The 72,089-nt window shown below is 39.4% G+C and overlaps 1 protein-coding gene and 1 long non-coding RNA gene across 4 annotated transcripts; both read left to right on the top strand.

Annotated features, from left to right (window-relative positions):
• Positions 1-23,943: 23,943 nt before the first annotated feature.
• LOC135150471 (uncharacterized) lies at positions 23,944-25,655 on the top strand. The gene is made up of 2 exons (XM_064086781.1): positions 23,944-24,222; positions 24,576-25,655. Exons 1-2 carry the CDS (start codon positions 23,944-23,946, stop codon positions 25,653-25,655), a joined length of 1,359 nt encoding a protein of 452 aa, XP_063942851.1.
• Positions 25,656-55,747: 30,092 nt separating this feature from the next.
• Positions 55,748-58,477, top strand: LOC108206284 (uncharacterized). Of its 3 annotated transcripts, none has more exons than XR_001804083.2 (4): positions 55,748-56,941; positions 57,184-57,244; positions 57,368-57,432; positions 58,043-58,477. It is a non-coding gene; the product is annotated as an uncharacterized LOC108206284 (long non-coding RNA). The 3 variants fall into 3 exon arrangements; XR_001804084.2 differs by lacking the exon at positions 57,184-57,244 and having other exon boundaries at positions 55,750-56,397; positions 56,734-56,941; XR_001804082.2 differs by lacking the exon at positions 57,184-57,244 and having other exon boundaries at positions 55,751-56,941.
• Positions 58,478-72,089: the final 13,612 nt, after the last annotated feature.

Below are 72,089 nucleotides of genomic sequence, written 5' to 3'. Positions count from 1 at the left end.
CCAAAGAACAGATCCATTGTTGGTACCGAGTGGGTGTTCAGAAACAAGACTGAAAGTGATGGTGTGATCACCAGAAATAAAGCAAGCTTAGTTGCAAAAGGATATTCACAGCAAGAAGGCATTGATTGTGATGAAAATTTTGCTTCAGTTGCTAGATTAGAAACCATTAGGATATTTTTGGCTTATGCTGCTCACAAGAAGTTTAAAGTCTTTCAAATGGATGTTAAGAGTGCATTTCTCAATGGAGAATTAGAGGAGGAAGTGTATGTTGAACAACCTCCAGGTTTTGTAGATCCAGACTTTCTAGATCATGTTTACAAACTTGATAAAGCACTCTATGGACTAAGGCAAGCTCCAAGAGCATGGTATGAGACTCTAGCTCAATTTCTTCTGGACAGTGGATTCACCAGAGGTACAATCGATAAAACTCTGTTCTATCTCAACCATGGTAAGGATTTGCTTTTGGTTCAAATTTATATTGATGATATCATTTTTGGTTCTACTAATCCCACACTCTGTGAGAGATTTGCCAAGCTCATGCAGTCTAAATACCAAATGAAAATGATGGGAGAAATGAGTTATTTTCTGGGACTACAAGTCAAACAGACTGAAGATGGAACCTTTATTAATCAGTCTAAGTATACTAGGAACCTGCTCAAAAGATTTGGCATGCAGGATATAGCTCCGCAGCAACAACTCCCATGGCAACAGCCACCAAGTTAGATAAAGACATTGAAGCATCAATGGATATTACTACCTATAGAGGTATGATTGGCTCACTTCTCTATCTGACAACAAGTAGACATGATATCATGTATGCTACCTGTGTCTATGCAAGGTTTCAAGCTGATCGAAGGGAACCACACTTCATTGCTGTCAAGAGAATTTTTAATTATCTCAAGGGTACTGTTAATCATGGATTATGGTATCCAAGAGAATCGGACTTTAAACTAATTGGTTACTCTAATTCAGATTTTGCAGGATACAAAATGGACAGGATAAGCACTAGTGGAAACTACCAATTTCTTGGAGACAGATTAGTTTCTTGGTTTAACAAGAAACAGAAGTCAGTTTCCACATCCATTGCAGAAGCAGAGTATATTGTTGCAGGGAGCTGTTGTGCTCAGATTCTCTTGATGAAGAATCAGTTGCTGGATTATGGATTAAATTTCTCTCAAATACCTATTTACTGTGATAATCAAAGTGTCATTGCTATGACATGTGTTGTGAGAGGAATTGATGCAACACCCCCAGAACCGTATAGCACAATTATAGGGATATCTATTACAACTACGAAAATCACGGCTAGCTCTTAGGGGCTACCGTTAACATAAACTGAGAAAACAAACGAGAAACAAGTGTGTTTAAGGGCTGAGCTTGCAAAGAACCAAACAACGAGGCCGGAATTAGGGAATTCCGTCCTGCGACTGCCCGGAAATATCTGTCCCAAAGGTTACACGTGCCTCTCTTTAGAGTGTAGAACTCGTGAAAAATGATCCTCGTCCCTTTGCAAGGTGCCTACATACCCTATATTTATAGGGATCAAGCCCATGTAGTTCTCGATTTAGGACTCTGAAGAGATAAGCTCTTATCCCCCCTAATTTAGGATAAAACAGCCTTCTTTCAGTAGTTATCCAGCGGTATCCTACTCCAAGTAGGTCACTTGAAGCCTCCATCTTGCATAATTATCCGAATATTCTTGAATTATCCCCATTGATTGTAATTATCTCTATAATGCACGTATTTATCTCTTAATTCGTAGATAAATAACAGTTGATACACTCCCAACATGCCTCCAATACGTCCCCCTTGAAACAAGGAAGAAGAGTCCTGCTTGGAGTCTGCCTGCCATTCTGCCCAGGCGGCGGAAGCCCTGCCAGCGGCATTCCCCAGCTGCAGCCCCATAACCGCAAGCCAGGATGCACTTAGCGGTAACCCCTAGCAGTGGTAACCCCTAAAGCGCCTTCAGGTGCAACCCCATTCTGATGGCAATCTTCATTACGCTTCCAATGCAAGTCCATACACCTTCTTGTACACCTTCAATGATCCACCCAGCCATGGTGAAGCCCATTATTCATAACCAAATGATTCCAATAAGCCCAAGTGAAGCCCAAATAATATGATGGGCTATAAAATAAGCCCAGGGAGATTTTATGGCACAACAACTACCCCCCGGTTCCTTGAAGTATTAAATACGAGAGGAACCTAAGAACGGTAACCCTCAATCATCCAGCTGCAAGCCCTTAAATTATGTCAGAGATCAATCATATATTATTTCTAAGCTTACGTGGGCGTAGCCCGGTGTAAGAAACAAGAAATAATTCAGATACACTTCCACTCATAATTATAAAACCAGTTGTATTAATTTTACGGCAACCACCGCAAGCCTTGAATATTTGTTCCCAAAGATAATTAAAATTACTCCCCAAATGTCACTGAAATTCCACGATTTTTTGCTCCATCTTTCCAATTTCCCGCGCGTGTCATGTCAGCTTATGATAAGGCTGATCCCAATTATCTAGGGGTTTAATTTGAATTCAAATTAATTTAAAACCCAACTGAACTCCTAATAATGTGGCTAGTTGTAGAGTTCCAGCTAAACTCTCCCTCTTTACCTGCCTAGCTTCTCCTCGGGAAGCCGTGCATCATCAAGGCTATCTTCACGCCTTTCCAATCCAATCATGCCACCTGGCGCGTGTGTCTCCCACTTACCACTACTATAAATTCATGCCTCCGAAGCCTTGTTTTACTTTTTACTTTTAACTCTCACATCTTCCCTCTTACACTTCTCTCACACTCGAAGCACTCCAGACGCTAGTTTACTCCTTCCGGCGACCCTTCAGCTTTTCTCCAACTTCCGACCAAAGGTATGTTTCTTGACCTCCGACTTTCGTTTTCGTTACATTCATCCATGTTTGTGGCTAAACGTTTGTATAATCTATGCCTGTTCGCCTCTTTTTCTCTTGATTGTTCACCTCGGTATGCGTGCACACACCCACATTCGCCTTGCTTGATGTTACCATGCCCGATTAAACTGCTAATTTGCCCTGCATGCCAGTTATAGTTAAACATGTACACTCATCCTTTGAATATACACACACCACTGGTTTTAATTGACTCCCATTAGGCCCTGATTGTTTCCCAACTGGGTTATCGCCCTTGGTGTTGTCGCATTGCTTTGAGGCCATGATCGTAATCCTAGATTGTAAACCCTAGGTTCCCAATTGCCTCTAGGGGGAACCCCTCTTTCACAATCGAACCCCCTTTTTGTGCCCTTTATCTGCTGTGAATGTATTGTTTGCGTGATTTGTTTGCTACACTTGCTTAGCTGGTATCTTAGGATTGTGATTGGGCGTTGATTGTTGTGGTTGAGATTAGGGTTAGGATTAGGCCTTCCGCTCCGGGTCCCTTGTTGGGCTTCCCGAAGAAGATGAACCGTCCTCCGTGGCCCGTGCTACTTCCTGTGAGGGATGTAGTCCTCGTATACTTTTAGGGCTCCAACTGAAGCCTTTTTATTCCTTCTTCGCACCCGCAGGGCTCCACCTTTGTAGCCCAGCCTTCAGCAGGCCCTTTTTCCTCCTCCTTTTTTCCTTTCTTTCAACTCCTTCGCATCTTGCTGTGTCCTTTCGTTAACCCGTCCTTTCCTCTTGTAGATGTCTCAAGGATCCATGTCCTCACACTCTTCTCAGTCTGCCACCAGCAAGGCTCCCGTTGTCGCGGTTGACACGGGATCCTCCTTTAGCCAGGACCTTCAGCCTGCCCGGCCCAGTTTAGGGGTTAGCTCCAGAACCCGCTCCAGACGCAGTTTGGTGGTGAAGGAGCTCAACTGGACCACCTCTGAGTCCAGTAAGGCAGATGGGACCCCGGGCCTCCCGCTGGACCCTGCTGCTGAAGCCCTCGAGGGGAGCCCTGAGGAGGCTGAACGGGAGGCTGAAGCTTCCGTGGAGGTGATCGAGCCTCCAGCTGTAGTCCTAGCCTGCGAGCATATGGACTCCATCATGACTCCTGCTCGGCTGCAGTCCCTATTGGAGTCCTGCAACCCTGGCTGCACCTTGGGGATCCCGAAGCCAGGAGAGAGGTGTCACCGCTTTGACACCCTCAAGCCGGGCACTGGCTACCCCTAAGCCGTGCTTTCCGCCCAGTTCTTCAGGCTGGGTTTGTCTCTCCCCCTCCATCCTTTCATCCTGGAGGTCTTGGACTTCTATGAGGTCTCCCCCATGCAGCTCACCCCCAACTCCTACCGCATGGCGGTCTGCCTCTACATCCTCTATGACATCCACCATGGGGTGAGGATGTCTGCCTTGGAGTTGGGCTGGTTCTTCCAGCTGAAACTTACTGGCAGGACCCCAGGGTTCTTCTACCTCACTGTCTGGAACACCCATCACAAGAAGGGCATCAAGGGCAACCGCCAGTCGATGTCGGACTGGCAGAAGCTCTTCCTTTACTGCTATGACTGCCCAGTCTACAGGAAGGACTTCAATCTCTCCCCCAGTAAGCCAGCTTTTCCTTAATCCATTGTCTAGTTTAACCCTTTAGGGTTCCCGTTTAGTTTCCTTATGCTTGTATTTGTTGTAGACATGCCAGTGCAGACTCCTCTGGCGGGAGAGTCCCTTGAGAGGGCCAAGCATGTGTTGGGGCTATCCACCGGGCTAGGTGATGGCTCCTGCCTGCTTACTCCAGAGAATCTGGAGAGGCTCGGTTTTTCCACTACGGTGGTAGATGCATCCCCCGTTGACGAGGGGGGTGCAGATGTGGAGGCGACGGGAAGCCCAGGTTTCCTCTTAGCTTGCACCTTTGAACTTATTTTCCTTATATGATATTTGCTTTATAAATTTCCTTCCTGCATGATTTATGATTTTTATGCCATCTGCTATGCTTGCATCTCCCCATATTTCCGTATATGTTCGGATATTACCTAATTGTTTCTCCTTGTTTCTTTCCACAGATATGGCTGCCAACATCCCCCGGTTTATCAAGCGTTCCACTAAGTACGAGGATTTGTTTGGGGAAGCCTCCGATTCTCAGGCTCCCCTTCCTGTCAAGCCACTTTCCCAGCTCCCTTCTCCCTCTCTGGAGCAGAAGAAGACCTCCTCCGGGGGTCGCAAGCGGGACCCCTCCAAGACTGCTGAGGCGGGGTCTTCAGCTGAAGGCCGTACGAGCAAGAAGCCCAGGTTAACCCTGGCCCGCAGCTCTCCCGCTTCCTCCTCTTCTCAAAAGACTCAGCTCTTTCAGCGAATGCTCTCTGACCAGGTCCCCGAGGCTACCGTTCGGGAGTGGGACAGGCTTTCAATAGCCGAGGCCACCCGTGACAAGGTGGTGGCCAACGCTAAGAGCCTGTTCCTCGATCTGAAGATGGGGGAGCATGTTGCTGACACAGCCCGGGTCAATGAGAAGATGAGGGCGGATTTGAAGCAGGCTAAGGCGGACCTGGCTTCCGCTGTCAAAGACAGAGATCTTGTGCGGAAGGCCAACTAGGAGCTGAAGGAGGCTGAAGCCAAAGTCCGCGAGGAGAGGAGGAAGGAGGACGCCGTGAGGCGTTCCTTGGAGGAGGAGACAGATGGCCTTGGGAAGATGGTGAAGAGGTTGGAGGGCCAGGTGAAGGAGCTGCAGGAGGCTGCCGTCGCTGCAAAGGCGACGAGGAAGGAGCGGGAGGCCGCCGTTTTTGAGGCCGGAGTTGCCGCAGGGGTCAAGGACTGCGTGAAATCGGCCTACCGCTTCTTCCCTGACAACGATTGGGCCAAGTTGGGGCCCGATGCTGCGGTAGCCCTGGAGGAGGCGAAGGCCGAAGATGCTTCTGGCCAGGAGAAGGTTCCGGCGACTTCCCAAGGTTTCTCCGGGGATGGTATTGAAAAGAGGGGTGTGGCTGAAGACGAGCCGAAGCCCGTAGAGCCGATCTCTGCGGGAACTGAGGTGACGCCCCCGGAAGGGGTTCCAGCTACAACCCTAGTGGCAACCCAGGCTCCGCAAGACATCCTCCCTGCTGACGAGAAGGGCTCCTCCTCCCCTCCTGCTTCCTGATCTTCCCTTCTCTTAGTTAATCAAACTTTTATTTTTTTGTTAATCCTGAATTTGTGCGTGGCGCTTGTCGTCACGAATTTGATATTTTTTGGATGAGGGTGCGGGCACCTCCGAATGCTCCGCAAGACATTTTTTTAATGCTACAAGGGCCTCCCCCTGTTGATGTGGGGAGGAGTTTCCCTTGTAGCTTATTTTCTATGTAGTCGCTTTCACTTCTTCATTCCTTGCCTTGTATGCCTTTCTTGTATTTCCTTGGGTATTTTTGTATTGGTCGCCTAACTTTTCCATGCAGGTAGAAAGAACGAATATAGGGGATAGCCCTTTGATCGAAAGCGGACGCATTGTTTGCTTTCTGGGGGGTTATGACCCTTGGGACCTTGTTCTTCAAGGTCGTTCCCTTTTTTGTGGATGTATGCTAATGTGTATGTTTGTGTTAACTCCCCAATAGCGTATATAAAAGCACTTAGTCTTTCCTTGTAATAATCTATTTAAGCACAGCTGAATCTGATCTCACGTGTGTGAGAATCTAGGGACACCATTAGATGTAAGCCTTGAATTGACCCCTAGGTGTAAGCCTTTAGGGTAGTCTCCAGGTATAAGTTCTGAGATAATTTTGCAACGTAGGCTTTGCGATAATTCCTCCAAGTAAATTCTGAGATAATCCACGAAGTGAGCTTTCTAGTAATCCCACCTAATCAGCCTTGTAATAACTCCACCAAATAAGCCTTGTGAGCCTGGATAGGCTTTAAACTCGAAAGCCTCGGTAAGCCTTCGGCCTCGAAGGCCTCAACGGGCTTTAAACCTTGAAGGGCTACTGTAAGCCCAAAACCATGAAAGCTTGAAAAGCTTTTGCCTTGAAAGCCTTGATAGGCTTGAAACCTTGAAAGCTTGAAAAGCTTTAGCCTTGAAAGCCTTGATAGGCTTTAAACCTTGAAAGCTTGAAAAGCTTTAGCCTTGAAAGCCTTGATAGGCTTGAAACCTTGAAAGCTTGAAAAGCTTTAGCCTTGAAAGCCTTGATAGGCTTGAAACCTTGAAAGCTTGAAAAGCTTTAGCCTTGAAAGCCTTGATAGGCTTGAAACCTTGAAAGCTTGAAAAGCTTTAGCCTTGAAAGCCTTGATAGGCTTGAAACCTTGAAAGCTTGAAAAGCTTTAGCCTTGAAAGCCTTGATAGGCTTGAAACCTTGAAAGCTTGAAAAGCTTTAGCCTTGAAAGCCTTGATAGGCTTGAAACCTTGAAAGCTTGAAAAGCTTTCGCCTTGAAAGCCTTGATAGGCTTGAAACCTTGAAAGCTTGAAAAGCTTTAGCCTTGAAAGCCTTGATAGGCTTGAAACCTTGAAAGCTTGAAAAGCTTTAGCCTTGAAAGCCTTGATAGGCTTGAAACCTTGAAAGCTTGAAAAGCTTTAGCCTTGAAAGCCTTGATAGGCTTGAAACCTTGAAAGCTTGAAAAGCTTTAGCCTTGAAAGCCTTGATAGGCTTGAAACCTTGAAAGCTTGAAAAGCTTTAGCCTTGAAAGCCTTGATAGGCTTGAAACCTTGAAAGCTTGAAAAGCTTTAGCCTTGAAAGCCTTGATAGGCTTTAAACCTTGAAAGCTTGAAAAGCTTTAGCCTTGAAAGCCTTGATAGGCTTGAAACCTTGAAAGCTTGAAAAGCTTTAGCCTTGAAAGCCTTGATAGGCTTGAAACCTTGAAAGCTTGAAAAGCTTTAGCCTTCCCACCGGTGCAGTCAAGTTATCAAGTTGTGTTCACGAGTTTTAGTGTTTTCGATTCTCAAATTTATTTGAATTTTAAGCCAAATGAATAATGTTAATGATACGCCTACTACCCCCCGAGTTCTTTAGCATAATTTTAATTATGGTGGAGAACTAGATGCAATTGAAGCCCTAAATAATTTTTTTAAAGCATACATGAAGTATTCAATTAACAATCATGGTAAGCAAGCAAGCATATACAACATTTTTGTAACGGAAAGCTGCGAAATTTTATTGAATCACATGGTAAAAATTGACATATCATAATATTGGGGGGTGCAACGACACTACCCCCCGAGCGTCCTAGCAAATAAAGCAAATAGTAGCCTGATAATTCTCCTAAAAGCATGGCGATTACAACTAATAAATCGCCTTTATTTCCTGACCCTTAAGCCGAAGCCTACAGAAATACTACCCGGGTGAAGCTATTGGTAATACCTCTTTAAGTGTTGGGCGTTCCATGCCCGTGGTATGAGTCTTCCATCCATGTTTGTGAGGTGATAGGTACCTTCCCAAAGCACTGTTTTGATGATATATGGGCCTTCCCATTTTGCACCGAAGGCTCCATGAGCGGGAACCCTCATGTTAGGCATCATTTTTCTGAGAACTAGGTCTCCCGTTTTGAGGGGTCGAGCCCTTGCTTTCTTATCAAAGTATTTACGGGTCCTCTGTTGATATGCAGCAAGTTTCAACTGAGCCGTATCTCGTACTTCTTCAATCAGATCTAAGTAGAGCCTGTGGTTGACTTCATTATTCTCAGGGTCGTAGTTATCCCTTCGAAAAGATCCTGCTCCAACTTCTACGGGGACCATGGCTTCACACCCGTATATTAGGGTGAACGGGGTTTCGCCGGTGGTAGACCTTGGAGTGGTATTGTAAGACCACAACACCATGGGAAGTTCCTCCGGCCAGCATCCCTTTTTCTCTTCTAGTTTGGCTTTCAGGGTGTGCTTAATAATTTTGTTCACGGCCTCCGTTTGACCGTTGCTCTGAGGGTGGCACACCGCGGAGAAGCCTTTCTTTATGCCAAGGTTTTCACAGAAATTCATCATTTCATTGCTGTCAAACTGTTTCCCATTGTCTGATATGAGCTTGTAGGGAACCCCGTATCGACAGACGATCGCGCGATAAACGAAGTCTACCAACTTCCTTGCAGTGATGGAAGCTAGGGGTTCAGCTTCAGCCCATTTAGTAAAGTAATCCACAGCCACGACTGCATATTTCACCCCTCCTTTCCCTTTTGGTAATTCACCAATCAGATCTATACCCCAAACAGCAAACGGCCAGGGGCTTGTCAGGGTCTTCAGGGGTACCGCGGGGCTCTTGTTTGTATTAGAGAACCTTTGGCAACTGTCACAGGCCCTGGCGAAGGCATGAGCATCCTTGTGGAGGGTAGGCCAGTAGTAGCCTTGACGGAGGATTTTGTGAGCGAGGGAGGCACCCCCCGAGTGATTCCCACAGATTCCTTCATGCACCTCGCACATAATGTATTCACATCTTACCCCAGCAACACACCTGAGGAGGGGCCGATTGAATCCCCTTTTGTAAAGGATTCCATCATAAATTACATACTGGGCTGCCTTGTACCTCAATTTCCTGGCCTCATCCTTGTCTGTAGGCAGGGTTCCGTTGGCTATGTATTCATGGATTGGGGTTGTCCAGAGGTTAGTCTCATCAGCTTCAACATCCATGACTTCAATTTTGGGGATGCTAGGCTGATACTGGATTTCGAGGGGGATCACCCCGAGCATGTGTGCATCCCTCTGAGAGCCTAATTTGGCTAAGGCATCGGCATCTGCATTCTCAGACCTTGGTATTTGCTCTAGCTTGATTTCCCTGAATTTCCCAATTAGTTCCTGGGCATACCGCATATAGAGATCGGTGCGGGGACCCCTAGCTTGGAAGCCTCCTCGGATGTGCCAGACTACGAGCATAGAATCACTGTAAACATTCATATTTTCCACTCTCATCTCCAAGGCCAGCTTCAGGCCAGCTATTAGGGCTTCATACTCCGCGTCGTTGTTAGTGGCTTTAAAGTCAAAATGAATGGAGCTTTGCAGCTTATGGCCTTCCGGACTGACTAAGACAATGCCAGCCCCGGCCCCATTTCCATTTACAGCCCCATCAACGTACAGGTTCCACCAAGGGGAACAATTCTCAGGTATGGCTATTGGAGACTGGGGTTCAGGTATGCATTCCATCCCTTCGACTTCAAAAGTGGATGGAAATTCCAAGATGAAGTCAGCTAGCGCTTGCCCCTTTATAGCGGTTCTTGGCTTGTACCCTATGTCAAACTGGCCTAGCTCGACTGCCCATTTCATGATTCTTCCAGAGGCTTCCGGCTTGTGCAAGACCTGTCTGAGAGGGAAGGATGTTCGTACTTCAATCTTGTGAGCCTGAAAGTAAGGCCTTAATTTGCGGGAAGCCAAAATTAGTGCGTAGGCTAACTTCTCCATGTTTGAGTAGCGAGTTTCAGCATCAAGTAATCTTTTGCTCACATAGTATACTGGCTGTTGGGCTTGCTCTTCCTCCTTGATCAGGACAGCGCTAATTGAGAACTCGGAAACCCCTAGGTAAAGGATCAAGGCTTCACCCCCCGTTGGTTTGGCCAACAGGGGCGGGCTTCCAAGTTGCTCCTTCAGCTTCAGGAAAGCAGCCTCACATTCTGTCGTCCATTCGAATTTTTGCCCCTTTTTTATGGCTGCAAAAAATTCTCTACATTTGTCTGAGGATTTTGAGATGAACCGGTTTAGGGCGGCAACCCGACCTGTAAGGCATTGCACCTCCTTTACGTTCCTAGGCGACCTCATTTCAATTAAGGCCTTGATCTTTGCGGGGTTAGCTTCGATTCCCCTGTGATTGACAATGAAGCCCAAGAACTTGCCGGATTCAACCCCGAATACGCATTTTTGGGGATTCAACTTCATCCTGTAATTCCTCAGTATGTCGAACATCTCTGATAAGTGTGTAACATGGTCGTAAGCTTCCTTTGATTTTACTAACATGTCATCCACATACACTTCCATAGTTCTTCCAATCTGATCTTTAAATATCTTATTGACCAGCCTTTGATATGTAGCCCCAGCATTTAGTAAACCAAACGGCATGCCTATATAGCAATAAAGCCCCCTGTCAGTGATGAAGGAGGTGTGTTCTTGATCTGGCTCGAACATGGGGATCTGATTGTAGCCCGAGTAGGCGTCCATGAAGCTTAACAGTGCATGCCCCGCAGTGGAATCCACCAATTGGTCAATTCGAGGGAGCGGGAAGTTGTCCTTAGGGCAAGCCTTGTTCAGATCAGTAAAGTCTATGCAAGTTCTCCACTTTCCGTTAGGTTTCTTCACCAACACCGGGTTTGCTAGCCATGTGGGGTAAAAAGCTTCCTTCACTAGGCCTGCCTTTAATAGTCGGTCTACCTCTTCTTGAAGAGCGGTAGCCCTTTCCCCACTAATTGGTCTTCTCTTCTGTCTGACTCCCTTCCTGTCTGGGTCAATATTGAGGTGGTGGCACATGACTCCCGGGTGAATCCCGATCATATCCGAATGGTTCCAAGCGAAGACGTCCAGATTATTCTTTAAGAATGCGGTCAGGGTTTCCCTTAGGTCCGGCCCCAATTGCTCCCCAATTTTTAGTTCTTTAGTGGGGTCGGACTCATCCACCAAGATGGACAGGGTATCCCCAGCTGCTCCAGTCTTCACCTGGGTTTCCGGCATCCTTGGGTCGAGGTCGATCTCTACGGTAACCTCTTTGTTGCCACCCTCTTGGGGTTGCGTACCCAGGATTTCATGGACGGGAAGCCGTGTTCGGTTTCCGAGTTGATAGGTTACCATAGCACTATTGAAGTCACAAGGTGCCTCGCACTCATTTTCTTGCTTTTTATTCCGGGGCTGTTTTTGATCATCCCCTTCAAAGTCACTGTCAGTAACATCTTCCACAATCCCTTCGACCAGGGTTTCAGCTGTATCAATATTCTTCATTGGGAGTGCATCCGTGGGTGCAAGCCCTTCATGCACGGCATGCGAGGCTTCTAGATAGGGGTCTTCCCCCGGGTGTTGCACGATAATCACCATGTTGCAGGTTGCTTTCACAAACTTTATTAAAACCCTTCCCTGAGCCTTGGTTTCGGGTTCCTCTTCTATATCCACTTGCTTGTAACAGCTTTCCGGGATGTCTCCATCCATTTGTTGGGCTTCTTTACAGGCTTTTACTGCAGACCTCAAAGCCTTGCTATAACATTCCCGGGAGTCAGCCTGACATCCTCGTACACATCCTACCCCATTGGGGGTTGGGAACTTCATGGATAAGTGGTATATTGAGGTTACAATCCGCATGTCCCTTAAGATAGGTCTGCCCAGGATCCCGTTATAGGAGATGTCTTCATTCACTACCATGAACTCTGCAACCTGAGTGACAGCCCGGGGTTCCACTCCAAGGGTGATCGGGAGTCTTACCCTTCCAACAATCTGGACAGCATTCCCCGTGAAACCATACAACTCATTATAGCAAGCCATCATATCTTTATCCGCCATTTTCATTCTTTGGTACGCACTGTAGGCCAAGATATTGACAGAGCTTCCGTTATCGACAAGAAGCCTGTGTACATTGACATTTCTGATCACGGCTGTTACCACCAGGGCGTCGCTATGAGGATGGTGTACCGCGCGCGCATCCCCCTCAGTGAAGGTAATGTCCATGGTCTCCCCTTTGAACATTTTGGGAGGCCTTTCAGACAGATGGCACACATTGGTTAAGGGCGGCCCTCGGGCTTCCCGTACATATCTCTTCATAGCACTGCGTCCCTGGCCTCCCACGAAGGGCCCTCCGATGATCATTCGTACACTACCGGCACGGGTGTTACGGTTGGCTTCCTGGTTATTTGTCCTTTCAGCTTTCTTTTCCTTATATTTCTTAGCCTCTTGGGCTACAAACTCCGTCAGGTAACCTGTTCTGATAAGATCCTCTATGTGGTCTTTAAGATGAACACATTCCGCCGTGTCATGTCCGTTCAAATCGTGGAAAGCACAATATTTTCCCTGATCTTTCTTCCCAGGGGGTCCACTTCGAAAGGGCTTCCGGAAGAGTCTCGCCTTGTCTCCGACCTCAAAAATGTGATCTATAGAAGCTGTCAGTGGTGTGTATTCGTGGTACTTCGCTTCTCTTGCCTTCCTCATTGTCAACCTTGACTTGTCGAAGCCCTGCGTGCTGGTTGTGTTCACGGTAATGGGCGAGGTCTTGCCATCTCGGCTCGAGGATTTTTCACCAGCAGGCCTTACGTAGGGATTCCTCTTGTAGGTGTTCCTCCTATCTGGGCTGTAAGACCTATCCCTCTTGTTTTTCCAGCTGCTACGGCTTTCAGACTTTGACTTCTTCTTCAACTTAGCCAGGGATTCCTCGATCACCTTATGGGGTTCAGCCCTAGCAAAGAAGTCAGCTAGGGTTTCAGGCTCCCGCCCTTGCAACTCCTTCCAAAAGTCTGATCCGGGCCTTACCCCCGCTATCAAGAAGTTCTTCAGGGTTTCCTTTGAAGTTGGCCTAACCCGGGGTACCTCTGCGTTGAAGCGCTTGAAATACTCTCTCAATGTCTCATGTTCCTTTTGCTTAATATTAGCCAGGGTGTTGGCAGGTGGGGCGTAAGTGACGGAAGCCCTGAATTGTCCCACATACAGTTCGCACATTGTCCTCCAAGAGCTGATGGAATCAGCGGGAAGCCTCTTGAACCAGTGATGAGCGTCATCCCTGAGGGTTGCAGCCAACAAGCGACATTTTGTGAGGTCCGGAATCTGGTAGACCTCCATCTCAGTGTCAAACCGGCTAAGATACTCCACGGGATCCGTGGTTCCGTTAAATCGCAGGTCGCCAACCCCCCTGTAGATACGAGGTAGGGGTGACTCCCTAACCTTCTTAGTAAAGGGTGACTTTACAGTAAGCTCGGCTTTCGACTTCTTATCGGCTTTCACCTTCTTTAGGGCTTCCAGCAGTTCTTCCATCTTGCATTTATCATCCCCATCATCAAGTGCAACCTCATAGTCATCATCCAGGGGCTGATCTTTCTTTTTGCTTACTTCATTATCATTGTGCGACCCTGAGCTTTCCTCATCGTCATGGATGGAGATAACCTTTGACGGCCTTTGGTTTTTATCCTTTGACCGAGCTTCAGACACGGGCTTCTCATGTCGCTGACTGGGAGGAGCCCTATGTTGCGAGCCTTCAGGTCCATCCCCGTTAGGGGCCTTGTTGCCAAGCCTGTGCCGCAAGTCTTGCTCGGTCAGTTTCCTCCCAAGGCGGTCGAACACACTAGCAGCCTGTGAGTGCTCTCTATCATCCATTTCGGGGTTAGCTTCTTTCTCAGGGTTGCCACCTTCTTTCCTGCCGCCTTCTACACCGAAATCTAGCTTGGTGGGAGTCACCTTGCTAGCCCTTTTCGACCTTGCTGACTTTCTTTTCAAGGAGGCAATCCTCCTACTCATTCTCTTCATTTTTGCCTTCATCTCCTCGCGGGTTAGTTCTCCGCTTGGAACATCACTTTCATCCTGCGTAGCGCCTTCCGGCGTCTTGGGGTTTTCAGTGTTTTCGGGAATTTCTGACATCTCTCCTCTCTAAGATCAGTAATCCCCTCCTTCTAGCGCCAAAAAGTGTTGTGAGAGGAATTGATGCAACACCCCCAGAACCGTATAGCACAATTATAGGGATATCTATTACAACTACGAAAATCACGGCTAGCTCTTAGGGGCTACCGTTAACATAAACTGAGAAAACAAACGAGAAACAAGTGTGTTTAAGGGCTGAGCTTGCAAAGAACCAAACAACGAGGCCTATATTTCTGACATCTCTCCTCTTTAGAGTGTAGAACTCGTGAAAAATGATCCTCGTCCCTTTGCAAGGTGCCTACATACCCTATATTTATAGGGATCAAGCCCATGTAGTTCTCGATTTAGGACTCTGAAGAGATAAGCTCTTATCCCCCCTAATTTAGGATAAAACAGCCTTCTTTCAGTAGTTATCCAGCGGTATCCTACTCCAAGTAGGTCACTTGAAGCCTCCATCTTGCATAATTATCCGAATATTCTTGAATTATCCCCATTGATTGTAATTATCTCTATAATGCACGTATTTATCTCTTAATTCGTAGATAAATAACAGTTGATACACTCCCAACATGCCTCCAATACGTCCCCCTTGAAACAAGGAAGAAGAGTCCTGCTTGGAGTCTGCCTGCCATTCTGCCCAGGCGGCGGAAGCCCTGCCAGCGGCATTCCCCAGCTGCAGCCCCATAACCGCAAGCCAGGATGCACTTAGCGGTAACCCCTAGCAGTGGTAACCCCTAAAGCGCCTTCAGGTGCAACCCCATTCTGATGGCAATCTTCATTACGCTTCCAATGCAAGTCCATACACCTTCTTGTACACCTTCAATGATCCACCCAGCCATGGTGAAGCCCATTATTCTTAACCAAATGATTCCAATAAGCCCAAGTGAAGCCCAAATAATATGATGGGCTATAAAATAAGCCCAGGGAGATTTTATGGCACAACAACAGGTAATCCAGTTCAACACTCAATGTCAAAGCATATCAGCATAAGGTATCATTTCATCATAGAGCATGTGAAGGAAGGTACAGTGGAATTGCACTTTGTTCCTGCAGATCAACAGCTAGCAGATATCTTCTCCAAACCTCTGGCTGAAGCTACCTTCACAAGACTTGTCAATGAATTAGGGATGATCTCTGGTTCTTTCTAAACTCTGTGTTGTTGATATGATAGGATAGAAGCATATCAGTTGTTTATTATGTGCAGTTAACATGTCATATACCTGATTACCATATTCTTTGATAATGTAAACTCTGATATGATGAACTCTGATATGACAAACTCTGATTTCATGATTAAATTGTTCTGAGTGACATTCCTATGAAGAAAATGTTGCAAATTTCTTGAATAGTAGTCATGAACTCACATTAAGTCAAACTCTTGAAAAATGCATCTGTGGCATTTCCTTCGCATCTACATAATCTTAATCAGATACTTAGACTGACTCACTTCTCAGATTTTAGTCATGTAATCAGATGTAGAAATCTTTTTATTCCCTTTATAAGATCAGAGTCATTAAATCTTAAGTATGGATTCTTAATAAAAATGTCCTCTCTAAAAAAAAGATGATAATCAAGTACTCCTTTGAGATTTGAGATATCAATGTTCTGTGACAGGGACGATCCAAGTGCATTGCTGGTATTAAGTATTAGAGCAAGTTTAATAGGTTACTTATCTCGTTACCTATTAATAATATAAAATAATGAATCTTACTGAGTATTAGTGATTTAGGTAATCTATTTTTAGTGTCAACTCTAATAATAAATGTTTGAGAGAGAAGGGAGAAAAGGAGGGAAAAGACAAAGAAAGGAGGGAGATGAATTTTTTATTCATAAATATTAAATAGGTAAGTCTAGTGGTAACTTGAAAATAGGTAATGACTAAAAAATTTGGGGATGTGCTAGTGATTTAGGTAACCACTAGGATAGTGTTGGAGTGCATTTTTTTGACACATTACCTAAATGTGAGTTTAGCACATCATTTAGGTAACCTATTGGACTTGCTCTTATGCATCATAAAAGCAAAACTTTCTTGGTGACCTTTCACATATCTCTGATTACTAGAGAATTACTTTGAAATTATTGCTTCCGTAAGATCTGATGATGGTTATAACTCACTTACCATGAGAAGTTTCCAATCTATGATCTGCTACAGACCTAGAAAAATAGAGAGGCATGCTAAACTCTAATTCCTACTATAGTCGGCTCTGCTGCAAATGAAGTGTTTAAATATTTTTCTCTGATTCATCTCTAAGAGTCTTTTGAAATTCATCATTCTCTGTAGCTCACAAGGATTTATGACTACACACACTACACTCCACAGTTGTAATGCTAAAAAAATGACCTATTTGGTTTATGATCAACTTCATGAATTTTGTTAATACTCTGGGGATATTATTTCGTCTTGTCTTGAGTTTTATAATCTGAATTGATAAGTCGTATTTTGTCATATTCACTTAGAATAATTTTTTCATGATTTTAGATGTTAGTTTTAAAAATCTGTTATTTGCTAAATTCTGATATTAGTCATTCACTGATTAATTTTAGAATATATTTAATTATTTTTGCTTCGGTAAATACTCAGATTTTGTTTCAAATGGTTCAGTTTTTGTTTACGTTAGTGGATTAAAACGGATGTTTTACTTGGTAATATGCAAGGCTGTTTCGTTTCACATGCTACAATTATTACTGCACCCACTATAACTTTTGACCGTTACATAAACGCCACGTGCCCCACTAAAGAGTTTCAGTATATGTTTGCGTGTATACATAGTTAAAAGATTTTAATCTTTTTACTTCTTACACTTACTACTCCTAACTAAACTCTTCTATCTTTTCTACATTTTCTTTCAAGCAATTCCTCAAACACCTTTACCACACTCATCTCTTTCGCTACTTTCTTCAGTACAATGGCCACGAAAGCTTTTGAGCGTGATAGTGCCAAGTTTGTTTCAAATAATTATGAGGCTCTTCTCTTACATGACGAAGCACCTAAAGATTTTCATCTCATTCAGGACTTCTTAGAAAACAGTGAAATCAATTATGCATTAACGCAACAAGAAATACTTTCTGCACCTCAGATTTTAGCATTATTGAAGATCATCCCAGTATGATGATGGTGGTAAGGACAAGATACCTACCATCACTTTCAACTATCAAGGCCAAACTCATATTGTGTGTCTAGTCACAGTACGCAAGGCTCTTCATCTTCCAGAGCACTCAGTGTTTGACAAATCTGTAGATGATGATCTTCTGAGATCAATGATGGATTTTCTGGGCTATGATGATGAAAATTTACCTTCTGGGAAATCTGAAACATCCTCAGCTAAGAAGGAATGGAGTTTTTTCTACGATTGTATCACAAGGGCTTTCGCCAACAAGTCTTCTGACATTGATGCAATTCCAATTTTATCACAACAAATTGGATATTTTCTAATTTATAACCATGCTACCTCCATTCCGAGGTCTATTAGTGATAGAATTGAAGAGGATGAGAACAATATTTATTATGCTCGTTTTTGTCAATTAATATTCTCATCATGTTTCCCTGCTGTAGCTATCTTTGAGAATGAGACTATCCCTCAGTTTCAACTCACAATAAGGGCATTTACAGATTTAATTAACAAGGAAAAAATGAAGGGATCTGCCTTGTGTGCTTTCAGTATCGCAGACCCTGTTCAACAAACTTTGCAAAAGGCCATCCCTAAGGTGAATAGACCTACCTTCTCTGGAAAAAATCAACCTCATCCTCACACCTCATCTCACTAATCACCGCATGTCTCACCCTCAAGCACTTCCCAAAAAGTCCCAGTTGTAAAATCTAAGACCAAAACTATGACCTCTCCTTAGAAGCCTCAATCTCTGAGGTTTTCTAGACAGTTACCCTCTCCACCTCCACATTCACTGTCAAGGAAAAGAAGGAGATACATTTAGAAGCTTTCTGAGTCTGATGACGATGAGACTCCCATTGCCAATATAATAAGACAACCAATCTCTGAGACAAATATTACTGATCTCACAGTGGAGCCTCCAGTTGTATCTTCACCTATTGCTCCAGCCTCAGAAGCTAGCTCTCTTGCTATGGTCATTTATACAGCGAGGACTTACAATCCCGAGGATCCAGTTATGGTTCAACCCAACTCCAAGGTTCCTTTGGTTGAATCTTCTGCTGAAGCTAACGACACTGTGTCATATACAACTCCAGACACTACAACAAAAACGGGTAAATTTGACTGCCAATTTCCGGTCATATTTAACTAAATTTGACTGCCCGCTGTCAAATTTAGCTAAATTTGACCGGAATTTGTTGGTCTTAAATAGCTTAGTGGAATTTAATATTTTCGGTCATATTTAATTAAATGTGACTGCTTAAATATGACCGGTTAAATATGACTTCTTAAATTTGACCGCCTAATTTGACTTCAATCGGTCATTTTTAGCTCTGATTTTTCACCTCCAATTTTTTCGTCAAATTCAAATTTCCCGCTTTTGTACTTAAATTTGACTAACTAATCAGTCATATTTATAAATTTGACTATTTTATCAACAGTCATATATATAAATTTGACTGATATTCAGCGGTCACATTTATAAATTTGACTACCGTTCAATGGTCACATTTATAATTTCGACTGGTTTTGGTCAAATAAAATGAGCCAAATATGACTGAATTCAGTTACTTGCATAATATTATTTTAAAAAATTAAAAAAAATTGGCATGACTTTTTTGTTCCTGTCATAATCCCACCTGTAATTTTTTTATCCAATTCACCAATCACTCCGCAATACCATAGTAAATCAATCCGCAATACCATAATTTCATTAAATAACATCATAACAAATATTTATACACAAGCAAAAGGCTAAAATTATACAAACACTCAGCACAGCAGCACTCTATACATGCTAATTTACACATCAAACATTAAGCTTTACCACTTTTTATTTATGAACCAAGTCACAGCAACTGTACACAAATAACAAATTACAAAGGTTGTACTTGACAATCAAATCAGAATGAATTAATCAATTAAACAAAGAATTTACAAATATTCAATCCATTCTATACTCAGTTGGATCTTCATACATATGTAATTAATTGAAATCAATATTAATGATTTGTAACAAGGAACACAAGGGTGCTAGTTTTAACCAAAATACAGATCTTATCATTTTTAACAGACAATTATCTCCAAGTTTTCTTTAATATATCTAGGACCCTTTCTTAGAAACCATCTTTGCAAGCTGCTCTGTAATTATAATCTTTACACAAAGCTAATCATTACTGGAATCTGAAGAGAATATAAGAATATGGCAAGAGTATAAGAATAATATAAAAATACAATACATTGTTTGTTCTTGTCCTTGTGGCATCACAATATACGCCACAATAGTATTTCCAGAACCAAACACCAAGTTCCCAACATTCAAATTCTATATGTCGTTTTACAATTTAAGACAGAATAGTTTTTTCACTATCGAGGAGTATAATAAGGGTAACATGGCAACATTGCAAGACTGGAAATAACCTGTAATTACTGATGGTTAAAGATATTATACTAATTAATAACTACTTGAAACCTATTCACAAGTAACCACTCCATTCGACAATGAATCGATATAATTAACAGTATCAAGCAAAAACAATCTTCAAATAGTCTTTACAAAAAGAACTTTATCACATTACCTAAAACCAGACTGATACATTTTATGGGTTAAAAGACAACTAGAGCTAAAGGGAAATCTAAGTTTAACAAGAGCTAACAAATTATATAAGTACCCGACTTAGTACTGAATTCCTGCATTCTGGAATAGATGGGGTTATGGATGGACTTAGTACTGAACTCCTGCATTCTGGAAGAGCTAACATGCAGTTTTTTCATGTTCTTGCAGGCAGACCTGAGATTTTTGCTTGATATTGGGTGATCATCATATCAGAATTATCCTAACTGATAGAGAAAGAACATCAAGTGAAGAATTCATATATTTATAAAAATATAAAATAGCAGAGCAAATAGTAAGGGTTGAGGGTTTATACAAAATCATAGAAGAGGCCTGTTTATGTAACTTCTAATCTCTTGTTTTCTGTTCCCTGCTACTCTGCTGATCAGATACAGATAAACATAAATTAAAATGTTTAAGACTTTCTTAATTTTGCAAGCAGACACAATTGAACTTAAATGTGTAAAGCTGCTCGACCAAACCATTGACATGTACAGGAGACCACATCCATAATTTAGAACCAACTACTCTATCCATCATTTAGAACCAACTACTCTATCTTTAAACAACAATATAATGCCACATTTAATACTCTATAACGATTGACAAAAGGGAGGAAAGTGAAGTCGGAGTAATAACCTAGTAGTTCTTAATGCGCACATTACAGACTAGAGGAATTGATAGAGGGAGTGCTAATCTAGGCCTATTTCACACTATACTAGCACCAGGAGCCGTTTCATTGGGGGCACAAGTTGTCACTAACCTATTCCAGAACTTGTATCAATAAACAATAATATATCGAGCCAAACTAGTACATAGCTTTCTTTGTTACCTTCTACATCTTCGGCGTTCCGCACTGTTGAGGACACACAGGGCTTGAAACAGATACCCCTGTAACAGATTCACTCAACCCCAATGAACTGCCTTCTGCCCTTGCTAAAAGCCCTAATTTCAAGCCCCTGCCAAAAACCCAAATTGAGAGCCGTAATCACCTGTAGAATAGAAAAAATAGAAATCAGTAGCTGGTAGCCCAAATTTCATTTCACCGGAAGAAATTAATGGATATATTGCAGACTGAGGTTGAGTAGTGAGAGGATTTTGTAAGATTTAGCATCGGATGTGTGTTTTGTGAGAGAGGGTCCGATGTGTTTGGATTTGGGGGAAATTCTACCGCTTTTTCTGTACTTTTTTTTAATCCCGCTCATTTTCCAAGTATACAAAATTATAAATTAGAATATTTTTGATTGAAAATATTTTGACCGTATTTGACTAAAAAATCCACACACCAAATAAAAGATTTTTTTTTGAAATTTTTTTAATCAATATTAATACGTTACAATAACATCCGTACGATTGGATCGTCCAAAATAATTCTTGAAAAAATAATTTCATGTTTTAGGTGAGTATTTCCTTAAAAGCTAAATAATTTGACTGCATTTGAATATAAAATCCAAACACGAAATAAAAAGCTAGTTTTTTTTAAATATTAATCAATATTAACATATTACAATGACATTCATACGGTTGGATCGTCTAAAATGATTTTTACAAAAAATAGTTTCATGTTTCGGGTATGTATTCATTAAAGGCAAAGTAATTTGACCGCATTTCACTACAAAATCCACACACCAAATAAAAGGTTTACAGGTTAGCGGGCTTTTATTTGTTATGATTGGAACGGCTAGATTTTCCGGTTAAACTAATTTTCCGGCGAGATTTAGACTATTCGGGGCTATCTCCATTGATTCCGGCAGGAGTTCAAGCATAAGCGATTAATCATTTTGTTCTTTTTCTTCGCTGACCAGCTACTGCCGCTCTGTTTTTGTTTATTTTTATATTCATCTATGGTCGCGCGTGACTTAACAGATTACTTGGTGTTAGAATTTTTTTGGGGTAATACATTCTGTGGTGTATTGGTTCTGTGTATATGTTAACGTGCTGTCTTACTTTCCAAACTTAATATCATTCTTAATCTAGTAATTCGAAGGCTTGTTAGTTATACCTTGTTAGAATAAGTTAGAATTAATTAAATTTTTTTTGGTTATAATTTAGAAAAATCAATATTCTCCTTAAAATTAATTTGGTCCAATTTGATTAAGTTAGAAATTAAGTTTTCATGAAAATAAATTTAGTCCTTGTGGTTCGAATCTAAAAATACTAAAACGAGATCTTACGTTTGCGATTAATTTCAAAATCTAATTTTTGGCACATCAAGTTTTTGTCGCCGCTGTCGGCGACTAAAATTAATTTTCGCGCCTTAGTTTTTAATTTTTCGGATAAGTTTTTTTTTAATATTCTCTAAGTTCTTTTTGTTTGATCTTTTTTTAAGGAAATTGGAGGAATATGAGCTAGCTTGGAATAGGTGGAGAATATTCTTGGAGTATTGGAAGTTTGCTTGGGTAACTTGTATCTCTCTCCTATTACATTTTCTCTCTTAATTTAGAAAATCAAAAAAAAAATTGAAATTAATAGAACACAAACAAATTGAAAAATTAAAATCCAAAAATATTAGTTAGAACTAAATAATTGCCGCATCATGCATTTAATCACTTAGGAGCACATCATGTAGTTTTAATTAATTTTTTAAAATTTTCGTACCTTTAATTGTGGTGATCGCTAAAGGACCCCAAGGTACGTTAATTTCTTCTTTTCTTTAGAGTAAGACGCGTAGTATAGAGCATCCATAGTTGTTTACCGCTTTAATTATCTCGTTGTGTGGAGCATCATTCAAATAAATCTTAAGGGCAAATTCCACTCATAAGATAAGGGAAGGGATTTCATCACTCTTTCCTTGGCCCACAACGACTTAATTTTTCATTTTTGCATACCCTTGCCTTTTTAATAAAATTGAATTAGACTTTAGCCCCTAGGATCTCGTGCTCAACTAGGAAGATACCTAAGAAACGAAATAATTTTTAATTATTTCGACTTTTTGGTGTCTAAGGCTAGCGAAAGCTTACCTAGCCGATTAACGTAATTTGGTGTCTAAGCGCGGAGATTGGCCTCTCGGCAATGCTTGCTCCAAACCGGTCCGAATAATTATTGATTTTTCGAGTTTTTGGTGGTCCTTAACGGTTAGGAGCAAGATCTAGTTTGTTTTATTAGCGAACCATAGAATTAGGTTTTTCTTTCTCTTTTACACCCCTTCTTTTGTGTGTTTTAATTTTTCACACTTATTTGCTACGTGTTTACCATATTGTTTATGCGAACTACTTGGGTTAGGAACAAATCATCTAGATTAGTAAGACCGATTATCGAGATACCTTCTTCGCCTTCTTCTGATCCCGAAACCCTAGAAGTTTCAGAACCAATAGTTAGCTTGACGTTGTCTCTTAAAGACCGTTGTTACCCGTCCCGTTCCGCTCAACCTTCGTGCATCACCCTTCCTCCCGTTAATGAGAAGAATTTCAAAATCAAGGCACATCACATTAGTATGTTGCCTCAGTTTTTTGAGAGTGAAGGGGAGGATCCCTATCTTTTTATCCAAGAATTTGAGGCGGTTTGTGGTTTAGAAAAACTCCAACAATTGAGTGAAGACTCCATTAGGCTTAGACTGATCAACTTCGCTTTAAAATAAAACGCTAAAAAATGGTTGTACAGTCTTCCCGTCAATTCACTTTCCACTCTGGAGGGGTTTGTGGTAATGTTTCTTAAAAAGTATTTTCCAAACCATAAGACTACTCGAATTACAAATGAAATCAATAAATTTCGTCAAAAGGAAAACGAGCCTTGTGGAAATATTTTGATCGTTTTAAAAGCCTATTATCACAATGCCCCCACCATGGAATTGAGAAATGGTTACTTTGTAAGATCGTTTATGAGGCCTTAGATAGTCAAACCACCACCTTGTTTTAGTCTATGTGCCAAGGCAAGTTCATGGATAAGGATGAGGACCATGAGTGGAAATTTTTCGAGGATTTAGCAGAAATGACTATGATGTGGGAGTCAACTAGGGAGCCCAAAAAGTCAATTGAGTCATCTAGCTTTAGGGGTTTGCACTCGATAGGAAATAGTGTGGTAACATATGCCAAATCAGCTACCCTAACTAGGAGACTTGAAGCTTTACAAACTAGTAAACCTCCCATACAAATGTCGACGTACCCTAATTACAATTTTCAAAATCCCGCAACTCAACCCTTGCACGAGTTTGTGCAAGTAAATGTTATGTTCCAAAATCCTAGGAATGACGCTTTTGCACCCACTACTTACAATCCCGGGTGGAAGAATCACCCGAATTTCTCGTGGACCCAAGGTCAAAATTTTCAAAGTCCACAACCAAAATTTCCAAAGCCCAATCCCAATCCTTTTCCTAATTATCAAAACTTGAGTCAAGCTCCGTTAAATCCTCCCGGGTTTAATGTTCGGATAAAAGACTCAACTCCTTAGAGAAAAGCATTGATGTCTTAGATAAATCGCAAACTAATTTGACTCACTAACAACAAACATTTGTGCAAACCCTAACCCGAGATAGACAACTTTTGCATTCTAATGTGCAAGTCGTGTCGAAGTTAGAGGCCCAATTGAGTCAATTAGCTAGCACGTTGTGCGAGCGAGAGAAAAACAAGTTCCCAAGTCAACCTGAGGTGAACCAAAAATTTCCTCTCAATCAAAGACCACACGAGAATGTTAATGCGATTATCTCTCTAAGGTCGGGAAATCAAGTAGATAACAAAGTAGGTGAGCATGTGAATGAAAATGAAGAGTCAATTCCTAAACCAAATCCTTCTTTGTCAAGCCATGTTCATGATAAGCCCGAATGTTCAAAAGTCCATGAGTCTATGAGTGAACCTAGTCCTAGGCCCATTTCCCAACAACCCAACGAAGAAGTTTACAAACCAAAGGTTCCTTACCCACAAAGACTAATTCATCCTAAACAATCGGCCCAAATGGAACAAATCCTAGAGGTTTTCAAACAAGTCAAGATAAACATTCATCTTTTAGATGTCATTCACCAGGTTCCTTCTTACGCCAAGTGTCTAAAAGATTTGTGTACCCATAAAAGAACCACTCAAGTTCCAAAGAAAGCCTTTTTGACCTCACAAGTAAGGTCGCTTCTCTCAAATCATATTCCCGTCAAATATAAGGACCCCGGTTGTCCTAAAATTTATTGTGTCATAGGCGATAAATTTGTAGACAAAGCTTTACTTGATTTAGGAGCGAGTGTAAATCTTCTTCCTTTCTCGGTCTACCAAGCCCTGGGTTTAGGGGATCTCAAGACCACCAAAATGACCCTTCAACTTGCTGATCATTCTGTGAAAATGCCGAAGGGAATTATTGAGGATGTGTTGACCAAAATCGGTGATTTTATCTTTCCCATTGACTTTGTTGTTCTCGAGACTCAAACTGTCTCAAATCCTAAGAACCAAATTCCTATCATTTCAGGACGACCTTTTCTTGCTACATCTAATGCCTTAATTAATTGTAGGAATGGTTCAATGAAGCTCATATTCGGAAACATGACCATTAAATTAAACATTTTCAATGTAGGAAAAGAACCCAACGAGCTTTATGAACAACCGATGGAGGTTAATGTGGTCAACAAATCACATGGTCTAGTTTTGAGGATAGTGAAATTGAGTCTCTTTTAAGTGAGGATAAAGTCAACCACGAGAATAATAGAGACTATCTTGAGTCTTTGAAGGAGTTGACCTTGGAGGAGTAGTTGTTAGGAGAATTGAACGACATTTGTTGAAAATGGGAAACTCCAACCGAGATTGTTAGTGTGAGCCCTAGTGCCCTAAGACCATCTGGTTTGGGAGTCACTGACCTAAAGCTCGCCACATGGGTAACATTGATTGTCTAAGAAAATAGACATAATAAAGTCAATAAAAAAAAGAGAAAAAAGAGCAAGAATAAGAGTTTGTGTAGTTCCGCTAGATACTTGTTTTGATAGAGATTGGGTCAGTTCAATATTGGTTGAAAAAGAGAAAATGTCTTGAGGCGATTAGGATCCATCAAAGGCCTTAAATTCACTAACACTCCTTGGATTTGTAGTAAATTTTTGAGTCGACTCAAGTAGATTAGAGGCAACTGTATCTTGATTATTAATAGAAGAGTCTTTAAGTCATATTTTTCCTTAAAAAACTTTTTGTTAGCACCAACGAAACTAGATTAGAGTCGAGTAGGAAGCTTGCTAGAATGTCTCGAAGATTTTATGGGTATATCTTCTGTAAACCCTTAGGAGACAACACTCCTCTTATAGAGATCGTGTACGAGTTTAACGGGTTGGTAAACCTAAAATCACCCGTCACGCCTACGAAAAGGAGCCTATGAATTGCATTTAGTTTTCTTAGTTTATTTTCTTTTCTTTTGATTTTTACTCGAGGACGAGCAAAAAATAGGTATGGGGATGTTTGATAGGTCCATTATTTTGCATATTTTAATGCCTATTTATTGCTTGTTTTCATATTTTTTATTAGTTTATTGTTTTATTTTCAGGAATTTAAAGAAATCAAGAAATCAAGAGAAAAAGGAACAAAATGGTACAAGGAGGGAAAAAAGAGGAAAGAAAAAGAAGAAAGAAGGAAAAAAATAAGACAGAAAGACCCTTCTACCCCTAAAAGTCTAATCTAGGCCTATATAAACATCATTTTCTCTCATTAGCCACCAACTTAGTCTTTACCCTAGTTTTTACCTAGTTGTTAGTAGCCTCCTTTATCATTTTCTACATCTAAAATAGCTTTCTTTTTCAAATTGTAATCTCTCAAATATTGTAAACACTTTCCATTTATATAAATTCAAGTTTGGTTTCTTTATCTCTTACATTCTTACCATGTAAAAATTTATGGCTATGACCAACTTTCTTTTCAACAAGTGGATAAAGTGCCCTTTAAGCCAACCACTTGTGGCTTGAAAGCCTTTATTTTATGTTTTAAGTTTACCATTTTTAGTATTTAGATTGAGCCCCTTTTAATTCTCAATATTATTAGTGGGTTCAATGATTTAGTTGTTATTGTTTTAATTTTGGTTTGTTGTTTGATGGGGTTTTGTTAGATGGTAGATAGGCTAGTTTTGAAGTTTTGTGGGATTTGGAGTTAGTTTTGTATGATTTGATGTTGTCTTTTTTCTTGGTTTTGGTGTTTTTGGGGACTTTTTGGTGTAAATTTTACTTTATGATTTTGAATTGAGGTTGGTGGGTTTATTTTGGAAATATTATGTTTAGGCTAGATTTGAAATTTGGTGTAGTTTGGAGTTGCTATGATTTGATTTGAGTCTTGTTTTGATAAAAAAAATGAATGGTTTATGAGTTATTTAGTGCTAAAATTAGTGTTGAATTTGATTTAGAGGCTAGTGGGCTTTTATTTGTTATGACTGGAATGGCTAGATTTTCCGGTTAAACTAATTTTCCGGTGAGATTTGAACTATTCGGGGCTATCTCCATTGATTCCGGCAGGAGTTCAAGCATAAGCGAATAATCATTTTCTTCTCTTTCTTCGCTGACCAGCTACTACCACTCTGTTTTTGTTTATTTTATATTCATTTACAACCGCGCGTGACTTAACAAATTACTTGGTGTTAGAATTTTTTTGTGGTAATACATTCTGTGGTGTATTGGTTCTGTGTATATGTTAACGTGCTTTCTTACTTTCCGAACTTAATATCTTTCTTAATCTAGGAGTTCGAAGGCTTGTTAGTTATACGTTGTTAGAATAAGTTAGAATTAATTAAATGTTTTTTGTTATAATTTAGAAAAATCAATATTTTCCTCAAAATTAATTTGGTCTAATTTGATTAAGTTAGAAATTAAGTTTTCGTCAAAATAAATTTAGTCCTTGTGGTTCAAAACTAAAAATACTGAAACAAGATCGTGTGCTTGTGATTAATTTCAAAATCTAATTTTTGGCACATCATCAAACCTTGATGGTGATGATGAAGCAAGGGGTAGCAAGAGAAGTGACAATCTCGAAAAGCAGTTGGCTCTAACATCTGTCAGCACAACTACTGATAAAATTGCAGAACAGAGAGGAAACAAGGATGGAGCAAGTAAAAAGGTCAGAAATTCAGAACCAACTCAAAGTTTGATTCCATATGGACCTCCATAAAAAGCTCCCATATTAGACTTTGAGAAATTGCTTGAAGCTAAAAACTTTGAGACACAGAGGTACTTGAAAACTCTGAGATACAAAGGCAGGGAAGCTACCTTGTTTTACAAAGATCCAAAGAATTAACTCTTTGATGAAGCCTTAGCAAGTAAACTGCATGAAAGAGAAAATCCAGCAATAGAATTTGATGAGCTTAGAAAAGAAGAAAAAAGATTGGCTGCTGAGAAGTTGAAGGACAGCAAGCCAAAGTCTGACAAAAAGAAGAAGTCAAAGTCTGATGACACACAGAAGCCTTCCAAGCCTAAGGAAAATATGATAGTGATCAAGGAAGCAGTTATCTGAGAAATCAACATACCAAGAACAAGAGCTCAAGCAAGGTCTGAGATTGATCATAAAGATAAAGGGGAAAAGAAGATGGATGAAGTTCCAGTTCCAGAAGTTAATCTGACTCCAGTCATAAACTCTAAGGAGGTACCTGATAAAAATAAGGTATCCTTAACTTATACTACTCAAATTCTTTCCAGAGTTGAGGATGCTGCTGAACTTGAAGAAGAAACAGTTGGGTTGACTAGGAAAAGGAAGTCATCAGTGCTATCTGTTAGTAAAATTATTGATAAATAGTTAACCTCTGACAATGCTCAAGTAAACAAAATTCAGGATGAAAAGATAATCTCTGATCAATCAGATGCTGAGAAAAAGACAGTCTCAGATACTACACAATCTGGTTATGGCGAACATATTCTCGAGGATCTGTCTTATGAGGAGAAGAAAAAGAAACTCTGAGGATCTTGCAAATCCAGAACTTACAAAGAGAGTCCTCTACTAATGAATATGAGGGTGAAGGGAATCCAAAGGAAGGAAGGACATGATAAAGGAGGAATTGGTTTTTGTCATTCAAGATTGCAAACTGGACCAGCAACTACCTATAGAGATCCATATCCTATCATTGATAGACCTGGAGAAACAATCACTCAAAGGCATCTGGATAGAATAGAATATATTTAGATTCTTATTGATACACATGATGGTGATGGAGACAAAGAGAAGATGGCTATCTTTCTCAACAGTGACATAGTTTATAGGATTGTAGATACAGATCTGTTGATGAAGTCCTTAAGAGAACTTGAGTATATTCATTATATGATGCAAGTTAAAAATGAAGCCACCTAGAGATGGTCAAATCTGATTCTGAAGACCATCAAGGATAAAAGAAGATTTCATGGAATAAAGTCTGATGAAGAGTTTACACCAAATTTTGTACAAGATGATGGAACAGAAGTAAATATGCAGAGAAACAACTCTACAATTGAAAATGTTCTTGGAACAAGATGTTTGGTGTATAACAATGAATCAGACAGGCCTAAGGTAATTATTCAGCTGGGTGATGGATTGCAAAGAAGCAAAGAAAGTACTTTGAGATGACTATATATTAGACAGGAGAAGACACTAAAGAACTCAGGTCATTTAAAGCTCTGATGGTACAGACCTTGAGGGAAGTTGAAGAAGATCTAATAACAAGGTTTGTCAACGAAAGCTATGGATATAAGCTGATTCAATAGGTTGAAGTTCATGGATCTATAAGTCGAAATTAATTGTATAAATTAGTTCATAATACATTTGTCCTTGGAAGTTTTTGACATCATCAGATATATATATATATATATATATATATATGTGTGTGTGTGTGTGAACTTGTTCATTTTTATTAATGCACAAGTTGGGGGTTGTCTTGGCTAATTTATTTGTTTAGTTTCTGAAATGCATATCAGAGGTTATCTAGAAATCAGAGTTTACGACCTGCAGACGATATCAGAGTTTATTATGATCAGGACAAAGGTGCCTGATTTCTAGGAGCGGTTATGTACTAAACAAGGATGATAAACTTCAAGGAGATTGGACAGCTCATGACAGTAGAAGATAGTTACTGATTGATGTATTTTAGGAAGCAAATTATTATGAAATCAATCAAAACATATCATGTAACTGTGCATATAAACACAGCTTAGGGTTTACTCTAGAGGAGTTGATACTCGAGCATATTTATCTTGTAACCTAACAGATCTTAGTGATAAGAATATAAATCACTAATAGATTATTTATAAACTACTGTGATCAGTTTTTAGTGAAGTTAATAAAAGATGAGTTAAATCATTCTCTTGTGTTCGATTATTGTCTTGATTGTGTTCACTATATATAGTTATATAGTGTTTATTTTCGGCCTAATATTTCTCAAGACCACTTTTGAATTTTTCCTTAGTTGGAAAATCATTAGAGGTGACAAGATTAGCATTAGAAGTATTTAGATGAGAGAAAACCTGTTTATCTTTGAGGCGATTAGCTTCTTCAGTTCGCATGTGGCTGATCAATTCCTGTAGAGTCAATTCCTTTTTTTATGATTGAGTTGGTTTCTGTAATCACTCCAAGAAGGTGGAAGTTTTTATAGCAAAATATTTGCTTGTAAGATCTCTCACATTTTCATTCCTTCATTAAGCACATCAGTAGTTAGGTTCTCATAATCATGCACCTGTTCCATGATGGGTTTGTTATCAACCATGTGAAATTGTCGCCATTTTCCTAAAACATAATTCTTGTTCCCTACATCATCACCCGCATACTTCATTTCTAAATCTCATATCACCTTTGCTGACTTATGAGTAACAAAGATATCAAATAGAGAGTTGCACTTTTTTCTGGATTTCCTCATTAGAATGAGCGACAGTGGCTGTTGCGCCAAGAGTCTTCGAGGTGGTCACTTCAGTTGGAGGTTCTGAAGTCAACACATAATCAACTTCAAGTTTGTCAAATAAAATCAGCAATTATTGAGACCAGCGTTTGTAATTGTTTTCGTCTAAAGGTTCAAGTTTTGACAAATCTGGAAGGGTTTTGTTCAAAGCAACAACCATGACAAAAAAGTATGAAATCGCTTTTAAATTGTTGAACAAAGTTTGACAAAAACAGAACTATAGATATGAAATGAGTTGAGATTAAAGACTGCTATGCCATGGTATGTACCACTGCTTTAAAAGCGATTTCAGCTAACCCAAAGGTGCAAGTCTAATTATTGTTCGCTTCCAGGGTTAACATAGCTTTCTTCAGAAGCGTGCACTCGCAACAGGAGAAGAGGAGTTTAATAAAGTGAAGCCCAGAATATCATAGATGTAATGGTGTTCTTTTTACTCTCTGACTATGCTGTCAGAAGAGTTCTATTTATACAAATCCCACTCAACCTTTCAGCGGTTCACTAATGACAATGTTGTGAGAGGAATTGGTAAAACACCCCAAGAATAACCTGCCGTAATTATAGGGATAATCGTTGCCAAGATACGTAGTGAAATGAACGTATTTTGGGGATGAGCTCGCAAAAGGCCAAGCAAAGAGGCTGGAATAAAGGAATTTCGTCCTGCTTGTGCTCGGGAAATAATATGACAAAGGTACACGTGCCTCTCTTTAGAGTGTAGAAAATGTGATCTCGGATCCTTTTGCAAGGTACCTACATACCCTATTTATAGGGATGTTCGGTGAAATCTACACGCAAGCGTACGCGATCACAAGTAATATATTAAGTTCGATCCCACAGAGACTGGTGAATTAAGAATACGCACCTATGCAACAATGTATGATCAATTATCACTGCTAAGACAATTAACAAGGATTGGGTTCTTTTATACTAATAATTAAAATTACTAATCAAATTCAGAATAGGAAAACACATGGGATTCTAACTTCATTATCGAATTCATCTAGAATTGAAATTACTGATTAACATGCGACTGTTGATCCTAATCAGACAACACGGAAGTAATACATGCCAACTCTCGTTGCACACATATCATACCAATCAAAATCCACAATTAAGATAGAAATCTCATGGACACCAACAAAGCTCAGACCCTATATCTCTATAGCGGTAGTGTAAGCAGAGAGGTTTAATAACAAGTCGTCTATCGTGATTACACAGGGTGATAAAAATAGTTCAAGTCTACCACAAATTATGTTTCATTCACATAATCCTATGTCTACATGGCATAGTTCTAAATTCAATCATCCACTCTCGCTTCAGAAAGAATTAACACACAACTTAGAAGTTAGCTACGCTTCTAAGAAGAATAAGCACGGCTCATGCAAAGCAATCAACATATGTCACAAAATCACGTAATTATAATCGTTACTAGACTACATCGATAAATCCATTAGAATCCCATGAAGGCGGTTAGTTCATAATCGAACTAATCGACATCATGGGTTCTAATGAAAGCATGATAAAGAAAAGACGAGAATTAAATAGAATAAAATGCTTGAATTAATAATAATAAGGATCACACGTTACAGATTTGATGTTCACGATCTTGCTCGAAACTGTCACTTCCTCGCGAAGAACGATCTAATACAAACTGATAATGTGCTTCGAATAAAACTAAAACTATGATTACGATATTAAACTCTACTCAAAACTACGACTATGAGGCTAGGGTTTTTACACACGAGAAATAAAAATGCATTGACTAAGTCAACCGGGCCTCGACCGCTGCGAAAATCCATCAGAAAAGCTGTAAAAATCGGCCCGGGGAGTTTCTGCGGAGCGCCACCGCGCTACACTAGCGCGGGCGCGCTAGTGATGCAGGCTGTAGCGCGGGCGCGCTACAGGTTAGCGCGGGCGCGCTACTGTCTGTGATGACAGCCTTGATTCCTTGTTTTTCAGCCCGTTCTCGCGTGCATGTCCTTCCTCGTTCCTAGTACCACTTCCGTAGGTGATCACGGTTGCATTTAGCATATGCAACAAGCCCTTTAAACCCCTAGATAGCTCTAGTGGACGAGTGTGTTCTCGTGAGGGTTTGTAGAAGATATACCCACAAAATCCCAAGTCTCGGTGAATCCACAATTCTCTATTCTCGCAAATAATGCACCAAAACCAACCTAAAATGATAGAAAATCACTTCATCACCTCAACTCGTGACCTGCACAGAAAAACAATAAAAACACATCAAAAGACACTACACACTTAAGTACAATCAACCAATTTAAGTGGAAATGAAGGCCTATAAGTGTGTATAAATACCACTTATCACACCCCCAAACTTAAACTGATGCTTGTCCTCAAGCGTCAACGACACTATACAATAATACAATGCAATGCATGAATGCAACTACGTGATGAATGAATAAACTATGAAGTCATTGCCTTGTCAATTTTTAATACCTCAGATTGTGCTAATGTTCTCGACTTTCATCTCTCTCGCTACCAAGTCAATCACTCTTCTATTTACAAGTGTGGAGTGCCCGTGTGTGCAAGCATGCTCTTTTATTGAGACAAGACAAAAACTACTACTCCCACAGAATCCCAATCAAGAATCGTAAAAGTCTAAACTAACACCCCGTCACTCAAGTCCAACTAAAAGCCAAGGTCCCAAAGAATGTCCACACCCTTCTATTTTATTCACTATATTATTTTTTTTTTTCTTTTTTTTTTTTTTTTTTTTTTTTTTTATTTATTGGTGATTAATTGCTTGGTCTAAGGTCAGAGCGCTTCGCAGTGTAAATGCGTTACGAACACCACAAGACTTCACACACCAATTATTCACTTTATTCTAGTGGTTTATTTAACCGTGCAATGGTTGAGATCCCTAAAGATTTATGCACTAGTACCCATGTAGCGAGCGTTGGGTCAACAATCCCAAACCACGAAGGGCTTTAGGTTGTTAGGCACAAAGTCCCCTCAGACTTAATTACTCGAGTACTAATGAGCTCAACCTAGTTAATTCTACCACTTATTTTTTTAGTGAATTTATTTACTACTATATTTTTTTTTTCTTTTTCTATATTATTCTTTTTAGAAAGGTATATCTACTCCTCAGTTCCCCCAAACTTAAGATTTACAGACCTAAGCTGAAGGGTGTTCAATTCAATCCTAGAATTCATGGAATTTCATCTAAATCCTATCTCAAGAACATATGTGAATTACAATTTCCAACACAAGCAATTTCCAAGTACTAACCTAGCATTGCAATTGAAACTACTAATCAAGAACTACGCACATAATTCATCATAGGCAATTAACTTGGCTTAACTTCATAATTCATGCAAATGCTCGTGATACTAACTATGACAGTTACTATGCAAAATAAAAAAAACGTGAGTAAAATAAAAAAACGTGAGAAATAATCAAATCAACATAAAATAAACGTGAACTACATGAACTAACTAACACATGCAATAATAAACTATCTAATAATATGCTCTTCCTTAGATTACCACCCCCAAACTTAAAATTTTCAATGTCCCCATTGAAAGTGATAAAAAGGCTAGAGCACCCACATACCTACTCGGAGTCCGAGTCCTCGCCCTCCTCTGCTGGAGGTGAATCTGGTGGAGGATACTGCATCCCCGCTCCGAATACTGGCCACTGAACTGTGACCCCTTGTGCCTGAAAAGCACTGCCTAGAGCCTGTGTCAAATCAAAAGCAAACCTCTGGTGGATGTCATGCATGGCGTCCATCCGCCTCGCTAGGCGGCGATAATGAACATCTCCCATCGGTTCGGAGCTCCTCTCTGTCTGCGACGTACCAGCTCCAGAAGCTCTAGGCTGCTCCCTCCTAACAAACTCGGGACGTCCCCCTGGCATCTCATCATATAAGTACCCGAGACCTCGAGGGTGGGGAACTCCTCCTTCCCACTCCGTCATCCGACTGATCGCCGAATGATCAATAGGTGTCCCTGGCAACTGTAATTGCTCGTTGGATGGCCAACGAACACCACTCGATCGACAGAGCTTGGTAACAATTGTGCCATGGGGAATGGCACCAGTGGTTCCTCCTCGCAAGAACCTCAGAATCCCCTGATGAATAACATGTCCCAGGTCAATATACTTGCCCAAGACAATCCCATAGAGCAGAATCGCTCTCTCCACTATCACCTCATGCCCATGTGACGATGGCATGATGTTGGCACATATGAAGGCGTTCCACGCCTTTGCATACCGGTTCAACGCGGCTGCTGGAAACGAAACATGTGCCGGCAAAGGCGGTGCAGTCATCTTCCAACGTGTATCCGGCACACACATATCATAGACTAGCCGCTCCAAATCAACCGGATCATCATCAAATCGGCGTTTTGCACGCCCAATCCTCTCCACCACCCAATCTTCTTCATCAGGGCGCCTGGCACGCCCCCCAATGACTCTACGGATTGCATCCGCACTGTAATCCACCCGGATTCCCCGAACAACCGTGAATCCATCACGATTCTCCTTGGCATTAGCATAAAATTCTCGAACAATAGCCAAGGGAACCGCCTCCGGAGCCTCGCAAAAAGATTCCCAACCACGTTCTTGAATCATGTTCAAGAGCTCACCATCTTCCGCCGTGGGCAAGAATCCCCTCTCCTTAACTAACGACTTATTCATAAGCCGTTGAAACTCGTTTCTCGCACCATCCGAGGTAAACTCAACCTCGCCCATCGAGGAAGAATCGCTAGATGCGGCGGCTCGGGTGCTCGGTCCTTGTGATCTTCTTGCTCTTTTGGGTGCCATTGGTAGAGATTTAGATTTGTAAGAGGTTTGTGTGTATTGGGTTGGAGAGATTGAATGAAGGTTGTGTGTATGGATGTGTATATATAGGTAGGGTTTAGAGAATTATAATGGGAATTGGAGATATGTTTGTGTTTATATAGGGATTGGAGGGCTGAGTTAGGGTTTTAGAGGGTGTATTTCGGGCTAGGCATGCAAAATTAGGATTGTGGGCTTTTTAAAACGAAAAAAACTATTTTTGGGGGAAAAATCCGCCGGTCCGGCAGTCAGTAGCGCGGCCGCGCTAAGTATAGCGCGGGCGCGCCGTGCAACTTAGCGCGGTCGCGCCTGACACTAGCGCGGGCGCGCTAGTGTCTGACACCGGAGGCTGAAATTTTTCGATTTTTGTGTTTTTGAGGTTTACAATGGTACAATGTGGTTCCAATGCGTGGGTTGCCTCCCACGAAGCGCTTGTTTAACGTCGTTAGCTCGACGTGAAGTCCAGAATTAATCAGATTCCGATGAAGTATCCTGTGGAGGATACCTCGTTCCATAACCAAACGAATCCCAAGTAACATTGACGTCTAGTGCCAAGAACGCTTCAGCAAGAGAATCCGTTAGTATATCAGCAAAGCGACCAATTCGTTCCTCCAACACGTCAATACGCCTGATTATTCTTCGGTACTGTGCTTCATTCAGTGTTGAATCAGCAGGTGATTGAATTGCAGATTGGTTACTCGCACTGGCAGAGAATAGAGGACAAGTGTCTCCACATGCATTAAAGTTTGAGTCTGAGTGAGCTCTGATTCTGTGCCAATTAGTCATCTGGACTTCCTGAGTGACTTCGACCGCTTCATCCTCCTCCGATTCTTCCTCTTTTGGAATCTTCCACTTTAGATCTTTGTGCTCAGCAGCGGCCAGGTTCTCTATCAGTTCGTAAGCATCATCGAAGTTTTTGTTCCACAAACTTCCTCCAGCTGCTACGTCTAACTCTGCTCTACATTGACTATTAAGACCCCTGTAGAAGTAATTAATTGCCATTCCAGGAGGCATGTCATCTTCCTTGAGGTTTTCGAGAATCTTCTTGAATCGGTCCCAAGCTAGGCAAAGATATTCTCCCGAGAATTGAGAGAATTTGCCTTCAGTGTTTTTGATAGCTGATACTTTGATTAGAGGATAAAACCTTGTACAGAATATTTTCTCCAACTTGTTCCAGCTATTAGTAGTGCTTGCCGAGAGAGAGATAAACCACGATCGTGCTACATCACGTAGCGTGAATGGAAAGAGTCTCAGTTTCACTAGATCCTTAGGTCCGATATTGAAGTCCAATGCAGTAATGAATTTCTCGAAATTCCTTAGATGTAGATTTGGGTCCTCAAGAACAGAACCCCCAAATTGAATGGTATCTTGCAGCTTGAGAATGATTGATGGCTTGATACGAATGCCACTGGCGGATATTGCTGGTTCAATTGTGTCAGCCTGATTATCATTGATTTTCAAACGAGAAAATTCACGGGATGCCTCACCAACTGCTGTCCTAGCATAATCCATTGTTTCAGAATCAGAAGAAAAAGATGAATCCATTGCTTCTTACGGGTTCGAAAACTCGTTAGTAAAAACGCGATCCAAGTACCTGAAATAAAGAAAAGAAGAAAAGTGAGAAGAGAATAGAATCCTAGTCAGTGAATTTTAATGCACACTGATGACAAGTGCATAAACTAATTAATTAACACCGATTCCCCGGCAGCGGCGCCAAAAACTTGTTCGGTGAAATCTACACGCAAGCGTACGCGATCACAAGTAATATATTAAGTTCGATCCCACAGAGACTGGTGAATTAAGAATACGCACCTATGCAACAATGTATGATCAATTATCACTGCTAAGACAATTAACAAGGATTGGGTTCTTTTATACTAATAATTAAAATTACTAATCAAATTCAGAATAGGAAAACACATGGGATTCTAACTTCATTATCGAATTCATCTAGAATTGAAATTACTGATTAACATGCGACTGTTGATCCTAATCAGACAACACGGAAGTAATACATGCCAACTCTCGTTGCACACATATCATACCAATCAAAATCCACAATTAAGATAGAAATCTCATGGACACCAACAAAGCTCAGACCCTATATCTCTATAGCGGTAGTGTAAGCAGAGAGGTTTAATAACAAGTCGTCTATCGTGATTACACAGGGTGATAAAAATAGTTCAAGTCTACCACAAATTATGTTTCATTCACATAATCCTATGTCTACATGGCATAGTTCTAAATTCAATCATCCACTCTCGCTTCAGAAAGAATTAACACACAACTTAGAAGTTAGCTACGCTTCTAAGAAGAATAAGCACGGCTCATGCAAAGCAATCAACATATGTCACAAAATCACGTAATTATAATCGTTACTAGACTACATCGATAAATCCATTAGAATCCCATGAAGGCGGTTAGTTCATAATCGAACTAATCGACATCATGGGTTCTAATGAAAGCATGATAAAGAAAAGACGAGAATTAAATAGAATAAAATGCTTGAATTAATAATAATAAGGATCACACGTTACAGATTTGATGTTCACGATCTTGCTCGAAACTGTCACTTCCTCGCGAAGAACGATCTAATACAAACTGATAATGTGCTTCGAATAAAACTAAAACTATGATTACGATATTAAACTCTACTCAAAACTACGACTATGAGGCTAGGGTTTTTACACACGAGAAATAAAAATGCATTGACTAAGTCAACCGGGCCTCGACCGCTGCGAAAATCCATCAGAAAAGCTGTAAAAATCGGCCCGGGGAGTTTCTGCGGAGCGCCACCGCGCTACACTAGCGCGGGCGCGCTAGTGATGCAGGCTGTAGCGCGGGCGCGCTACAGGTTAGCGCGGGCGCGCTACTGTCTGTGATGACAGCCTTGATTCCTTGTTTTTCAGCCCGTTCTCGCGTGCATGTCCTTCCTCGTTCCTAGTACCACTTCCGTAGGTGATCACGGTTGCATTTAGCATATGCAACAAGCCCTTTAAACCCCTAGATAGCTCTAGTGGACGAGTGTGTTCTCGTGAGGGTTTGTAGAAGATATACCCACAAAATCCCAAGTCTCGGTGAATCCACAATTCTCTATTCTCGCAAATAATGCACCAAAACCAACCTAAAATGATAGAAAATCACTTCATCACCTCAACTCGTGACCTGCACAGAAAAACAATAAAAACACATCAAAAGACACTACACACTTAAGTACAATCAACCAATTTAAGTGGAAATGAAGGCCTATAAGTGTGTATAAATACCACTTATCAAGGGATCAAGCCCATGTAGTTCTTGATAAATGTTGCCAAGAGATAGGCTCTTATCCCCTCTATTTTGGGATAAATCAGCCCCTCTTTCATAGTTATCCGAGGAATCCTACCCCAAGTAAACCAGTTAAGGCCTTCATATTTGGTGTATATCCGAATATATGCATGATATATGCATAATTGTAGTAATTATCCTTGAAATAAGAGTATTTATCCTTTAATCCGTGGATAATGATAGCTAAGACACTCCAAGTCCGTCTCCAACTTATCCTCCTAGAAACAAAGAAGACGAGTCCTCGCATGACTCTGCTAGGCTTCTGCCCAGGCGGGTGCAGCCCTGCCAGCTGCATCCCCTAACTGCAGCCCTGCAGTCACAATCTGGGGTGCACCCAATGGTAATACCTAGCAGGGGTAACCCTTGGAATTCCTCTATATGAAGCCCTATATTGGTGGAAGCCTCCTTTATGCTTCCTGTGTAAGCCTTTAAACCTTCTTGTATGCCCTAAGAGGTTAACCCAGCCTAGGCGAAGCCCAGGGGGATTTTATGGCACAACAACTACCCCCGGTTTCTTGAAGTATTTAATACGAGAGAAACCTAATCAAGTCGCATCCATCCTTATCCATTCCTGAGCTTTCCAGATGTTCAAGCCTCATTTCGATGAAAATTCTAAGCTTACGTGGGCTAACCAAGTGAAAGAAACGAGAATAGTTAAGGATAGGCAGCACACTAATCCTTCGCCCTTTTTAAAACCTCAGGTAATAAGAAAATTGAAGCAATCGTACCCCAAGGGTTCGTATCCCACCTTCTTGTCGACCGGGATACCGCCAATGAAGCCCTGCTACTCTCGCAATTAAATCGCCTCAGCTTCCCAGATAAGATAGGAATTTTGGATTGTACTTAAACTCAAACACTGAAGCATTTCTTAATCAAACTTAAATAACAACTTTGAAATTTAAATTTAAATTAAACCCCCCTTACTTCGCCCAGTTCAGCACACCTAGGAAACCTTTAGCCAGTAGCGGAACCAGGACTAAATTTTAGGGGGGGCTCAAATTCGAAAGCGCAGTTGAGTAGGTTGTCGTGGGTTTGTGGCTGAATGAATTTATAGCAATGAGATGTTGAGTTAGGGAATTGTCAAGTGAGTGCGTATGACTTGTGAGTATATCTTTTTGAATGTACTCCCTCCATCCCAAATTAGATGATCCTTTTGAGATTTTTTTTATTCTGAAATAGTTAAGTCTCTTTCTTTTCAATGCACATTTATCAACAATTTTCCATTCTTACCCTTTCTCATTTATCATTTCCAATATACCATCTAGCTAATGTTATAAAAAGTCAACATAATAAATATGGGCAGAGATAGAAAAAAAACAATCTTTTGATACTCCTTAATATGTTTTTTTGAGGTTGGGGGGAGGGGGGCTCCAGCATCCCCTAGCCCCCCTCTGGTTCCGCCACTGCCTTTAGCAGTTGCATCATTAAGGCTACTCGCATGCAACCAATACCAGACCGCCAGGTGTCAAGACTGCTCCCTCGCGCGCGCTTCCATATATACACTCCCTTTAACCACGTTTTTCCATTTATTGATTTCACAAAAGATAAAAACCTCTCTTCTGGCTTCTCTCTCATCCTGCAAAGACGCTGCCCCGGCACAAGTTCTTTCATCGTTCCTTCCAGGCTCTATTTTCTTCTTCAATTGCAAGGTATGATATCAAGTTCCTTTTTCTTCAGTCAGTTTTACGCCCTTTAATTCATTGTGTATGCTATCTGCTTATGTGCATGTTGTGACCAGACTGGCCATCATCGATATGTATGTATACCAATATGTATTCACACCTTCATATGTGCACACACCCACGTACATGATTTAGTCGCGCCCCTTGCCTCTGTTGAGATGCTGTTTGTTATAAAGTTGACACACAAAATAGATGTTGTGTTAAACGACCATGATTAACTTCCCATATTAGGAGCTTAAAATACCCTCTTTCGAACTTGACACCGCGTTCAGATGCTTGCAACCTGCTTGATGTGTGGTTTAATTGATGAATTTTGGTAATTAGGGTTTGACTGTTGGAATTAGCATCGCTTGTTTGTTCGTCCAAACCCTCGCCAAAGGTCTTACAATTCTGCCCCAAGGTATTTTAGGGTCACCGATCACCAGCTTTGGGGGCTCAATCCGTCTATGAGCGAAACACCCCCCCCCCCACTCTCTCCTAATTACTTCGCCCAGTTCAGCGCACCTAGGAAACCTTTAGCAGTTGCATCATTAAGGCTACTCGCATGCAACCAATACCAGACCGCCAGGTGTCAAGACTGCTCCCTCGCACGCGCTTCCATATATACACTCCCTTTAACCACGTTTTTCCATTTATTAATTTCTTAAAAGATAAAAACCTCTCTTCTGGCTTCTCTCTCATCCTGCAAAGACGCTGCCCCGGCACAAGTTCTTTCATCGTTCCTTCCATGCTCTATTTTCTTCTTCAATTGCAAGGTATGATATCAAGTTCCTTTTTCTTCAGTCAGTTTGACGCCCTTTAATTCATTGTGTATGCTATCTGCTTATGTGCATGTTGTGACCCGACTGGCCATCATCGATATGTATGTATACCCATATGTATTCACACCTTCATATGTGCACACACCCACGTACATGATTTAGTCGCGCCCCTTGCCTCTGTTGAGATGTTGTTTGTTATAAAGTTGAAACCCAAAATAGATATTGTGTTAAACGGCCATGATCAACTTCCCATATTAGGAGCTTAAAATACCCTCTTTCGAACTTGACACCGAGTTCAGATGCTTGCAACCTACTTGATGTGTGGTTTAATTGATGAATTTTTGTAATTAGGGTTTGACTGTTGGAATTAGCATCGCTTGTTTGTTCGTCCAAACCCTCGCCAAAGGTCTTACAATTCTGCCCCAAGGTATTTTAAGGTCACCGATCACCAGCTTTGGGGGCTCAATCCGTCTATGAGCGAAACACCCCCCCCCACTCTCTCCTAATTACTTCGCCCAGTTCAGCGCACCTAGGAAACCTTTAGCAGTTGCATCATTAAGGCTACTCGCATGCAACCAATACCAGACCGCCAGGTGTCAAGACTGCTCCCTCGCACGCGCTTCCATATATACACTCCCTTTAACCACATTTTTCCATTTATTAATTTCGCAAAAGATAAAAACCTCTCTTCTGGCTTCTCTCTCATCCTGCAAAGACGCTGCCCCGGCACAAGTTCTTTCATCATTCCTTCCAGGCTCCATTTTCTTCTTCAATTGCAAGGTATGATATCAAGTTCCTTTTTCTTCAGTCAGTTTGACGCCCTTTAATTCATTGTGTGTGCTATCTGCTTATGTGCATGTTGTGACCCGACTGGCCATCATTGATATGTATGTATACCCATATGTATTCACACCTTCATATGTGCACACACACACGTACATGATTTAGTCCCGCCCCTTGCCTCTGTTGAGATGTTGGTTGTTATAAAGTTGAAACCCCAAATAGATGTTGTGTTAAACGGCCATGATTAACTTCCCATATTAGGAGCTTAAAATACCCTCTTTCGAACTTGACACCGAGTTCGGATGCTTGCAACCTGCTTGATGTGTGGTTTAATTGATGAATTTTGGTAATTAGGGTTTGACTGTTGGAATTAGCATCGCTTGTTTGTTCATCCAAACCTCGCCAAAGGTCTTACAATTCTGCCCCAAGGTATTTTAGGGTCATAGATCACCAGCTTTGGGGGCTCAAACCGTCTTTGAGCGAAACACCCCCCCCCCCCAACTCTCTCCTAATTACCATCTCAGATCAAGAGTCAATTTTAAAGCCCACCTCACTTGTGATTGCAGGCCTCAGTGAACTCTCTAACTTCCTTATTATTACTTGAGGCTTTTACACAAAGCCTCTGGCTGTCAGGCTTCCAAGTGGAACATATAATGCTAGTCTGACAAGCTTCAACCCTCCTTTCTTCAAATTCCAGGGTTACGACCCTGACCAAGTTGTTGGTGCATACCTCCTAGCCTTTGCTTCCTTTTTCACTCCCTCCCTCACTTGACTTCATACCTTGTTTTGCAGACGTATCAGGCATCAATTTCCTCAAATTCTGAGCTGTCCGCAACTAGCAGGGCTCTAGTCCCTGTTCAGGTCATTGACTCGGGATCTTCTTCTAGTCTCGGGTTGGATCCCTTGTTCCAATACCCCGGGGTTAGCTCCAGGACTCACTCTAGGGTAAACCCCGGCAGGCAGAGTCCTTCAGTCAAGGCCCTTAACTGGACTACCTCGGAGGAGGCCGATGAGGTAAGGGTAGCTAGTCCTCATGATGAATAGCCCTTACCCCTTCAAGTGGTTCAGGGTAACCAGGAAGATCGAGGTGAAGGTGAGGGAGGTGATCCGGTAAATCCTCAAGAGACCATCCCATCTTGCGAGCATATAGATTCTTTCTTGAATCCTGTAAGACTTTAATCCCTCCTAGAGGTGTGCACCCCTGGGTGCACACTTGAGATTCCTAACCCAGGGGAACGATTCCATCGATTTGACCTTCTTAGCCCCGACTATAATATTCCCAATGCGGTCTTTTCAGCTCAGTTCTTTAAGCTTCAATTGTCTCTACCTCTCCATCCCTTCATCGTTGAGATTTCGGATTATTACCAGGTGGCTCCTATGCAACTGACCCCCAATTCCTACCGTATGGCTGTTTACCTTTATATCCCTTACCAGTATTACTACAATACCCAACTTACAGCCGCTGAGTTAGGTTGGTTTTACTAACTGAAGTAGATGGGCCGTACCCCAGGCTTCTTTTACCTAATTGCCTCGAATGTCCATCAGGGGAAGGGGATTAAGGGCAATAAGCAGGCCATGTCGGGGTGGAACAAATAGTTTTTGTATTGTTATGATTGCCCGAATTACAGAACCAACTTCAATCTCAATCCAAACATGCCGGTCCAGACCCCATTGGTTGGGGAGCCTCTTACTAGGGCTCAGTTCATTTTAGAAAAATCCACCAAGCTAGGAGATGGTGCTAGCTTGATGACCGTTAAGACCTTGGAAGAGTTAGGCTTTTCTGCAATTTCATAAGTTGCACCCCCAGTTGGGGAAGGGGATGGCAATAATGTTGTATCTGATGACGAAGGTTTATTTTTGTCCATTTTCCTTCAATCTGCCGTCTATTTTAGCTTAACTTGACTGCTTCTTTTCTTGCATGTTCTATTATATGTGTTAGTCTTTGACTCTGTGTATTTTCCATGTGCAGGCATGACTTCCAGGATTCTTTCATTTGTTCGGAGGTCCACTAAATGATTGGGCAAAGCTTGGCCCTGACGCAGTGGCAGCCCTAGAGGAGGTAAAGGCTGACGAAGTAGCTCCCAGAGACTCTAGCAACCCTGTGGTACATTCCAAAAGGCCCTTGGAGGAGGAATTGGGAGGAGAAACAGAAGAGAAGGGCCCAATGGATACTGAAGAGGCACTCCCTGAGGACCCTCCTGTGGTTGCCGCTGTGGATGCCATGATAGAAGCCCCGGCTACGGATCTGGTTACCCCCAATTCCGAGAAGGCTTCCTCCCCTCTTGCAGCCTAGTGATCTTCCTTCCTCTGTTAAGAACTTTTTATTTAATTTTTTTCAATTTCCGAATATTTGCCTTTGGCCGTCGCAAGCTGTTAAATATTTTTAGTTTCTCCCCAGTTGGTTTAGGGAAGTACTCATATCTACAAATGATTGATTGCTTCATTTCCTTTGACTTGCCTCACATAATTACTCATGTATTTTCCCTTAGATTGTACAAACATACATATATATACATGCCATGTAACCTTGTTTGTAGGAGGGAGAAATAGTGGTTTATAGCCATGCCTTGAAGGGAGCCTGATAAGCTTTACCCTTAGGGCTACAACCTACGGGAGTCCATTTCTTAGGGTGGTATCCCTAGGGGTCGCGTCCCCAAAGGTTGCCTCTCTTGGGACTACACCCCATTCATAATCAAAATAAGCATGTAACATGTAATTTTTATGTTTATTCAAAAGTACACAAATCCTAGGAAACTTCAACCTTGCCTTAATCCGAGGATAAGATCGTATGTAAAGGCAGTTAACATATAACCACAAAGGTGTCCACGCCAAGTCAAATTGTAGCATGTTAGTCCTAAACAGCCTTAGCGTGATCATAACCTCATCCTAAGATAGGAGGTGGTATACTATTCCTTACTTAGTTTTATTAAGGATCCAATTCTTAGAGAGAACTTTGATAAGCTCAAGCCTTGAGGAGCTCTGATAAGCTCAAGCCTTGAGGAGCTCGGATAAGCATCAAGCCTTGAGGAGCTCGGATAAGCTCAAACCTTGAGGAGCTGTGATAAGCTCAAGCCTTGAGGTGCTTTGATAAGCTCATGCCTTGAGGAGCTCAGATAAGCTCATGCCTTGAGGATCTCTGATAAACTCAAGCCTTGAAGAGCTCTGATAAGCTCAAGCCTTGAAGAGCTTTGATAATCTCATGCCTTGAAGAGCTTTGATACCAGTGCTTGTAGTCCACCATTAGGTTATCATTTCCAAGTTTTTTAAATTTAAGCCCAAGTGACATGAGTGATATGCCTACTACCCCCCAAGTTCTTTAGCATAATTAGGCTTATGATGAAGAACTAGAGGCAGTTGTAGCCCTAGTTTCTTTTAAAACGTGGATAGAGCATGCAATCAACAAACATGGCAGGTAAGCATAAAAGATTCACATAACTTGGAGCATGAATTACGAAATTTCATTAAGCCATGAAAGCATTGTCATAACATTTAGAGGGGGGGTTGAACATATTCCACCCCCTGAGCATCCTAGCAATCAAAGTAAGTAGTGGCCTGATAATCATCCTAGCAACAATGCGATCAAAACTAATAAACCGCCTTTATTATCCTAACCCGGGGCCAGAGCATTCAGAAATATTACCTGGGTTGAGATACTGGTAATATCTCTTCAAGTGTTGGGCATTCCATGCCCGAGGTATGAGCTTCCCATCCATATCAGTAAGGTGATAGGTACCTTCCCAGAGCACTGTTTTGATGATGTATGGGTATTCCCATTTTTCCCCGAAAGCCCCATGTGCGGGAAACCCTCATATTGGCCATCATTTTTCTCAAAACAAGGTCTCCAACCTTGAGGGGCCCAGCCCTCACCTTTTTGTTAAAGTATTTGCGAGTCCTTTGTTGGTATGCAGCAAGTTTCAACTGAGCTGTATCCCTTACTTCTTCTATTAGATCCAAGTAAATCCTGTGATTGACTTCATTATTTTTAGCGTCATAGTTATCCCTTCTGAAAGAAGCAGCCCCAACCTCAACGGGAACCATGGCTTCATACACATATGTGACAGTAAAGGGAGTTTCTCCAGTGGTAGTCCTTGGCGTGGTGTTGTAAGACCACAGCCCCATGGGGAGCTCTTCAGACCAACATCCCTTCTTTTCTTCCAACTTGGCCTTTAGTGTGTGCTTGATTATCTTGTTAACGGCCTTCGTTTGGCCATTGCTTTGAGGGTGACAAACTGTTGAGAACCACTTTCATATACCCAGATGTTTGCAGAACTCCATCATTTCTTTGCTTTCAAATTGCTTTCCATTGTTAGATATGAGCTTATAGGGTACCCCATATCGACACATAATAGCCCGATAGACAAAGTCCACCAGCTTCCTTGCAGTGATGAAAACCAAGGGTTTAGCTTCAGCCCGTTTGGTGAAATAATCCACAGCAACAACCGCATATTTTACTCATCCTATTCCCTTGGGCAGTTCTCCAATCAGATCTATCTCCTAAACAGCAAATGGCCAAGGGCTTGTCAAAGTTTTGAGGGGTACGGCTGGACTTTTGTTAGTGCTGGAGAACCTCTGGCAGCTGTCACAATCCTTGGCAAAGGCGTGCGCATCTTTATAAAGGGTAGGCTATTAGTAGCCCTGACGAAGTATCTTGTGAGCAGGGGAAGCACCCCTGAGTGATTTTCACATATTTCTTCGTGCACCTCCCGCATTATGTATTCACACTTCACCCCAGCGACACATTTGAGGTGGGGTCGGTTGAATCCCCTCTTATACAGGACTCCATCATAAATGACATACTGGGTAGCCTTGTACCTTAGCTTTCGGGCTTCATCCTTATTTCCAAGTAGGGTTCCATTGGCAATGTACTCCTGAATGAGGGTTGTCCAGAGATCAATCTCTTCAACCTCTACATCGAGGACTTCAACTTTTGGGATTCTAGGCTGATATTGGATTTCGAGGGGAATCACCCCTAGCATGTGCGCATCCATTTGTGAACCCATCTTGGCTAGAGCGTCTGCGTCCACGTTTTCAGCTCTAGGAATCTACTCTAGCTTGATTTTCTTAAACTTCCCAATCAACTCTTGGGCATACCTCATGTAACGATTCGTTCGTGGACCCCTTGCTTGAAATACACCCCTAATATGCCAAATCACCAACATTGAATCGCTATAGACATTCATGTTCTCAACCTTCATCTCCAAGGCCAACTTCAGCCCTGCTATTAGGGCTTCATACTCAGCATCATTATTCGTAGCCTTGAAGCCGAAGTGAATTGAGCTCTGCAGCTTGTGACCCTCGGGGCTAACTAGTACAATTCCAGCCCCCGCTCCGTTCCTGTTAACAACCCCATCAACATATAGGCTCCACCATGGGGAACAGTTCCCTGGTACAGCTTCTAGGGGCAGGGATTGAGCTACAAATTCCAGTCCTTCGACCACAAAGGTAGGGGGAAACTACAAAATAAAGTCAGCTAGCGCTTGCCCCTTGATTGCAGTCCTAGGTTTGTACTCTATGTCGAATTGGCCCAGCTCAACAGCCCATTTCATGATTCTCCACGAAGCTTCTGGCTTATGTAAGACTTGCCTCAGAGGGAAGGACTTTCGTACCTCAACCTTGTGGGCCTGAAAATAAGGCCTCAGTTTTTGTGAAGCCAGGATTAGTGTGTAGGCTAGTTTTTCTATGTTAGAGTATCGAATTTCCGAATCAAGGCATCTCTTGCTCACGTAATATATGGGCTGTTGGTTTTTTTCTTCCACTTTGATCAAAACTGCACTTATTGAGAACTCAGAAACCCCTAGTTAGAGAATTAGCGCTTCACCTTCCGTTGGCTTGGCCAACAGTGGCGGGCTTCCAAATTGCTCTTTTAATTTTAAGAAGGCTGCCTCACATTCTGGTGTCCATCAAATTTCTACCCCTTTTTGATGGCTGCAAAGAACTCACTACATTTATCCGAGGATTTTGAGATGAAACGGTTTAGGGCTGCAACCCTACCAGTCAGGCATTGGACCTCCTTCACATTCTTGGGGGACCTCATCTCAGTTAAAGCCTTGATATTTGCGGGGTTGGCTTTAATCCCTCTGTGGTTGACAATGAATCCCAGAAACTTGCCCGATTCCACCCCAAATATACATTTTTGGGGGTTTAGCTTCATCCTATAGTCCCTCAGTATGTCAAACATCTCTGACAGGTGGGTCACATAATCTTCTGCCTTTTTGACTTGACTAACATATCATCTACGTATAGCTCCATGATTTTGCCAATTTGGTCTTTAAACATCTTATTGACCAGCCTTTGATAGGTAGCCCCTGCACTCAGTAACCCAAATGGCATTTCAATGTAGCAGTACAGACCTCTAACCGTGATGAAAAAGGTGTGTTCCTGATCCGGTCCAAACATGGGGATCTGGTTGTAGCCTAAATGTGCATCCATAAAGCTTAGTAGAGCATGCCCTACAATGGAGTCCACAAGCTGATCAATCCGTGGGAGTGGGAAGCTATCTTTTGGGCAGGCCTTGTTCAGGTCAGTAAAGTCTATACAAGTCCTCCATTTTCCGTTTTGCTTTTTCATAAGCATAGGGTTTGCCAGCCATGTGGGGTAGAAAGCCTCTTTTACTAGGCCTGCTTTCAACAGTCGGTCTACTGATTGGCCTTCTTTTCTGCCTAACTCCCTTTCTGTCTGGATCAATGTTAAGATGGTGACACATGATGTCGGGATCAATTCCAATTATGTCTGAATGGTCCCAAGCGAAGACATCCAGATTGTTCCTTAGGAACGAAGCTAGGGCTTCTATTAGCTCCGGCCCCAACTGCTTCCCAATCTTTAGCTCCTTTGAAGGAACGGATTCATCTACCAGGATGGACAGGGTGTCCCCAGCCGCCCCTGTCTTTACCTGAGTCTCTGGAATTCTTGGGTCAAGATCAATTTCCAGTGTAACCCCCCGCTTGTTGTCATTTTGGGTTGTTCGTCCAGGATCTCATGAGTAGACTTCCCTTCTTGGCTTTCAAGTTGGTAGGTAATCATAGCATTATTCAATCCATAGGATATTCTATGGCTGCCCTTCTATTTCTTCTCTTGGGGCTGCAATTGTTTAACCTCTTTAGAATCACTGTTAGTAACAGTTTCCACGGCTCCCTCAATTGGAGGTTCAACTATCAGAGCCTCTTTCATTTGGGGTGCATTTGTGAGAGCAGCCCTTCCATTGTCTGTCTGAGAAACCTCCATGTATGGTTCTTCTCCTGGGTGCTGCACAATGACCACCATATTACAGGTTTCCTTCACGAACTTGATTAAAACTTTTCCTCAAGGTTGCTCCTTGGGCTTTCTCTCGGGTTCCACCTTCTTGTAACAGCTTTCGTTGATACCCCCATCTACAAGTCGGATTTCTTTGCAGGCCTTCTAAGCTGAACTTAAGGCCCTTCAACATTCTCGTGAGTCCGCCTGACATCCTCTTATGCATCCTATTCCATTTGGGGTTGGGAACTTCATGGATAAGTGATAAATTGAGGTAACAACTCGCATTTCCTTCAGAATTGGTCTGCCTAAGATTCCATTGTAGGAGATATCTTCATTTACTATCATGATCTCCGCAACGTGAGTGGTGGCTACAGATTCCACTCCTAGGGTGATGGACAGCTTCACCCTTCCAACGATTTGGACAACATTCCCAGTGAAGCCATGTAACTTATTGTAGCAGGCCATCATATCTTTGCCCGCAAGCTTCATTTTCTGATAAGTGCTATAGGCCAGTATATTGACAGAACTCCCATTATCTACAAGGAGCCGGTGTACATATATGTTTCGAATCAATGCCGATGCCACTAAAGCATCACTATGTGGGTGGTGAATCATATGTGCATCCTCTTCGGTGAAAGTTATATCCATGGTTTCTCCCTTGAACATTTTGGGAGGCCTTTCTAATAGATGACATACATGGGTGAGGGGCTTCCCCTAGGCTTCCTGCACATATTTCCTCATTGCACTTCCGCCTTGTCCTCCCACAAAGGGTCCTCCTATGATGGTTCGCATGCTTCCAGCCCTTGCGCTGTGGGGTGCACCCTGATAATTAGCTTTTTAGCCTTTTTGTCCTTGTATTTCTGGGCCTCCTAGGCTACGAACTCCGTCAGGTAGCCACTTCTAATAAGGTCTTCGATGTGATCCTTCAGGTGCATACATTCAGCAGTGTCATGGCCGTTTACGTCATGGAAGGCACAATATTTGCCCTGATCCTTTCTCCCCGCTGGTCCATTTCGATAGGGCTTCCTGAACAGCCTAGCTTTATCTCCAACCTCAATTATGTGCTCAAGGGAGGCCGTGAGAGGTGTATACTCGCCATATATGGGATCTTGATGCCTCTTCGGGCCTAGCCTTGACTTATCGAAACCTTCCGTGCTGGTAGTGTTGACTGTAATTGGTGAATTCTTGTCATCCTGGTTTGAGGGCTTCTCACCTGAAGGCGTTGTGTAAGGGTTTCTCTTATATGCACCCCTCCTTTCAGGGCTGTAGGACCCGTCCCTTTTGCTTTTCCAGCTTTCTTTAATTTGGTCAGAGATTCTTTAATGACCTTGTGGGGCTCCGCCCGTGCAAAGAAATCGGCTAAAGTTTCGGGTTCCCGCCCTTGTAACTCTTTCCAAAAGCCAGATCCGGGCCTTACACTTGCTATTAGAAAATTCTTCAAGGTTTCTTTAGAGGTAGGCCTGACACGGGGTACCTCCGAGTTGAAACGCTTGAAATACTCCCTGAGGATTTCGTTCTCTTTCTGCTTGATATTAGCTAGGGTATTTGCTGGTGGGGCATACGTGACTGAAGCCCTAAACTGCCCGATGAATAACTCGTTTATCTGCCTCCAAGAGTTGATGGAATTTGCGGGAAGCCTCTTAAACCAGTGGTGATCGTCATCCCTAAGAGTTGCAGCCAGCAAGCAACATTTTGTGAAGTCTGAGATTTGATAAACCTCCATTTCAGTGTCAAATCTGCTTAAATATTCGACTGGGTCTGTGGTTTCATTAAATTTAAGGTCGCCCACCCCTCTGTATATGCGTGGCAGGGGTGACTCCCTAATCCTTTTAGTAAAGGGGGATTTCACGGTAAACTCAGCCTTAGATTTCTTATCCGCTTTTACCTTTTTCAGGGCTTCCAGTAGCTCCTCCATCTTGCACTTGTCATCCCCACCGTCGAGTGCAACCTCATAATAATCATCGTAATCCTGGTTCTCCCCTTTATTAACTTCCTCCTCATCATGTGATCCTGAACTTTCATCGTCATCATGGATAAAAATTACTTTCAAAGGTCTGCGGTTCTTGTCCTGGGACTTGTACTGAGATGGGGGATTCTCCTTCCTTTGACTGGGGGGAGCCCCTGATTATGATTCTGCCGCCTTATCCTTGTTAGCAACCTTGGTGTCAAGCCTATCCCTCAGGTCTTGCTCAGTTAGCTTCTTTCACAAACGATCAAACACACTCAGGCTAGCAGCCGGTGAGTGCTCCCTATTGTTTTCCCCCAGGTTAGTCTCCTTTTCGGGGTTGCCATCTTCCTTTCTGCCATTTTCACCTTCGAAATCCAACTTTGTGGGCGTGATGTCTAGTGCCTTTTTGGATTTCCTTCATGACTTCTTTTTCAGTGAGACGATTTTTCAGCTCATCATTTTCATTTTAGCTTGCATTTGTTCACGTGTCAATTCCCCACCGGATGCGTTGCCATTTCCCTTCGTGTTTTCCTTTGGTGTTTTGGGATTTTCTGAATTTTCGGGAATTTCTGACATCTCTCTTCTCTAAGATCAAAAATCCCCTACTTCTAGCGCCAAAAAGTATTGTGAGAGTAATTGATACAACACCCTCAGAATAACCTGCCGTGATTATAGGGATAATCGTTGCAAATAAATGAATAGCAGGTTGCGCACAGGGGCTGCAACTGCTTAGAAACATAGTGAAATGAACGTATTTTGGGGCTGAGCTCGCAAAAGGCCAAGGAAAGAGGCCGGAATGAAGGAATTCCGTCCTTCTTGTGCTCGGAAAATAATATCACAAAGGTACACGTGCCTCTCTTTAGAGTGTAGAAGTATGATTAAGGATCTATGTCCAATTCCATTACCAATTGACTTGTGCACGAACCAAACCACGTATTAACTAATTAACAAACACACAAGTATATAGACGCAATAATCTACCATTTCCAAATTTCTAGTACACCTAAAAAATTACACCACTGTTTACATTCAAGTAAATTGACTACTGTTAACTCATTTCGTAAGGTTCTTATGTCTATGACACAAATGGAAAGAAATATCTTGATTCTCAAGCTGGTCTCTAGTATCCAATTCATGTTTCTAATATCAAACACACCTTTTAGTATAAGTACAACACAGAAGAATAAAATTCTGACATTCCAAACAAACTTATAATAAACACAACCATAACAAGCCTACAAAATTTAGAACAAAATCTACCATCACAAATGATTATAAATAGTGATATCGAGAACAAATCAGAAAAATAGAGCAAGGAAAATAGTCAAAAATAGTAGAATAGGGCAAAACAAAGAGTCAAAAACAGGTCAAAAAGGAACAAAAAGCGAAGAGTAGTGATTGTAGTAAATTTTGAATTAAATGAACAGAAGAGCTTTTTAATTATTACCTCTACTATAACTTTTTTAAAGTTTTCCATCACCTGACCAATGACTTCACGCTCAATCCACATATATTGTTCCCATGAAGATTGTTGTACCGGATCAGTCCTATCAGGAAAAGCCGCAGTAGCAAATTTCTACAACCTCTCATGAAGTTGGGAGTGTGGAACTGAATCCATGCCATCCATGGAGCGGACCATAGTTGTCACCTCAGTTAAAACCTTACCAATGATTGAGTATGCATCCTCTGATATATTTGTTTTAGAAGAGTAGTCAGTAGGCTGAGAAGCATTCAAACGAGCTGCTTCATCCGATCCTAATAATTCTGATACAGTTTGTCGAGGATACAACACAACTATATTTTTCTTTAGCTTTCTTGCTTGCATTAGGAGATGCAATTCTCGCTTCCTCTTACTAGCTGGAGAGAGAGAGAGAGAGAGAGAGAGAGAGAGAGAGGTGCCTCTAGAGGTAGTTGAGAGGTTCTCACATCCTCCAAAGATTGCTGCATTATATAATATGTAACAAATAATTCAGTTATAATGTGCCAGATTAATGCAAATTCACAATGACCTAATAAAAATAATTTGCAACATACCATTATATTTTTCACTATTGGCTCATCAATGTTGTAGACATACTTGAAAAATTCAAGATTAGTGACAGGAGCCTCGAATTTCAAATCCAACTCTTGTAATATGCAATTATTATTTATTATTAAAAAAAACTATAAATATGCAATTATTTTTACTCTATTACCAAAAAATTATAAATAATATATATACACACACACATATTCAGAATAAAAGTAACATACATAGCTCAGATTTTGAGTACAACATTAAAGAAACAGATACAGTGAAGGGAAAAATACATTCCAAATATTATATACAGTGCCTTGCAAGACTGTTGCAGCGAGTGTGTGATGGATCAATAGTACACAAGACGTTCATTTCTATGCTCCTTACATAATCCTAAAATGAATCATCTATAGGCTAATCGCAGTATTAGTTACGGATAGTGCACATTAAGCAGACTCACATAGGCGAGGAGTGCTAATCTCTTTTGCCGTGCTTTTGAGATGACCAGAATAGACTTATATATTATTAGAGTCGCTTTCCCAAATTTTTATTAGAAAAGAAACTAATGTAGGACAAGTTAGGGAGATTCAAAAAAAAGTAATAAGAATTATCCTCATACCAGAATCAATAGTAACCAGTATAGGACAAGGTATCAGTAGTTAAATAAATGTATGTATTATTTAAGTGAGGTTATATGTCAAATTCTCAAGATAGTTTTGCTTATTCATTTGTTTAGTGCTAAACCACTGATAAAGGTATAGTCATGTGTCCAACTTCATATCCATATCCAATAATCTTAAATAATTTTAAACTAAAAATCTGACCCTTGTATGTATCCATGCTCGTGTTCGGAAAACATATCCAAGTCCACGGTAATATAGCATTAAAATAACAAGGACAAAGCAGTTCACAGAGTTGAACTAAAATTTCTTTTGACTTATGTCTAAAGCTCACATTATCACGAGGTGCTTAAAAATTATTCTAAGAACTAAAAGAATTTTTGTAGCATTTAAAGACCAAAGAAGCTGCTTTAAAACTGTTTACAATTTTTATATACTCCCAACTGCTTTAAAACTTTTGTATGGCAGGGAGTAATTCTAAAGAGAAACAGGTAATCGTCATTCGTCAAAGTACACTACTTCATGCCATTATAAATATGCAAGGTTTATGATATGCAAAAAATAATAGTCTTCAAGTTTGCAATACAGCAAATGTTTCGATTGTAAACAGGATAAAGGCAGAAATTAAGATAAAAATGAAGATATACCGCTCGTCCCACAGAAAAAGGAGTGGCTCCACTTATATGCTTCATGTCCAACTTTTCGCGATTTTCCTTCCTAATTTTCGAAGCTTTTTCAAATTTTTCACTCCCCCAGTGCTTAGTGATGCTCTCCCATGCACCTTCACCGAAGTAATGCGGCTTTAGCATACATCTAGTGGCACGAGTGTAGTTTCAACTTCTGGCTATTTTAACTCTCTCATCAGCTCATTTTTTTCTCCTTGCTAAGTTGATTCTTCAAGTTACTTTGTATATGAGCTTTGATATACACGTCTCCTATTTCATCTTTACAATCATAGCTGTAGTAGACATGCCATACACACAAGGATTAGTACATATATAATCATGTTGATGCTAAAATGTATCAACTTAAAAGAAGTAATATACCCTCAATTCAGCTGCACAGTTAGCCAACAAAGCTTCCCTCATTGTTCCACTTGTATCGATTGTATCTTTGTCACTGATCCCTACCTACCGCAGCGATAACAAATCATGTCAATTATATGTTGCAATAGCAAACATTACGTGTTGAGTAAAGTATTAGTAAAATAATTAATTGTAATATGATAATAAAATTGACTTGAAATAAAGCTAGAATACTTAAATAATTACTAATAAAATATAATATACTAAACATGAAAAGAATAAATTTGGAATAAAATATTTATTTTTATATTATCTCCCAAAAATAATTAATTAAAAAAATAATTAATTATGTATAAAATAATAATACCGCGGTTGAATTATATTTTCTTAAAATAAATTATATTAAAAAATTACCTTCAAATTAATTAATTAATTTACATTTAATCATTTTAAAAATAAATAATTTATTCATTACACCAATTTGAAAGTAAAAATACTTATATAGTTTTTGACCAATATTAATCAGAAAATACTAGCAAATACATTGTACTAAGTTTTTTGAATATATATTTAATTGTATTAAGATATTAATTTATATTTAAATATAAATTAAAATATTAATTTATGAAACCTAAAAAGAAAACAAAAAATTGAAAAAAATCGACGGCAGAGTACAACAAACGAGAGGCATTTCCTTTTACTAAATCCCGTCTAAAATTTTCACTCATACTCAAAACAACTCCATCTCTCTGTCTCATTCGTCGCACCTCTCTCTCTCTCTCTCTCAGTCTCGCACCTCTCTCTCTCTCACCTCTCTCGCACCTCTCTTATTCTTCTTAGTCTCTCACGCAAGGCACTTCTGTTTATCGCATACGTTTGGGTTTCAGTTACATCTCAATTGCGAATTAGGGTTTGTCGATTTGGGGGTTTTCAATATTGAGTTCAAATTAGGACTTATTAACTCAAACTTCTTCGATAATCGCTCTCATTCTTTGTTTGTAGGTACGATTTGAGTTACTGGGTTTCGATTTGTGTTAAGATAAATCCCCCCTCTCTATCTATTGTTTATTTGGGCGCTTGTTCAACCCTCTCTATGCTTATTTGAGTGTTCAGTGTGCTTATTTTGGGTTCAATTTTAGTGCTTGTCCTATAGTTAAGTTAGGGCTTATTTGAGTACAAATTTGGGTCATTGCCTGGGCGTGGTTTCGGTGGCTGCTCACTCCTATGGAAGAATCGCTGCCTCCGCTTCAATTGAAAGCTTTGTTCGAGTTTTTGATATCCAATCCAACAATACTATTGCTACTCTTGAAGCTTCTCCCTCTGAAGCTTGGCAATTGAAGTTTAATCCCCAGGTCCACCACAACCCTCTCACCCCCTCCCTCCCTCCCTCTCTCTCTCCCTCCCTCCCTCTCCCTCTCGATTGAGCAATTGAATATATATAACTTTCCTACTCCAAGACTAATACTGTATTGGGCATGCTATGTGTACTTTGAATACTTGAATCTTATTAAGCTGCTATGTGTACTTTGAATACTTGAACGTCATTCTCTTTTCTTTTGCTCTCTAAATTGATCCATTAAATGTACTCCTACTATATTATTTCAGGGGTCTAGTACATACATATCTTTCAGTGGGTGTTTTACTTCGAGAATATATTCTCTTGACTATTTAGCAAATTTGTATTATAGGTTACTCATTTTAGCAGGAAAAGCCCCAATTGTATGCGGTAAGAAGCTATTTGGGTGCTTGTTCAATCCTCTCTATGCTTATTTGAGCCTCTGAATGAGAAGGTCTTAGCGCAAGTCGGTTGATGGACCCTGTTCATGGCTCTGAATATGTGCTAACATATGAAGACAAGGATGGTGACTCGATGCTTGTTGGTAATGTTCGTTGGAAGTAAGCTCAACACTTTAAATTGTATTTTGTAATGTATATATAGTGCTGTCATTATACTTTTTAATTTTTCCACATAATTACATAACCATTACTGTATTGTTCTGCATATGGTAAGATCAATCAGATTTCTTTTGTAGCTATTTTCTATAAGACAAATAGGTCATATTGTATAAGACTGCATAGGTACCTTGTACTATTACTACTGTTGGTCTGGCAGTAATTGGCATGTTAATGTAAACCAGGTGGACTTTAAGTCAAAGTTGGATAAATTCATTAGAAAAAAGAAAAAAAAAGAGAGAAGTGGTATGAAGTTCCTAAACTGACTTTTCTCCTTGTTTTTGGTTTGTATCATTATCTGATTCGCAAATACACATAACTTCTTATTGTGTTATCAAGGAATAACGACGATACACTGATATGAAACAGGTTCGAAGAGGAAAAATCAATAAAAAATATAATGCCTGCAAGACATTGTACCTGGTTGCCACAAGGTGAGTTCCTTGTTTTTAGGTTATTGATTAACAGATATATATTGATATTACAGTTGAATGTACATTCAATTTTCTTATATCTGAAGTTAATATATTAAGGTGAATGTACTATATATATCATATTAATCTCATCACGAGTAATATAGATTTTCCAAATAATCGATGGGCCTTGTATAAACTGAGGAGAAGAGGATTCTGGATATTACCTTTCTCAACATACATTCATAGTACAGGTCTTGAGAAAGTATAAGGTAGTTGGTGCACCCAGCCTATACATTAGCAATACTCTATTTTAATATTTCTATTGCTATGTAACTAATCTAAGATGGATTAAAATCTATAAAAGAATTTGTATCTGATCAGCCGGATGCTAATTTATACCATCATCTTATTGGATTCTCTATGATTACCAATACATCTGATGCTATATATGATTTGTGCTTCTTAAACATTAAAATATGCTGTGATTATGTTTAATCTTTCTGTTTTAGAATATATGCATTATAAACTTTAAGGGCTGGTGCTTAATAGTAAACGTAGAGGTTAAAAAGCTCATTAAGAGGGAATGTATCTATAAATTAAACTTTTATTTACCTTTCTCTACATGCAGGTGAAGTCATGCAAGTTACCTGCACTCTTTTGACTTGTAATTTACTTTGAAGTTGGTAGATGATATCAGTTTCATCTTGAATATATAAAGTTCAGAAGTTGCACCAGCTCAAATTTATAGAGAACTCGGTTTATTCGGATTCTACAAGAACACTATTAGTTCAAGCAACTACAAATCAAGAGCTTTCATTAGTGTGGAGCAGGTTCTTAGTAAATGGAAGAAGTAGAATGGAATGGATAGGTAAAGAGAGGATGATTTATGATAACAACTCAGTTGAAGTTGCTAGTTTCTCATCTTTTTGCTACTACTGGTGATGTTTGGTTGAATTTGTTAGCTACTTTGATTTACTTTGATTTGGTTTAATTTGTTAGGTACTCTGATTTGTACGAAAGAAAATTTATTGGGTTGTTTAATATTTAAAAAATATATTTCCAATTTCTTTGGGTAGATAATGTTGTCTTTCATAAAATAAATATTGGAGCTAATATAGTGAAACGTTGTAAAATTGTTATTTAATGTTCCAGTAGCTCATATATATGTTGCAGTTGCATAATAAAAATGTTGCAAACATGAGACGTACAACAGGTTTCCAAATATGGGAATGACACGTGTGTCCATTTGGTAGAGACACGTGGCAGCCTGGTGGGCCGGACCCACATGTGGGTCCAATTTATTTTTGAAATCAAATGGTCTAACGTAACATAAAATTTCAGTTGCAATAGGGAAGTTATATGTTGCAATAGCATGTGTATTGTAACATAAAACCCCATGTTGCAGTAGGTTACCATTATGTTGCAATAGAGGCCTAGGGCAACATCGAAAAAAGCAACTTAAATTTTTTGTTGCAATAGCCTTTTTTCAGGCTTTTGCAACATATTTTGGGATTATAGCATCATTTTTTTGATGTTGTTGTAGGCCATATATGGCGTAGTGAGTCTCTCATTTTCATTAGCTCTCCCTCCGTCTCCCCCATCAGTCCTACCAGTTTCATTGTGCCTTCCTTGGCTTCCCCCATCTCCCTTACCCCTGGCCCCTCCCCTTCCCCTGGCCCCTTCATCTCCATTTCCCCTTGCCCTTCCCCGTCCCCTTCCACATCCGCTTCCCCTTCCCCCGCTGCTAGTACTAGCCTGCATATATGCGTCAATAGATGTGTGGTCATTACTTTTAATACCAAGTAGAACATTAATTATGATCATAAGAGATTATTTTAATGCCAAGAATACTCAAATATACACTAAACATGGTTATTTTCCTTGATGATGAGAACTACAGTTCATTTCTAATTACAAATTATCTATACCAAGTTGCGAGAAAAAGACTTGTTGTCTATTTTGCTGATTTCGACATCAATTTTTCCACCTCGTAATGATTACAACCAGAATACCAGATTAATGATATAACAGAATGTTGGCCAATCACTAACTAAAAAATTAGGCTAGTATGTACATGAAACTCAAAAAACATTGAAATTATATATTAAATATAGCATCCTATTTGATAAGTTATATTGTATTTGTATAACAGAAGGTAGGGTGAGCATATAAACGCTTGACCTTCATTACAGGAGGAGGTCTTTGGGAGTCTGGGACTGAAGGAACATTAACAGGTCATATAGATTGTAACACTATCACAAACACATTCAAGATCCTTTAATCCTGACTTTGAAAGACTGAACCTCTCAATATGATATGTGCAAGAACAAACTTCCTAACTAGTTTGAGAAGTTCACAGGAATAGTTTTATCCTCTAATAGACACAACCATAACAAGCCTACCAAAATCTTAAACAAAATCTACCATCACAAACAAGTATAAAGATTGATATCTAGAACAAATCATCAAAACAGAGCAAAGCAAAGAGTCAATAACAGCATAACAGATTAAAACAAAGAGTCAAAAACACGGACCTAGAGAGAAAACCAATTAATTACAGCTGGAATCAGAATCCTATATATATATATATATATATATATATATATATGAAGTCGACTTTTGGATTTAGGGATTTAGGAGCAAAATAACCTTAGCTCGCTAATCATAAATACTCAAATGCCCGGTTAATGAACCCTATCCCAATAAACACTCACGAGCTAATTGAGGTTTCAAGCGAAAAATGTGAAGAAAGAGAGAACCTGTTGAGATTTGAGCGGATTTCACTTGTTTGGCACACTGACTTCAGAGGCTTTCGACGTCATTTGAGATTTAAGCGGATCTGAGAGACTAAATTGGATTTGAGATTTTAGGGTTTTGACTTTGAAAGAGAGAAAGTGCGAGCGATTGTAGCTGAGGAAGGAAGGAGTGAAAATAACGCGGCTGATAAAAGAGGGAAGGTAAAAAACATGTAATATAATTATTCAATAAAAAATAAAAAGTGACCATACTTGTCTAGTCGCTTTTAACCCCTCTGGATTTCCAAAATCTACTGTCTAGTTCTCAAGTTAAAAATCTAGAAGGGTTAAAAGCGACCATACTTGTCCGGCCGCTTTTAACCCCTCTGGATTTCCAAAACCTACTGTCCAGTTCTTAAGTTAAAAATCTAGAAGGGTTAAAAGTGACCATACTTGTCCGGTCGCTTTTAACCCTTTTGGATTTTCAATTTCCAAACCCACCAGAGTAATCCCATGTATAATATTCAATTACCAACTACAATTGCTAGCGCATCTGAATATATATATATATATATATATATATATTAAAAGAAACATTATAAAATATAAATAAAAATGTTATATATTACATAAATTCAAATATTACACTAATTTATGACATTTCATCATCATCATAATCATCCTCATCACCATCACTTTTTTCATCAAAACTCATGTCTTCGTCGATATTTGGTTCATTGTCCTCATTCAAATAATTCTCAAATTCAAAACCCCTCAAATCAATAAAAAAAAATTGGAAGGATCATGAATAACCACTCTTTCGACGTGTGATGATGAAGCATTTGATACTTTATTTTGAAAAATATCATCATTAAAGGTATCAATTTCGGAAGATGGCACAATTTCATTAGATTGTCGACTCTTTGTTGGTAGTACTGAGTACCATGATGAATTTGCATTTGTAATATTTGGTGCGTGGTATACTTCATGATCTTGACTAGGCAACACGAACACATATTCAGCATTTAGCTTTGATCTGATATCCACTGTGACAATCCGATTTCTATCCACCCTAACGTGTGTTGTATGATCATCAAACCAATGACATTTGAATAAGATAACATGATGACCATTGTGATAGTAGAGATCAATCACTTCTTGTAGTCGCCCGTAATAATTTCCAAAACTTTCTTTGTAAGAATAACCTTTATTCAAAATTTAAAAAAATTAGACATATTTTATGATGAAATTATACAATATATACATTTATGTCATATTTTATTTCTTACCAATGACAACCACACCGAAATTTGAAGAAGTACGGTCACTTGGATTTCCACAATCATATTTAAAACCATTACACTTGCATCCTTTATAAGATTGTACTTCATATGATGGCCCTTTTATCAAGTCTTTGAATTTAGTTTTAAGCTCTATGTCATCATTTACCTAAATTATATAGGAAGAAAGCATATGTTTAGTTGTGTGAACGAAAGTATAAGAAAAGCACAAACACAAGTAACGTACTCATAGACATACTCTTCTTTTAAACCAACTCCCGAATAGCTCTTTTTGTTTTTCTTCTTTTTGTGCATCATTAAACCCCGGGTGATGACGACGTACCAATCGTTGGAACTCACTACATGTCAAACTCATGCTAAGTAAAAATTCAAAAAAAAATAAATATAATATATCTAATTCATAAGAAAGTGAAGAATTGGATACCGTAAATATTGTGCAACCTCTGGTGAATTGATGAGAACTTAGTATTTCAGGAGTTTATATTCACTATTATTAAGAAATATATGCCCTGTTCGTAGTATAGGTTGTGCCGGATATGTGTAAACTTCCAACAAGTTGGGATCATGAAAATTTTGAGGTACCTCATTTTGACGAAGTCGATTATGTACAGTTTTAGCTTTGTCTTCAAAATACAACTCACAAAAGTGAACAATTTCCTCCTCAATATAGCGTTCTTCCATTGAACCCTCTGCTCATGCTTTATTTCTAACTTTCAATTTCAATCCATGCAAGTATCTTTCAATACAATACATCCAACGAAAAAAAGATGGACTGCCTAACTTACACTCAGTAGCCAAATGTAGCGGGAGATGCTCCATCGAATCAAAAAAACCTGGAATAAAGATGGTTTCAAGCTTAGATGTTATCTTCACTATATCTTTTTCCCTCTTCTCTAAATTCGTGTATTATAAATTAATGGAGCACATTTCTTGAAAGAAGTTGGACAACTCAATAAGAACATCCGCTACATTCTTTGGTAGTAAGTCACGACAAACGATAGGTAACAACTTTTTCATAAAAACATGACAGTCATGAGATTTCATTCCATGAATACTTCTTTTTTCCATATTCACACACCGGGATATATTTGAGACATATCCATCCGGAAGATTCAGATTTTTTATCAACTGAAATAGCTTATGAACTTGATCTCTAGTTAGCACATAAGGTGCAGATGGATTTGTGCCATCATCTTGAATCTAGAAGTCACGATGTATACCTAGTTCTTTGGAATCATGTCTAGATTTCAAGGTGTCTTTAGACTTCTTCTTATCATCAAGCATTGTGTAGAATATGTTGTCAAAGACATTTTTCTCTGTATGCATGACATCTATGTTGTGACGAAGTCTCAAAGTCTCCAAATATGGAAGCTCATACAACGGAGACACTATGTCCAATTATGTGTCACCCCATATCCTATTGGCTTCTGCCGGGTTGTTTTTCCCGGCGGAGGAAATTGTATTTGCTCACAAAGTGTTTTTGCTATCAATCCTGAATGTCTAGTTGTGGTTGAATGTTTATCACATCTTCCAAAATTTGTGCTCCTTCTAAGCGGATCATCTTCTTCCAAAACATAACGAGCTGTGCCATAGAATGTAGATTTACCACCATACTTGAGTTGTTTTGCTTTTACTTCTCTAATACATATTGGACAAGCCAACTTGCCCATAATGGACCATCCACTGATCATACCAAGTGCTGGAAAGTCATTTATTGTCCACATTAACGCTACTCTCATCATGAAATTTGAACGTGATGCCCTATCATATGTTTCAACCCCTGTATGCCATAAGAACTTTAATTCATCAATTAAAGGTCGGAGATACACATCGAAGTCCTTTGTCGGATCATTCGGTCCAGGAATGAGAAGAGTCATAAACATGTACGGAGCTTTCGTGCACATGGATGGTGGAAGGTTATAAACAACAGCAATCACAGCCAACACAGTATATTCTCTTGCGTGTGCATCACGAAAGGGGTCAAAACCATCAGTAGCAATGCCTATTCTGACATTTCATATTTCTTTGTCAAATCTGGGAAATCTTTGATTAAATTGTTTCTATTCATCTCCATCAGCCGGGTGACTTACTTGACCTTCAACTGTAACTCTATCATGGTGCCACGTCATACACTTTGAAGTCTTCTCGGACATGAATAATCATTGTAGTCTCAATGCAAGAGGAAAGTATCTTAAAATCTTTCTTGGGATCATCTTTTTCTTTTGATCCTTTTGAGGCTTGTATCGATTTTCATTACATATGTCACAATATATCTTTTCACTATCCTCTTTGTAAAACAACATACAATCATTTACACAAGCATCAATCTTTTGGTAGCCCATGTTCAACCCACATACCAATTTCTTCACATCGTAGTATTTCATGGGCAACTTGTGACTATTTGGCAACACAGATCCAATGAGTTCAAGCAACTCGTCAAAACCCATGTTACTACAACCATGCTTATGTTTGAATTGGAGTAGCTTGTTCACAAATGATAATGTTGTAAATCTTGTATTATCAGGATAAATTGGTTCGGAAGCACTGTCTAGCATCTTATAAAAGTTCTTTGCAGTTGCATTCGGTTCTTCTTCATCATTCTCCAATTGTCTTGTTGCCTCCGCAAAATCTCCAAGCATTTCACGTGCATCATAAAAATCATCATACGTGTAACCAACATTCCTAGAACTTGTTCCAATGTCAACCCGTGACCTATCACTCTTCCCTTGATAGTACCATATTGTATATCCCAACATAATACTGTGCCGACACAAATCCAATGTCACATTATCGGGAAACTTGAGATAATAATTTCCACATTCATTACGTGGACATTTTATCCTCCCCTTTGAATCATCTGTTCGTGCACTAGCAAATTTGATGAAATTTTCAACACCAATTTGATATTCATCTGTCATTCTCTTACTCGCATTAAACCGACGATTCATCCAACTACGATCGGAAGCCATCTACAAGGTGTCCAAATATTCTAATAAATTATCAATTATTAATCTACACATACACATCTAAACAAAATCACCAAATATACACAAAATAAATAATAATTATTATATTTATATTATTATTGTTACTTATTTTCAATAAATTTTATTCAAAATGATTGTTGTTAACATTTTTAATATTTCATATCTATAACATTTCCCTTCTTGAAAAGTTAGCAATTAATATTTAGCATGTCATTTTAACATAATCAACTATTTTGCAATTATACAAGAAATAAAGAAGAATTTAGGAAAATTAATTATGAGAAATGACTCACTTGCTTTGAAATTAGTAGATAACAACCAAAATTTAGCATGCCATTTTAACATAATCATGTAATTTACAATTATACAAGAATCATATAATAAATTTGATAGCAACTAATATTTAGCATGTCATTTTAACATATTTAATAATGTAATTATCAATTATGCAAAAACTAAATAATCAATTATGAGAAATGATACTTACTTGTGGAATATGTGGGAGAAATGATGAAAAAAGAAGTGGACACAAACCCACGGGAGTGGATAAGAAATATTTCGAACAAAAACGACCGCACTAAAGACGGTCGCTTTTGTGCAAAAGCGACCAACAATGTTCTGCGGTCGCTTTTGTTTCAACTGTTTCCACCTCCCACCGCGGGAATTTTCCCGCCCTGTACATTAAAAAAAGAAAAGCGACCGCAGGACACTGTTGGTCGCTTTTGTATTTAAAGGCGACCTAATAAAAACCACCACATGCAAAAGCCACTAAACAAAAGCGACCGCCATTAAAAGCCACTGTTAACGATCGCTTTTATTAATCAAAAAATGAAAGTTTTAACTTATATTAAAAGCTACCTGTTTCGGTGGCTTTTATTTGATCTCTTTTAACCAATTTTCTTGTAGTGTATTTTGACTTTATGCTTCCGGTGCAGGCCTTTAAACCTTCTTGTATGGCCTTAGAGTTTAACTCAGTCTAGACGAAGCCCAATAATCCTCCACCAGGCAGCCCAAGCAAAGCCCAAATAGTGTAATGGGCTATAAAATAAGCCCAGGGGGATTTTATGACACAACAACAAATAAAATAGAAGAAGCCAGGGGATTGAAATAATAAACAAAACATGTGGAAATTTGAAAAGGCTAGTAGAGGAAAAAACAGAAGTCTGTTTGCAAATCGTACCGTTCTTGCGGTTCCCTCGAGGCTTCCTGACTCTTTTATCTAAGGGCTTGGTTAACCTGTGCCCTCAGGGCACAAGTTTAGAGTATTTATTGTCTCTAGTTATCTGTGCATCATGCAATACAGCAAAACAGTGTATTAATTATCAACTAGAAAATTCAAATGCTAATATTTTCAAGTAAATTTGATATTTTATTTATATTATAATTCTAGTCAATTATATTTTTTGATATTGTTAAAATAATAAAAAATCATAAATTAACTATTAAATATAAATTGATTGATTTTAGTCGGAAGACTAATTTTAATTAAAAAATTAGTGTATATGCAGGGGGGCTCAATTTTATTTGTTGGATGAAATCGATTAAAGGTTGTCATATATTATATGACAAAAATAAAAATTTATGTTCTCACATTTTTTATGAAATAAAATAATATTTTATTATAAATAAAAATTTTTAAAGATAAATCAAAAGTAAATGCATGGCTATTTGAATACTTTTGTGTATATATATATAAGTCAACATTCAAGAGAGGGACTCCTTATATGGAGTTACATAGTGCGCCACTATAAATTATCAATTTTATTATAATTTCTGTTATAAAATGCATATAAAACGTGATTCTAATATAGAATACTATAAAATATATCTATTTTAAGTAATTTAAAACTTAAAATTTGATGAAAACAAGTATATTTTCGAAACTGATTCTACTACAGAATAATTCTGGATGATTATTATTCTGTTATAGAATCATGTTGAGATATTGCATAATTTTAGATGATCTTTGGAATAAAAAAATTGTATATCTTCGTTTTCGGTTTAATAATCAAAATTTGCAATTATATTTTATAAAAAATATAATAGAATATATATTATGTGTATATTTATAATGCTGTGCTACATAACTCCATATAAAAGGGTATGCTATGGAGTGCTACCCATATATATATACACACAAATAACTATGCACATTTAACCGTGGTTAATCATATTAAAGGTACAGGTTAGCCACTCGGTTTATCTAATTGAGTCATCCCAAGTAAAGGCAAAATTAACCGGTGACTTGTCTCCCAAATTTTAATGCTAGATCATGACTTCCAACGCTCGCCAATGTTATTATTTGTTTTAGGTGGTTATTCGTGGTCCCTCTCACGCCTTTCTAATATTTTTCATACCTATAGTCAACTCATCCAAATAATTATTATTAATAATTCACAAAAATACATATTTCTAGTTAATACAAAATCCCGAGTATCAATTTTGTGCCGACCCTTCTGCGAAAATTTTACAAGAATTGCCGCGTATGGAGGCGAAACTGATATCTTTTAGCTTAATGTCAAACCTAAAACCAAATGTACGTAAATAAGGGCCCTGCGGAGAAAATTTATCGATATCTTTACTTTACGATCCATGATACTTTAAAAACATAGATATGAATGTTGTAGATACTGCAAACAACATAAGAAATCAGAAGATACGGGACACTGTGAAACCACATGGACTTGTCTTTTGTGTTTGTTAGGGTGCAATCAATCTGATCAGGTCAATATTCCGTTAAAAAGACCCGTTCAAACGGTCTTAGCTAACTTGAGCTTCAACCTTAGAGCAACTCCAAGGGGTTTTCTAAACAAGCTCTTAAGTCTAAAATTTAGGAGCAAATCAAAATTTAGTACTCCAATGGGCTCCCAAATGCTCTTTAAAAATTTAGGTGCCTATTCTCTCTCCTTTCTTTTAAAGAGCATCTAGTAGCTCCTAATTCAATATTATATTATTTTTCTTTCAATATTCTCTCTTTTTTTGTTAACTTTTTCCTCTCAGTTATATAAAATAAATATAAAATGTGAATAAGGAGCTAAATATAAAGAGTAGCATTGGAGTTCACGTTTTCCGGTGTATTAACTTACTAGGAGGCACATTTTATATTATTGTTTAGAGAATGATTTAGTAGTACCGTTGGAGATGCTCTTAGCATGAATTCTCTTGCAACAGATACTAGTTTTCATTTTGCCATTTTTTGGATCTGATATATTAATCGTTTAATTTAATCTAAAAGAAGCTATTTAATATCTAGTGCCTAGTAATAAATTAGACGCGTGACAAATTCAGTTAAAACAAAATTATATTTGCTTCTTCTATTTTTTAGAATCAGATACGATACAAGGAATGTTTAATTTGGCTAAATTTTAAACTGTGTTATTCAGTGCTTATAAAAAAATTTATTTATAAACTAAAAATAATATTTGTGTTAATTGTTTGGATAAATTTATTAGGTATAAAATTAATAATATAAATATTGCAAATTAAAAATTACAACGATTATATGCATTTTTTAAAGCTAAATCTGAAAATTATATTAAAATTAAAAAAATAGAATTTCCAGGTTCACAAATTGAAATTTACAAGTAAGAAATTGTTGCATAAATAGTATGACTATGATATAAGTTGTTTCCGACATATGAATAAGAATTTGAAGAAAATATTTCATTATAACAAGACCATACGAAAAGCAAGTTCAGGGTGTACTAGATTTTAAATATTTATATATTATAATATTCATGAAACGTTAGGCCTATAATCGGAGTCCTGTAGTTCACGACCAACTCGAGCTTGAACACATTTAATAAGAATCGGTTCGGCTCAAATTCGTATACGAGACGAGCTTAAACAAGATTTCTTACTCGTTTAATCAAACGAGCTGACTTCGACTCCTAAAATTAAATGAACCAAATTCGAGCAAAAGTTTAAACTTGATTAAGTGTAAAATCAAACAAGTCAACTCGATCGACTCGTTTAGTTAAACGAGCTGGCTCAACTCAACTCATAAAATTAAATGAATCAAGTTGGGACAGAGATTTTGACTCGATTAAATTAAACAAGCCCGAATCGTCCCATTCAACTAATTTCGACTCAGAATTACGTTCATATCAAGACTCGATTCGTTTCCCGAATTATAGCATTACAAAAAGTGTTTAATACGTGGTGTTAAAACAGAAGTTTCTCCCTAGTGTTAGAGCATGTACACTGGAACCCAACTCCTTCGTCGAGACTCATGAAAAGACTTGGCCAAACAATTATTTTTTTATTTTATCATTGTATGAACGAACTCAGAAATGGCCAAGCTTACCAGCTGGATGGCTATGATATTATGTTTGAGTATATATTGTATGTTATTTGAGATGTTTGAGTACGTCAAACAACATTATCTTATTTGGTAATTTTAAACACTAAAAATTTAAAATTATATTCGTGCATTCATGATTTTAAATTGGATACAAATTCTTATACAAATGACATGAAGATTCAGTTGACACTACAGGAAAAGCGGTCATTTTCGACCGTCCAATTCTGGTCGAAAATGACTAATTTCGACCGTATACAGGATTATTCTAATCAAAATTTTACTCAATTTTGCATATCAAGCATTTTCTATATTTAAAACAAGAAGAAATGCAGTTTGGACAGCAGCACAAGGGCTAATAATAGTGTCTGAAAGTTGACACCTGAGCTGAAAACATGGTGATTACCTGAGGGCCATGTGTAGACATTCTTCCGAACAACCCTTCACTCCAGAGGTCCTTTTCATTCCGACAATTCAGCCGTTTCAGGAAACAAGAAGAGTCTAAGCAATTTGCAATGAATACACGGAGTATATACAGAGTCATGACTCCCAAGTCATTAATCTCCGCCAACCCCACGTACATTATCTGCATTAATCGAGGACCAAAAGTTCCATTTGATTAATTACCAGCTTTTCAACCTGAAAAGAAGTAAAGTAATCTCACGAGGGTTAGTACAATTGAAATTTGATCTAACTACTTTTTTGGAGTAAAGTTGATATCAAATTACGTGCATATTTTTGAGGTGCATGCTCAGATTGAGTTAATCTCACGGTTTGGTCAAGCTTAAAATTTTTACGAGAAACAGGTCAAGATTTTAATTATTATTTAAATATTTGAATAATTTTACTTAAAACATTTGAAAACCAAAAAAGTATAATACTATAAAAGAATATAGAGTAGAAGTAGGAGTTATTTCCCAACTTTGTACTTCTCTTTTTTTGATGGTGCTTTTGCTTCTTTCTCATATAAACGGATTATAAGAGAACAGAAATCGACATTTTGTTAAAAAAAAACCCTACTTCTTGTCACCGAACCCTGCATAAGGGTTGTTTGAATAAGTTTAAAAAATTGATTTCTTGTTTAAAATAAAAATGTGAACTAGAAGTGAGAAGTAAGTGAAAACTTATAAATGATTAAAGTGTTTGAGAAAAAAATAGAAATCTACAAATAAAAATTAGAATTCTTTTATAGATGTTTCTAACTTTTAATACAAACGGAAACCGATTGTTTAGAATAAAAACCGGAAGCATGGACAACCAAACATTTCACGATTGAGCTTATTTGGAGGTGTATGCTCAGAGATCGAAATAATCGATTTTTGTCAAAATATATGAGAGTGTGTTTGATTAAAATAATACTACTAATAATAATAGGGCACTAGGTTCACCATGCACCTTGCGTCTAAATGAGAACCTCTTAATTGTAGCAGTGTACTTGCAGTTTATACAATGGGCGGCGTAGGGGCTCTCACTTCAACCAACCCTTAATCCCCACGCTGTCTCCTCTTTTTCTATATACTTTCTATCTCTAGACTTAGATTTCCCACTCACAAATCTAACTCCAAATTGACTTGGCCCAACGTAACTTCATCCCCACGTTCCCCCTTCTTTCTCTCCCTGCATTCACTCCCCATATCCCCTCTATTTAACACCATCCAAAAACCAAGCCTCTGCAAACACTTTGCGACATCAAATTCTCCCTACATTCATTCCCAACACTTGAATAGTCCAACATGCCTCGTTCGAGTTTCATGTTTCTTTTATGTTTGCTTACTTTAGCTTCTTTCGTCACAACAATACATGCAAGGAAGCTCCACGATCACATGCGTGAAGCCAAGAAAAAGCAGCAACCTCCACCACCATCTGTACCAGATAGCTTGTATTTATCTTCCCTTCCTAAGGGCACTGTCCCGAATTCCGCACCCACGAAGAAGGGACACTCCCTTATCGTCGACGAGAAGCTCATTGCACGCCACCTTGCGGCCATTGATCGTATTCTCCGGTCTGTTCCCAGCCCCGGTGTTGGTAACTAGTGTTGGTTTGTTATGTTTATAAATTTTGTGAATTTTCTTTTCAAGCCCTATTGTTCTTTCTTTTTGGTTCTGTGGGTTTAAGTATGGAGATATGTACAGAAAGATTGATCGAAGACTTGTGTTTTTTAAGTCCGAAACTAGTTTCTTCGTTTTGATGAATTATAAGTAAGTTTAGTAATATATATGTAGGGATATGATCAAATAAATTTTTTTTTAAGTTACAAATTTTTTTTTATTCTCCCATCGTGTTAATTCTTAGTTATAGAAAATATTCATGCTGAAAATTCTTTAAAAAAATCACAATTTTTAAAAATAACGCATAAATAAATCGTGCTTTCAACACATTTATAACTGGGGTTTCACATCGGGTGTAGAACACCAATTATCATTGTGTTGAATATATCTATAAAGATGCTTAAACTATACCTCTGGGGTTTGGGTAGGGTCTAGAAACATAAATATTAGTTATATAGTACGTTTAACTTAGTTTTTACATTGAAAAATTAGTTTATGTACTTTCCCAACACAATTTTAATCGATGTTCAACAAAATATGTTAAAAAAATGTTGAACTCAAATTATATATGTGTTGAACGCATAAAGTTTGTAAGTTTGTATCAAAACTCACCCCTATATATGTATGTAGTATAGTAAAAACATGTTTGCCGATCAAAATTTTCAAGTTTCAACGATTTCTCCTTGTAGCTTGTGGAAATGACAATAGCGCATAACAAACTGTGTGATGATTTCAATTGTGTCATCATATTTCTCTGGGAAAAAAAGAAGAAAAAAATTCTAGCATATGTTTAGCTGATCTTAGTTTGATTGTCGTTCAAGGTGTTAACTGACTTGCACACCGGTCGCATGCTATAGGAAATAGTCTCACTCTCAGTACCAACTGCTATCTAATCTAATTTATAAGGTGGTTACTACATGAATTATGATCACTTATCAAATTTCACTGATATTGGTAGAATTTATTTTGTAAGGACGGATAATTCAAAAGTTTGGCTAAAAATTTAAAATGATATAAAAAAATTTAATTATAACAAAAGAGACAAGCAAAACAGTCGTAGCTTGTATATAAAATCTACTGAAATAATAAAAACAACCATCTTCAAAGCTACCAACTCAACTCTGTGCGGTCGCTTTTAATTAAAAACAATCACATATGATCGCTTTTATTTATAAACTACCTAATTTCGACGGTAGCTTTTAGCCAATTTTTTTTATAGTGAATCTATTACTGCAGCATTTTTTACGGCTCTAGTTATAGCTAAATTAGGATTTAAATTATTAAATTTGTTAAACGTGGAAAGT

Source organism: Daucus carota, chromosome 2, assembly GCF_001625215.2.
Source record: "Daucus carota subsp. sativus chromosome 2, DH1 v3.0, whole genome shotgun sequence".
In the NCBI taxonomy this organism is placed as follows: domain Eukaryota; kingdom Viridiplantae; phylum Streptophyta; class Magnoliopsida; order Apiales; family Apiaceae; genus Daucus; species Daucus carota.
Note: the sequence above shows the minus strand (reverse complement) of the source record. Positions and strands in the feature narration are given on the sequence as shown.

Excerpts from the sequence above, each read along its gene's own strand:
- LOC135150471 (XM_064086781.1), top strand. The coding sequence starts at position 23,944 with ATGGATAAGGATGAGGACCATGAGTGGAAATTTTTCGAGGATTTAGCA. Across the intron at positions 24,223-24,575 it reads CCTTGCACGAGTTTGTGCAA|TTAGAGGCCCAATTGAGTCA; the intron begins GTAAATGTTATG and ends GTCGTGTCGAAG.